At 54.9% G+C, this 59,503-nt stretch overlaps 1 protein-coding gene and 1 long non-coding RNA gene across 2 annotated transcripts; one reads left to right on the top strand and one right to left on the bottom strand.

Annotated features, from left to right (window-relative positions):
• Positions 1 to 30,312: 30,312 nt before the first annotated feature.
• On the bottom strand, positions 30,313 to 38,460 carry FGF3 (fibroblast growth factor 3). The gene is made up of 3 exons (XM_081536019.1): positions 37,674 to 38,460; positions 35,340 to 35,443; positions 30,313 to 31,251 (listed from the first exon to the last, which is right to left on the bottom strand). Exons 1-3 carry the CDS (start codon positions 37,891 to 37,893, stop codon positions 30,877 to 30,879), a joined length of 699 nt encoding a protein of 232 aa, XP_081392145.1. The 5' UTR covers positions 37,894 to 38,460; the 3' UTR covers positions 30,313 to 30,876.
• Positions 38,461 to 38,589: 129 nt separating this feature from the next.
• Positions 38,590 to 49,564, top strand: LOC145522761 (uncharacterized). Its single transcript, XR_014066153.1, has 4 exons — positions 38,590 to 39,835; positions 42,860 to 43,146; positions 46,700 to 46,892; positions 49,298 to 49,564. It is a non-coding gene; the product is annotated as an uncharacterized LOC145522761 (long non-coding RNA).
• The last annotated feature ends 9,939 nt before the right edge of the window (positions 49,565 to 59,503 follow it).

Raw genomic sequence — 59,503 nt, 5'->3', positions numbered from 1 at the left:
ATTTGAGCAAACTCCAAGAGATGATAGGGGAGGACAGGGAAGCCTGTGCTGCAGTGCATCGGGTCGCAAAGTTGGACGTGACTTGGCAACTGAAGAGCAACACTGGCTGCAGTGACCCAATAAGCACGATTTCTCTAAGAACATCCAAAGAAAGCGGAAATTAAGCCAACTTTTTGAAAGGCCTTTAGAAACTGTGGCTAAATACATACAACATAAAATTTACCATATACCAGGACTTCCCTGGTGGTCCAGTGGTTAAGAATTCACCTTCAAATGCAGAGGACTCAGGTTCAATTCCTGGTCAGGACGTTAAGATCCCACGTGCTGTGTAGCGGGGCGACTAAGCCTGTGAGCCACAACTAAGGCCCAATGCAGCCAAAAAGAGGTAAGTCTATAACTATTTTTTCCAAAAAAGGAAAAATTTTTTTACTATCTCATGTCTAAGTGCACAGTCAGTGGCATTAAGAATGTCCACACTGTGTGCCTTCACCAACCATCATTCTTCTCCAGAACTTTTTCTTCTTCCCCAACTGAAACTCTATGCTCGGTAAATGCTAATTCACCATTCTCCCATCTCCCTGGGTGTGACTCCTCTAGGGACCTCCTATAAGTAGAATCGCACAACATTTGTCCTCTTGGGTCTGGTTTATTTCACTGAGAGTAGGGGGAGAAGGAGGTGACAGAGGGTGAGATGGTTGGATGGCATCATCGACTCAATGGACCTGAATCCGAACAAACTCCGGGAGATGGTGGAGGACGGGGAAGCCTGGCTGCAGACCATGGGGTCGCAGAGTCGGACACGATTGAGTGACTGAACAGCAACAGCGAAGGTCCTTGAGGTTCATGCACATTGTAGCCTGAGTCAGGATTTCCTTCCTTTTTCAGGCTGAACAGTATTCCACCGCATAGCTGTAGCACGTTCAGTTTGCCCGTGCTTCTGTGGGTGGACGCCTGGGTTGTTTCAACCTTCTGGTTGCTATAAATCATGCCACTTTGAACGCATGTATGCAAATATCTGTTGAAGACCTTGCTTCCCCTTCTTTTGGATGCCCATCCAGAAGTGGAAGTGCAGGATCACATGGTCATTTCTCAGTCTAATTGTTTGACGATCCTCCATGCTGTTTTCCATAGCTTTTTGTTTTGCTGTGTTGTTTTTGTTTGTTTTTTGCCCCACGGCTTGGGGGATCTTGGTTCCCCCACCAGGGATAGAACCAGGGCAGGGAAAGGGCGAATCTTCACCTCTGCACTGTCGGGGAACTCCCTGTTTGTTTGTTTGATACTGGTTTTTAAAATTGCATTTTATTGAAGTGTAGGTGATTTCATTTCAGTCAGTTCAGTCGCTTGGTCATGTCCAACTCTTTGCAACCCCATGGACTGCAGCAGTTGATTTACATTGTGTTAATTCTGATGTATAGCAAAGTGATTCCGTTATACTTATATAGATATATTCTCATGGCTTTTGTTTTCTTGGATCACCTTGATCGTGGGGCATCAGGGGATGGGGCTCAGAGATGAGTCTGTGCCCACGCCACCCCCCATCTTTGTTTCTCTTCTGTCTCCTCTTCAATCCTGGGCTCACGTAGCAAGGTCTGAGTGATAGACACAGGCCAGTTTTTACAGCTGGAAATCAACACAGCAATTCACCAGGTAGAGGCACGCGTGTGCGGGTCTCTGCACACATGAGATACTCAAGCCTGGGGAAGTGAGCTTCCAGGAGAATTATATGAGGTGACAGGTGTTTAGCTGGAAGGGCTCGGGGCACATAGTCTTAGGGGGCTGGTGGGTGCTGCCCCCCTGCCTGAGTGCCCCAGGCACAGCCTGGCCCTGCCTCACCTGGGTCGTCTGGGCGGTTTGCTTAGCCTCTCGGTATCCAGTATCCACCTTCACATGGTCGTGGAGAGAAGACGATGCAGACTCGTGAGGAGCCCTGGGCCCTGTCCCTACCAAGAGCCACCAGGGACTGGCAGCATCTCCCCGATAACCTCGTGGTGGGGACGTGCCCCCAGCACTGCGCTCCAGGAACCCGCTGGCTTGTTCTCCGCCCCCAGCCCTGGGAGGAGGGGCCGGGCTCCCCATTGCCATCTCACAGAAGAGTCCACGGGAGCTCAGAGCCTTTGAGCAGCGCAGACAAGGTTACCAGGTGGCAGGCAGCAGAGGCAGGACACACACTCGGGCCCTGGACACCAAACCACACTCCGTTTCCTCATGTGCCAAATGGGGCTCGTGGCCCCCACCTTGTCTGCCCAGTGGGGTGTTAGGGGTCTAAACTGAGCAGGTGAAAAACCTTGGAAGTCCAGCTCCACAAGCTAGTACCGTGACCCCGAGTGATCCATCCGCTGAGAAAATCGGGGCGAGAACTCGCTGGCAGCCCTGCGGTTAGGAGCTCATGAGGCCCACGGTCAGACCCAGCTCCCCACCTGCCCCTTTAAACATTTCAGATCAAAGACAGAACTAGAGGGACGCAGCCCCGGGTATTGAATCTGACCCTCTGGTTTCACAGTGGTCCGCTGAAAGCCAGAGGAGAAAGAGGCCATCGGTGTTATCCTGAAGTCCAGCCCCCTTGCTCAGGTCTGTCTCCTTGGCCTTCTAGGTCCCAGGCTGCCGCCTAACTCCCAGAATGTACATCTCGGGGAGGAAAGGAAAGAAAGAAAATGAAGTTGCTTGGTCGTGTCCAACTCTTTGCGACCTCATGGACTGTAGCCCACCAGGCTCCTCTGTCCATGGGATTCTCCAGGCAAGAATACTGGAGTGGTTTACCATTTCTTTCTCCAGGAGATCTTCCCAACCCAGGGACTGAACCCGAGTCTCCCACATTGTAGACAGACGCTTTACCATCTGAGCCACCAGGGAAGTCCCCATCTTGGGGAGGGAAGGACCCCAAACCAGCAAGATCCTGAAGCTTGGAGACCATGGGCACACTCTGAAGAATATTGGAGGGGGAGACCTCCGGGTCTCCCAAAGGGTCGGCAGAGGGTCCCGGGGTCCTGGGAACAGCACCGCTGAGACCTACAGGATGAAAAGGGGCCTCCATAGGAGGGTGGGGTGCCCTCTACAGAGGAAACAGTGGGGCAACAGATACCTGAGTGTTTCAGAAGCAAGAGGAAGTAGGTGCTGGGAGAGGTGGGCAGGCCTGTGGACCTGGGTTGCGGGGAGGGCGGTTGCCTCTCCACCCAGGGATGATCAGGCCAAACATCAGCTCACCCTGTGGGGCATGGTTGGTGGGCCTGGCAGAATGAGCACCAGGAAGCCTGGGGTGGGCCATCCGAGGCGTGGAAAGGGTGTGGCTCACCCACCCCGAGGCTCAGGGTCCCCTGGCAACCCCGACACTGGGGTCCATTCTCTTCCCCTCAACCTCTGGGTTGAGCAGCAGTAGGCGTGGAACTGAGCCAGTCTAGATGTGAGAAGACGGAGGAGGTTCCCTGCACCCCAACCACTACCCCTCAACCCTGCCACCGCCGCCACCTACCCCCCAGACCGCAGGACCTCAGAGGAATCACCACCGGGGTGGTGGGGTGGAAGAAAGGTCCTTTGAAAAGTCAGCTCAGGCCACTTCATCCCTCCCTCCCACATCCCCTCCTCTGCTTGCTCCCACCCCAGGACCCTGGGTGGACTCTCTGAGACCAGGGAGGGCTCTGGACTCTGTCCTCAGGCTGGGTGCCACATCTATGTCCCACTGGGTCTCTTTTCTTTCTCTCTCTTCCCTTCTAAGAAAGCAAAGCCAGGAAAAAACTCAAAATATTACCCTCCGCTGCCCGCTTATCTTTCGGGGTAATAGTCAGTCCTAGGCCCCAAATCAAGGGGCAATGACTTCCCAAAGACTGCTGGGGTGATGGGATACATGGGCCAGGCTGGGTCCAAATACTGGTCCCTCCTCTGTGGGGCTGTGTGGCCTGAGGCAAGTCACTCACCCTCTCTGAGCCTCAGTCAATTTTTTTTCTTTCCTGTTGAGTTGGGGCTATAATGGTGCTCACTGAGTGAAATGAATGGAGGTGGGGTGGAGGGGTAGGCGCGTGGGAGGAGGGATGGCTGTATTCCCTGAGAAAGTGGGCTTCTTCAGCCAGATCTCAGCTTCTCAGAGCCAAAATGGAACAAGCTGTGACCTGGTGTTTCAAGAACCCCTGGTGTCTCTTCCCAAGGCCCACCTGGTCGTTGGAGGCTGCGGAGCTTGAGGCTGACGGTGGGGCTGGTTCCCCTCTGCTTCCATCCTAATCACCCAGAGAGGGGCTGCCAGAGAGCAGACGGGGAAGGACAGCTCAGAAAGGTGTCTGCAGTGGTACCCAGACAGGATATCTGAGTGTCTCTGGACACTTCCCGCGGGGGGTGGGGGGCAGACTCGTGTGGTCTTACTGCAGAAAGGAGATTTCATCTTCGGGGCTGGTCCCTCCCTCCATCCCTCCCTCGGGTCTCTTCTGGGCACTTCTGAACGTGGTGTGTCACCAGCCTAAGATGCTCTAAGGCCCACAGAGGGTTGCTATTCATTGTTCATTGTTCGCTAAGTCATGTCTGACTCTTTGTGACCCCATGGACTGCAGCACTCCAGGCTTCCCTGTCCATCCCCATCTACCAGAGTTTGCTCAACCCCATGTCCACGGAGTCAGTGATGTCATCCAACCATCTCATCCTCTGTCGTCCCCTTCTCCTCCTGCCCTCACCCTTTCCCAGGGTCAGGATCTTTTCCAGTGAGTCGGCTCTTCGCGTCAGGTGGCCAAAGGATTGGCGCTTCAGCTTTAGCATCAGTCCTTCCAATGAATATTCAGAGTTGATCTCCTTTAGGATGGACTGGTTTGATCTCCTTGCAGCCCAAGGGACTCTCAAGAGTCTTCTCCAGCACCACAGTCAGAAAGCATCAGTTCTTTGACGCTCAGCCTTCTTTATGGTCCAACTCTCACATTTGTACATGGCCACAGGAAAAACCATAGCTTTGACCATACAGACTTTTGTGTATCTGGATAAATCTGCCCTCCCCAAATATGGATTTCTACTGACTTCAGTCTGGAAATTACTAATGATATTTTTCTGTGGGGCAGACGTGTATTTCTTTGTCCCCAGGGACAATCAGAGGTGAGGACCTCAGTGGCGAAGAGGGCCAGCTTGTGTGGACCTCCCCGCTCAGGCAGGCAGCCTGCCCGGAGCAGCTTTGCTCAGCCCAGATTTCTTTCCTTGGGTGCAGCAAGGGTCCACTAGGAACCCCAGCTCCTCTTCTTTCCCGGCCGGCTGTCCTCAGCGTCAGTTTCATCCTCATGTGTGTGAACAAGCTGTCTCCCTTGTGCTTTTTCAAGCCGAAATCCAAAATTTGTTGTATATGGTTACAAAGAACGTCATCTCTAATGTGTTTTAAATACTGACATTTTAAAATAAAATTCTTCTGTTTTCTCTTTTCAATGTGTCCAATGGAGTCTAAAAAAACCATAACAGTTTATCTTCCATCTTTTTTTAAAAAAAATAGTAACAAGCTTTACACTAACAGCCAAAAATCATAAATCATGGCTTTTTTCTTTGTATTTATATTCCCCCCATCAGTTTTATCCAAATTTAAGGTAATTTTAACCTTGAAAACCTTTTTTGATAATCTTGTCATAATTCTTTGGAACAAAAATATTTCTATAAACTGAAATATTTTTAAAATGAATTTCTTGTGACTATTAGCGTTAAATATTCTTGCTTTGGATTTTGTTTTCATCAAAATTCTTATCATACGTTCTTGATCAAAATACCATGTGTATGATTGCAAATAATGGATAAGTAGAAAGCACAAATAAAATTGCATTGAAAATGAATCTTTTAATTTGAGACATGATTTGAAGGTTTTTTAAAAATTATTTCATGTGGTCATTATTACTTATTGCTGGAATAATGTGGAATTTGGCTTCCATTTTATTCTCGTTTGCCATTTCTGTTCATGTAAAAGCCAAAAGGCTTATTCACAGAAATAATTAGAAGGAATGGAAGCTTTGTTATGGTGACATCACCCAGGGATTTGAACACCTGCCAAAGTATATGTTCAAAATCACATGCAACTTATCATCAAAAATGTATTTCCTGCTGTCTACTGACACACTAGATCCTTTTTTAAAATTGAATAGAATTGCTTAACAAGGTTGTGTTAGTTGCTGCTGCCCAATGACGTGAATCAGCTACACATATGCGTGTACTCCCTCTCTCCTGGGTCTCCCTCCCACCCCCTGTATTGATCCAACATGTATCCCCTGCATTGGCAGGTGGTTTCCTTACCACCGAGCCACCAGGGAAGACCCTAGATCCTTTTTCAAAATTGTTGATAGCAAACTCAGAAGCTGCCTGAGTTGGCAGAGGTTTTTTTCAGCCAAGCTGTGTGACTTGGGGGAATCTTAGTTCCCCAACCAAGGACTGAACCCAAATCCTCTGCAGCAAAAGCACAGAGTCCTAACTACTGGACTGCCAGAAAAGTCCTGGCAAAGGATTTATCATCAGCCAGTGGAGTCACACTTTTTCAGCTTCTGGAAAGTTCATCCAAAGGTCTTGTCACCTGAAAAAGGCCGATTAATTATGCCATTTATTCTTTTACTCAGAGGTACACTGTTAAACCCGTTATCATGGAAGGAAAGAAAAAAAAAAAAAGAGTGGACATGGGACTATTGCCAATTTCAAAATGGCTTGGCCACTGCTACACCCTGAAGTTACAGGTTTCGTTCATCCAACATACAGGAAATTTTCGCCATAGAATAACACAGTCTGTAAGGTCAGTCCTTGGGGTGAGAGATCAGATTACCATCAGAAGACATCCTACAGATTGTTTTATTTTTAAAAATCTATTTATTTATGTATGGCCGCCCTGGGTCTTTCTTGCTGTGTGTGGGCTTTCTCTAGCTGTGGCACGTCGGGGCCTCTCTTTGCTGTGATTTGCGGGTACCTCATTGCGGTGGCTTCTCTTGTCTCTTTGGAGTACCGGCTCTAGGGTGCTCGGGCTACGGTAGCTGTGACTTACTGGCTTTCGTTGCTCTGCAGCATGTGGAACCTTCCTGGACCAGGGATGAAACCCAAGTTCCCTGCATTGGCAGGTGGATTCTTATCCACTACACCAGCAGGGAAGTCCTAGCTACATTTTTCAGTTCAGACAAGCGAGTTAATATGAGTGTCCATAGCAGACTCCCTGCTTTGGACTTTAACCGTGATAGAGGCCATAGGTAGACACATCCGTACACAGAGAGCAAGGGCCAGATATCTGCCCTGAGCTGGGAGCCTGCTGACCTCAGGGGTCTCTCTATCAGAAGTGCATCTTTGTCCACCATTGGATTCGGGGGGCGGCAAGGTCATTGAATGGAATCGTCCTGCCTCTGGCCCTTTGCTCCCCAAGAGGTCTGCATTCCCTACTCCCCTGGGCAGGCCAAGCTGCCTTTCTCCAGCCACCCTTGACCCTAGAAGGAGCTGCTTCCAGTTCAGGGAGAGCTAGAAGGAGAGTCGCTTGCTGCTTCCCCTTGTTCTTTTGTTTGTTTGCCAGAGGCTTCTGCACCAGACAAGAGCTCCCAGTTGGGCGAGGTCTAGTGTAGGAGCTGAGCCTTTCTTTTGGGACGTGAAAGGAAGATCCAGTGAGCAGAGACGGGAGGGGTCCATCCTAGGAGAGCACAGCTTGGCAATGGGTCTTGTACTCTTGTCTATTCACCAAGTATGACCAACCTAGACAGCATATTAAAAAGTAAAGACTTCACTTTGCCAACAAAGGTCCGTCTAGTCAAAGCTATGGTTTCTCCAGTAGTCATGTACGGATGTGAGAGTTAGATCATAAAGAACGCTGAGCGCCGAAGAACTGATGCTTTTGAATTGTAGGGCTGGAGAAGACTTGAGAGTCCCTTGGACAGCAAGGAGATCAAACCAGTCAATCTTAAAGGAAATCAACCCTGAATATTCATTGGAAGGACTGATGCTGAAGGTGAAGCCCCGGGCAGATGGAGGCTCACTCTGACCCCTTAGCTGCACCAGCTCCGCTCCTCCACCCACTGAGTCCTCCAGACCACCGCGTGGTTGGTTTGTGCTCTCGCTGCCTCCAGGCCGGGACCCCAGTTCTCCTGGGGAGCCCGCGGTGCACCCGCCTCCCCTGTACCCAGTGCTGCCCCGGCCGGCCGGGGTGCTGGCTGCAAGGGCTCTCTGTGCTTGGCCCTGGGAGAGGAGCCCAGGATGGGGGCCAGACCCGGGGAAGGATCCAGCGGCCAGCCTGGGAGCGAGGAAGCTAGAGAATCATGGCCTGGCCTTGGGCGGGCTGGCCAGGACCCGCGCCCCATTTCACATGGGGCTACAGTTGTAACAGGCAGAGCACAGCTTCACCAAGTCAAAAATGTCCAGAATTGAGCTGTATGAGCTGCTTGAATATTTTGGAAATTAATCCTTTGTCGGTTGTTTCATTTGCTATCATTTTCTCCCATTCTGGGGGTTGTCTTTCCACCCTGCTTATAGTTTCCTTTGCTGTGCAAAAGCTTTTAAGTTTCATCAGGTCCCACTTGTTTACTTTTGTTTTTATTTCCGTTACTCTAGGTGGGTCATAGAGGATCTTGCTTTGATTTATGTCATCGAGTGTTCTGCCTATGTTTTCCTCGAAGGGTTTTGTAGTTTCTGGTCTTACTTAGGTCTTTAATCCATTTTGAGTTTATCTTTGTGTATGCTGTTAGGAAGGGTTCTAATTTCATTCTTTTACATGTAGTTGTCCAGTTTTCCCAGCACCATTTATTGAAGAGGCTGTCTTTGCCCCATTCATTCTGTAAAGCAATTATCCTTCAATAGAAAATAAATTATTTTTTTTTAAAAAGAGAGAGAAACCAGAAAGAAAGGGGAAAAAAAAGACGTCTGGAAGCCAGTGCTCGTCTGAATCCTGGAGGCAGTTTTCCCTCCAGCTTCAGCCTCGCTGGCTGCACCCTTGATGCCTACGCTGTACTGCTCATTGGTCCCTGTTCGGGGAGGGTGAGGGGGACACAGATACACCTAGCCCCCGGGTAGAGTGACGAGGGATTCCAGGCTCAGTAAACAACGGGAGGTAGACTGTATTTCCCCATCACCTTTGCTATATTACTGCTGCCACTGATGAGGGCGTGCAGAGGTGGCTGCGGTCCATTCTCGGGGCTGTAAGGGCCGTCTGACTCTAACCCTTTCTCTGGTGGTGAGACCCTTAGGCAGATTCTTACTCAGCCTTCCCATATGCAAAATGGGTAACAGTGAGGGGAAAGATCTGAGGAAAGGCCTAAAGGAACAGATGCTCCATCCGCCTTTGCTCCCGAGCCTCTGACATCACCCCTGTGGGGCCTGCCCGCCACCCTAGGCGGGTGATGCTCACCCTTCCGGGGCCGACACAGGCCTCCCCAGGCCCCCGGTCCTGACGACAAGAGGCCTCTGCCGCCTGCTCCTTGACATCCCACGCGCCTGCCTCTAAGCCCGAGATGCACTTCTAAGCCGGGGCAGACCCAGTCTGCTATTCTGGGGTCTTCTTTCAACTATTTTGGCAAAGACCAAATGGCAGCCTCCTTTAAAATAGATGCTCCCGGCCAAGAGGTCATTCCCCGAGAACCAGGTCAGAGCAGGCCTGGACTTCTTCCCAGCCGCTCATTCACGTTACACCCGGCCGCTGGCATGTGTAGTTAGGGCCTGACTGAACCTGGGGCAGAAGCCAAAATAAAATCTGGCGGACCCTCTGAGATGTCTCAGGCTTCTCCGTTTCACAAACGCTCTGCCTTTCTCTGTGAAATCGCAGGGTCGGCCAAGGAGGCGGCCAGGAGGCCAGGGTGAATTAGGATCCAGCCACGGCTGCCCAGCCTGCTCCAGCCCAGGGCCACCCCATGACCACGCATCTGGGAAGAAAAGTCTGCGTCCTGAGTCCTGGGAGGCCCGCACTGCGGCACTGCGGCCGAGTTCCTGAACGAGGGCTCCGGTCCCTGGGCCCCACTTCTGCTCTGTGTCCTTTGCCAGAGGAGTGAGTTCGCTCACCTGCATGTGTTTGGCCCCTTAAGATCACATCCATCCTTCCCAGGTAGCCCCAGCGGTAAAGAATCTGCCTGCTAATACAGGAGACGCAGGAGACACAGGTTCAATTCCTGGGGAGGGGGGAGATCCCCTGGAATAGGAGATGGCTACCCACTGCAGAGAGCAGAAGAATGGATGCTTTTGAGCCGTGGTGTTGGAGAAGACTCTTGAGAGTCCCTTGGACTGCCAGGAGATCCAACCAGTCCATCCTAAAGGAGATCAGTCCTGGGTGTTCATTGGAAGGACTGATGTTGAAGCTGAAACTCCAATACTTTGGCCACCTCATGCGAAGAGCTGACTCATTGGAAAAGACCCTGATGCTGGGAAAGATTGAGGGCAGGAGGAGAAGGGGACGACAGAGGATGAGATGGTTGGATGGCATCACCGAGTTGATGGACATGGGTTTGGGTGGACTCCGGGAGTTGGTGATGGACAGGGAGGCCTGGTGTGCTGCAGTTCATGGGGTCGCAAAGAGTTGGACACGACTGAACGACCGAACCGAACTGAACTGAACCCACTGCAGAATTCTTGTCTGGGAAATCCCAAGGACAGAGGATGAGATGGTTGGACAGCATCACTGACTCAATGGGCCTGAGTTTGAGCAACCTCTGGGAGACAGTGAAGGACGGGGAAGCCTGGTGTGCCGCAGAATCGGACATGACTGAGCAACTGTACAACAACAAGGTCAGATACATGTCGTAATGAAGGAGACTTAAAGAAACAGAAACAAATAGGAAGGAATTCCCACAAAATGAAGCTATGCCAAATTGTACTAAAGATCTCACTCCACCACCTCCCAAAGACATCACATTGCAAAACGGCTCAGGCGCGCAACCCACTACCTGGTACCCAAACGCTGGCCATTGACTAAACTGGTCCCTTCCATTTCTTTGGCTCAAATGGTTTTACTAAGTATTTTAGCAGTCTCAGCTGTACCCTCCTTCCCACTCTTGATAAGACAGTCTTGTGATGGCACCAGGCCTGCAGGGCAGGGAGTATTTTGTTCATGCTGAAGCTCAGGAAGCCATTCAACAAACCTTGGCTGAGTACCTGCAGATGCAGGCTCTGTTCCAGGCACAAGGATGTGGCAGAGGTGCCGTCACCCTCCCCGCCTCTCAGAGATGCCTTTCCACGGGGAGAAGACCCTGAGCAAGGAGCCCCCCATGGATGGGGGTTTAGAAATGGGATCCAAGGACCTACGGATGGGGTATGATGGGGCGAGGGGCCCTGACCTGGTCTGGGGGTCAGGGAGGTGTCCCTAAAGAAGAGACATGCAGTTGACCTGAAGCTGCAATCAGGGTGGAGCAGGTGATTTAGGCAGAGTACAAGGCTGGGGAGTGAGGCTCAGGGCCCTCTGGGGTGGGGGTGAAGGGCAAACAGCCCAGGGGGCGATGCCAAGAGGCTAAAGGGACCAGCGGGGCTTTGAAAAGGCCCCAGGCAGCTACGGATGGGGGAACACTGGCTTTCCATTAAAGGGGGGCCCTCTGGCCTCTGTGAGTGCTCCCGGGATGGGGGGTTTGGGAGACGTGGGGGGTGGTGGTCAAAGGACTCCAGCTTAGGGAAAGCAGAAAAGGCTTCACTTTTCACCCACATGAAACCACACCTACAAGGAACTTGCCTGGTGATCCAGTGACTTAGACCCCTTGCTCCTAATGCAGGAGCCTCTGGTTCGACCCCTGGTCAGAGAGCTAGATCCCACATGCCACAACGAAACAGCCTGCACGCCGCAACTAAGACCTGGCACAGCCAAATAAATAAAAAGAAAGAAACAATTTTTAAAAAATAAATAAAGCAAGGCCACAGGGCCTTCTGAACCTCTGAGAGCCAGCAGCCTGTCTCCTCCCTGCATGCCTGGGCGGTCCCAAGGGTACAAGCCAGGCCTGAGAATTCGTCCTTGACCGGCTCACCCCGTGACCAGCCTGGGCCTGCTTTCACCTTGAGGTCGCAGTGTAGGAAAGAGGGCTCGAGTCACTCAGGGGGAATAGGGACCTAGGAGGTGGGTCCCAGGGGTCTCCTGAGCCCAGAAGAGGCATTTTTATCTCAAACACAGTGTGGAGCAGTTGGACCATTGAACCTGGAGGAAGGCTCCTTCCTCTGTCTTTCTGAGAGCTGCCTGCCGCGGCGCAGGGCAGGGTGGACACATGGTTTTAGAAGGAGCCGGGGAGGAAATTAGCAGCTTTACGGGCCACACGGCCTCTGTTCCTCCGCTCAGCTCTGTGATCCTAGCCTGAGACCTGTGTGGTGCACACTCAGCCGTGTCCGACTCTTTGTGACCCCACGGACCGTAGCCCGCCAGGCTCCTCCATCCATGGGGTTCTCCAGGCAGGAATACTGGAGTGGGTTGCCATTCCCTTCTCCAGGGGATCTTCCTGATCCAGGGGTTGAACCCAAGTCTCCCTCCTTGGCAGGGAGACTCTACCACTAAGCCACCTGGGAAACCCAGGCCAGGAAAACTCCGTTTACCAAAGTGGGCGGTGGGCCTGCTTCGGTCTGTGAGTTTGCAGAGCCTTGATGAAGAGGGCACACTGGGGGTGTGGGGTGTGGGGCTCAAACCAGAGGGGACGGAGCCACAAGGAACCACAGGTAAGTTAGCCACGGGATTCAGGGGAAGCCAGAAACCCGAGTTCAGAATCATGGATACTGGTGATTTTCATCCTCTCCTGGGACCCCTCCCACTCCTAATTTGACAGCACCACTTTGGAGGAAGTTGTCTTCACTGAGTCTTCCCAAAGCCTTGTCTTCATGGGCTGTCAGCTCCCTTTTCACCTTTGTGTTGCATTGGTGTGTTTTACACTCCTCAAATTTTCCAGCCAGGCTTCCCTGGTGGCCCAGACGGTTAAGAATCTGCCTGCAATGCAGGAGCCCTGGGTTCGATCCCTGGGTTGGGAAGGACCCCTGGAGAAGGGAATGGCCACCCACTCCAATATTCTTGCCTGGAGAACCTCATGGACAGAGGAGCCTGGTGGGCTACAGTCCATGTTGTCGCAAAGGGTCAGACACGACTGAGTGACTAACACACACATACACACACACACACACACACACACACACACACACACACACACACACACACACACAGTTTCCCAGCTGTCCTGACAAGCACAGTGGGCCCAAGCAACTTGGGAACAAACCCAGCAACTGTTGCTGAAGGGGATGGAAGCATATCGACGGGAAACCTCTGCGGGGCACTGCTCTGCCAACCCCTTGCTGTGTGACGCTCAGCGTTGCTGAGCCTCAGTCCCCTCTTGCCCTCCTGGTAGGGATTCAGCAAGAGCGAGGGAGATAAGAGCCCTGATGACTATTCACCGGCGCCTTTCAGAGCAGCCAGGGCCTTTGTGGGTGGAAGGACCCTGCACTGCAAGGAGGGGCCTGGAGCTTCCACTGTAACACAGGTGCCCCGGGCCTGCTAAATCGGGGTCCTGCCAACCTCAGTCACAGCCCGGGCCCCCTGACTGCATGACTCTGCTCCCCAGGACCCAGGGCTCAGTGAGACTGGGACGTTTGGTTTCTCATGAGCCATTGTGGTCCCAGGGGGCAGGGGATGTGGACACGCCAGAAGCAGTGACCGTGCCCTCCGAAGGGGCCCAGCCTCCGTCCGTCTTGATCACCCCGCCCGGGAATGCGAGAGCAGACAGGCCCGTGAGATGGAGGCCCTGATAGTGCTGAGGGGAGGGCCGCTTCCTCCGGCCGAGGGCGCAGGTCACGGTGAGTGGGCCCCCACAATGCAGGAGGGGTGACGGGGCCAGAGCCCGGGCCCTGACTCCGGAAGCAATCTGATCTGGTCGTCTCCTCTTTTTTTTTTTTTTAAATTTTAATTTTTTATTGAACTATTGAGCTTGCTAAATCTCTTCAGTCATGTCTGACTCCTTGCAACCCTATGGACTATAGCCCTCCAGGCTCCTGTGTCCATGGGATTCTCCACGCAAGAATGCTGGAGTGGGTAGCCATTTCCTTCTCCAGACGAGATTCCTGACCCAGGGATGGAAACTGCATCTCTTCTGTCTCCTGCAATGACAGGCAAGTTCTTTATCACTAGCGCCTCCTGGAGTTTATTGAACTATAGTTGATTTACAATATTTCAGGTATACAGCACAAGAATTTGGATATATATATATATATATATTCTTTTTCCGATTCTTTCCTAAGATATATTATTACAAGATATTGAATATAGTTCCCTGTGCTTTACAGTAGTAGATCCTTGTTTATTTATCTTATATAGAGTAGTGTGTATAAATTAATCCCAAACTCCTAACTTATCCTTCCTTCCTTTTTGCCTTTGGTAACCATAAATTTGCTTTCTATGTCTGTGAGTCTGTTTCTGTTTTGTAAACAATATCATTTTTATCACTTTTTTATATTCCACATATAAGTGATATCATATGGTATTTCTCTGATGTACTTCACTTAGTATGATAATCTCTAGGTCTATCCATGTTGCTGCAAATGGCAAGACTTCACTCTTTTTCATGGCTGCATAGTATTCCATTGTGTATATATGTGCCACATCTTCTTTATCCATTCTTTTGTGGGTGGAGTGGTCTCTGTATCTTTACCTCCTGCGGCTCCACACACCAGATGGAGAAGATCCAATGACCTTGGCTGTGCCTCTGAGTCTTGTCTCCCTGCACGGTCCCCACCCAATGGGACTCCATCCCCTCTGCATCCCCCCTGGAGAGCACATCCCCCCTTCTCTGTAGGCTGGTGAAAGGCCTTCCCCCGCTTCAGGGTCCAGCATGATCATGTCCACTGATACCCTCACCCCAAGTGGTGACTGACACCCTCACCCCAGGGGGTAACCTCCGGCTCCCCGGTCCATTCCTCCTAAGCACAGGGGCCCGCCTAGCACAGCCAAGCTTCAATAAATATATTTATTTGGTGGATAACCAGACGAACGTGTGAACCATCCTGCAAACAAAATCTTTGTTTTCACTTCATGAATGTACCCCACTGTCCCACATCGCTGTGTGGTCTTTGTAAACTTCTGACTTCTGTAGCACTTTAACCATCCTGCTCTATTTCTAAAATTAGATAGTTTCTGAGGTGGTTTTTTTTTCCTCTTTGCCATCATTTTTTTTCTTTTTTCTATTATCAACAATGCTGTGATGACCATCTTTGTGCATGGATGTTTTTTTCTTTTCCTGCATTTGAGGTGTGATCTTCAGAAGCAGACTCTGGATTCAGGCCAAGAATTTTTGGCTGGAGCTTTAGAGTCCTCAAAAGTTCCCATGTCCTCTGACTGCAGTTATGTCAGAAGCTGCCCATTTAACCACATCCTCGGCAGCTCTGGGTAAGTTGGTTTAGTTTTTGTTTTTTCCTGCTTTGCTGCCCTTGTTGTTCCGTAGCTAAGTCATGTCCAACTCTTTGCAACCCTCTTTGCAGCACGCCAGGTCCTTCAATCCTTCCCAGCATCAGGGTCTTTTCCAATGAGTCGGCTCTTTGCATCAGGTGGCCAAAGCTTCAGCTTCAGCTTCAGCATCAGTCCTTCCAATGAATATTCAGGGTGGGTTTCCTTTAGGATTTACTGGTTTGATCTCCTTGCTGTCCAAGGGGCTCTCAAGAGCCTTCTCCAGGACCACAGTTCAAAAGCATCAATTCTTTTGCACTCAGTCTTCTCTATGGTCCAACTCTCACATCCATAGAAAAACCATATCCATAGAACCATACGTAAAAAACCATAAAAACATCCTTAGAAAAACCATAACTTTGACTGTAAGGACCTTTACCCTGCTAGTCTTTACTAATTTGACAGGCAAGCAATGAAACTGGATTTTTAGTTTATTTGTTAATAACTTTTACCTGTATAGTTGTTTTGCATTTATAGGAAAGTTACCCAGATAGTGCTGAGAGTTCCCGCGTGTCCCACACCCAAGCTTCCTATTATTAGCATCTTGCATCTGTGTGCTACACTTGTTACAGTTAATGAACCTATACTGACACACTTATTAACTAATGTCCAGGCTTTAAGCAGATTTCATTAGCTTCTCCCTAATGTCCCTTTCCGCCCCAGGAGCCCTCATCACACCTGGTTGACCCCTCGCCTTAGGCTCTTCTCCTGACAGTTTCTCAGACCTGCCTTGTTTTGATAACTTTGACAGTTTTGAGTTTGTTTTTTTAAAATTTATTGGGGATATAGTTGCTTTGCCATGCTGTGCTAGTTTCTGCGGTACAACAAGTGAATCAGCCAGATGTACGCATACAGCCCTTCCCACCTGGACTTCCCTCCCACTCCACCCCCCCCCCAGGCCATCACAGAGCACCGAGCTGAGCTCCCTGTGCTGAGCAGCAGGTCCCCACCGGCTGTTTTGCATGCGGTAGTATATATACGCCAATCCCGACTGACATGGGTTTCGCTGTGCCTTTCTGTGTCTTTGACGGAGGCCAGCGCTGACCCTGGCTCTGTGAGTGTCTGTGCTGTGGGTGTCCCCTCCCTTTTAAACCTTGTGGTTCCCCCAGAAATCTGAGCGGCCCTGAGACGGTGAGCATGGCCTTCACCGAGCACTCCGACAGCCCAGTCGTACTCACCTGCTTTCCTCTTCAGAGAACTTGGGGCTGGCTTTTCAGGTAGACGGTGCCGAGGCTTCAGGGAGCAGAGCTGATATTGACCTTGGTGTTTCTGAGCTTGGGGGAAAACCCAGGGAGGGCCCGGCCAGGAAGCTGGGGTCAGGGGGTGGTCGGTGAGCAGCTGCAGGAATGGCACCAGTCGCCTTTGAGGAGTAACAGGGGTCTCTTTGCCAGGGTGGGCCAAAGCAAGGTCCTCTCACCCCCCGACAAGCACAGAGGGACCTCTGCCCCTGCCCTCAGAGCCACAGGCCCAGACCCAGTCCCTGACCACACACAGAACAACAGGCAGAGCCCAGCGTCAGCATCAGCTGCCCTCCCTGCCTCCCCCCGCCTCCGCCACTCCACCCACGCTCCGGGTGCCCCTCAGCCGGCCTGGCTGCCCAGGGCCTGGGCCAGGGCTCTCCCAACCCCAGGGCCTTTGCACTTGCTGGCCCCCTTCTTCCCATCACTCAGGTCTCAGCTTGCAGGTCACCTCCCCAGACAGATCTTCTTGGTCAAAGAGTCACCTGTCCCCCCACCACATCACTCTCCGAGCTTGACTTTATGACTATGACATGGCAGGTCTGAAAGTAGCTATTCACCCTTCGTGTATCCTATGGGGGCCTCCACCGCATCAGCTGCTCAGATCCGGAGCCAGACTGGCCCTACTTCCTCTCTTTGCCAGGACGGTGCCAGGCCAGCACGCAGGGGGGTTAGTGAGCATCCACGATAGGAATGAAAGGGGTGCAGGTGGGGAATGTGGACGGGACCACACGGGCCTTCCTGACTGTCGGGGAGACAGCACCACCTGCTGCTGGGGGTGGCCACGCCACGGCCACCCCTCGGCTCCAGCGCTGGGGCCAGAGCTCCGTTCACGCTGGCGGGAACACAGGTGAGACCGGGGGTAGACAGGGGTGAGTTTTTCCCAGTGACAAGGGGTCGCCTCCTCTTTGACCAGGACTGCAGTTCCAGCCTCATCCCCCTCAACAGCATCTCCTACAGGACCCCAGACTCTCAAGGTGGGCCAGCCCTCCAGAAACCCACTTGGGACAGCATGGACATCACGTGGGGGACTGGAACCAGCGACCTCGGGGACCCTCCGCCTTAGAGACCCACAGACCTTCTCACCTGGGTGTCTCAAACTGCCTGGCTTACAAGGTTCTTGAACAAGGAGTAGGGCAATCATGGGCATCCTCATTTTACAGGGACAAGCAGGCTCAGGGGCAAAATGACGGTCCCACCCACGCAGCAGTGAGAAGTGGAGCCAGATCTCAACTCAGGCCCGTGCTGTGCTCTGACCACTCAGAGCCAGTGCTGGGTGACCTCAGGCGGAAGGCTTCACCTCTCTGAACTGTTCCTCGCTGGAAAAAATGGGGATGATAATAACAGTACCTACCTTTTAGAATAATCATGAGGCCCACACGAGAACCCATATGCCCAGGGCTCAGTGGGGCCAGCCTCTCACCTGGCAGGTGGCCGGGCTGGCAGGACAAGAACCTCCACTTTTGGCCCAAGGCCGTCCTGCCCCCAGCCCACCCCAGCCTTCCTGAGTCAAGGTGGCATTCTGGCCACAGGAGAGGGGGGCTACCCTGTTCTCTCTGCCAGGAAGAAGCTGCTGGACTGGAGCCGACGTCCAGCTATGAGCCAGAGCAGGTCCCGGCTTGGCTTCCACCACCACGGCCCCAGGGGGGCAGTCCAGAGGTCACACGAGGCCCCTGCCCTGCTCCCGCCTTGCCAGCATCAATCTGGGAGGTGCGGAGAGCCTCAGGCCAAGGAGGAGCTGAACTGGGGACTGAGACTTACCACCTGTCCACCCACCCACCACCACCAGGAAGAGGCTAGAACTTCTAGAATCCATGAACAATCAGCTCCTGGGACCAGCACAGGGCTCCCCCAAGGGGCTGACAGCCCCTCCCTGCCCCTCCCCTGCCCTGCCTCCCCATTCGCTTGGGGCTGCGATTTTGAGGAAGATTCTGGCCTGACTGGCAGCCCTCTAGACCACCCCAGTCCAGGGAAGGGTGGGAGTGACAGGTGAGGGCACCAGCCCCTGGCCCTGCCCGGAGAGGGGCCTCTGACGACAGCCGCACAGCGTCCTGTTGGAAAACCCTCGAGCGCCCCTTGGGCCCTGAGTAGGGACGCTCCCAGGGCCGGGCTCCGGGTGGGGCTGGCAGGGGCTCTGACCTCCAGCAGGTGGCCTCGGGCTGGCCTGGCAATAAATCTTAACTCTGCTCTTGCAGCAGGGACGACACCCAATGGCCACACATTGTTCTCCTGACATTTGAAGAAGCCACCGCCGGAGAAAGGACTTGATGGCCCAGAAGGCACACAGGTGGCAGAGGCATCCTTGTGTCCACTCTAAGGAGGCAGAGACGCCTGATATCCATTGTCTCTTTTCTCCTTGTAAATAGAAACTTGGGGTTTTGCCAGACTAATGCTGCCTGGAGTAAAGACTACATTTCCCAGCTTCCCCTGTAACTTGGAGCGGTCATATAGCTGAAGCCTGGCCAGTGAAAGGTAAACAACACCTAGTGAGTATTCTGGGCAATGGGAGGTAAGTAACACCTTATCTGTGGTTTCTGGGAGATGTCCTGTGAAGTTGGGGACCTGCCTGTCTTCTTTGTTCCTGTTGTGTGGACTGTGGATGTGATGACTGGAGCCCAGGCAGCTATTTTATATCATGAGGTCAAATCCATATGATGACTATGAAGGAGGAAGATGGAAGGAGGCTGTGTCCCCAGGGAATGTGAAGCAGACTCATCACCCTGGCCATCCTTTGCATGAGAGACATATATCTTTATCTTGTTTTAAGTACATTTATCTTGACTTTTCTGACCCTCATAGATGAGCTGAAGGCTGACTCATAGAGGGAAAACAGATACCCTGGGAAGGTTAACTGGAGCCAAGATGAGCTATGAATCCAAATCCATTTGGTTCCAAAAGCAATCTCAAGGTGGGGGTGCAGGGGTGAGAATTGGAGGGACCCAATCAGATGTTGATGGGGCCTGGGACGCCCCAGACTAGGTGTGGTGAGCTATGGGGGAACTGTTATCACTGTTCCCACTCCTGCCTGTCTCCTTCCGGCAGAAAGCTCGAGACAACCCTAGAAAATGATGCCCATATTTCAGGGACCATGACTTTCTCAAGACTCATGTGCCTGGGTAAAGGTAGCACTTCTTTATCCAGCTCTCAACCTGCCTTCAAGCCTACAGAGAGAGAGAGAAAGCATGTTGGGGGACAGCCGCATCCTCTAGGGCCATCGTCTGTCCACAGGGCAGCAGTCATAGCAGTCTCTTAGATCCAGCTTTGTCTGAGTTCACGCCTCACCACTAGAGACTTGGGGCTTTATCCCTGAGCCTCAGTCTCCCCTCCTGTAAAATGGGGAGCATAACAACCAGCCTAGCAGTGTCACTGGGAGAATTCAGTGTGCTGATGGGCAGAAGAAAAGCTGTGACTAACCTAGAGAGCATATTTAAAAGCAGAAATATTTCTTCGCCGACAGAGGTCCATCTAGTCAAAGCTATGGTTTTTCTAGTAGTCATGTATGGATGTGAGAGTTGGACTGTAAAGAAAGCTGAGCACAGAAGAATTGATGCTTTTGAACTGTGGTGTTGGAAAAGACTCTTGAGAGTCCCCTGGACAGCAAGGAGATCAGAGCAGTCAATCCTAAAGGAAATCAGTCCTGAATATTCATTGGAAGGACTGATGCTGAAGCTGAAACTCCAATACTTTGGCCACCTGATGCGAAGAACTGACTCATTGGAAAAGACCCGGATGCTGGGAAAGACTGAAGGCTGAAGGAGAAAGGGATGACATAGGATGAGATGGTTGGATGGCATCACTGACTCTATGGATATGAGTTTGAGCAAGCTCCGGAAGTTGGTGATGGACAGGAAAGTCTGGTGTGCTGCAGTCCGTGGGGTCATAAAGAGTCAGACACGGCTGAGCGACTAAACTGAACTGATGAGTAGAAAGCACACAACTCATAGCAAAGCATTTTATATGCTAAGTTAATACATGTGAGCAACCCGTGGAGATGTCCCTCTAACTCAGGGATTCCCAAATGCTAGAGCATTGCCTTGAGTTCTGGTTAACACCCAGGCTGCTGGGTCCTTTTCCTGGGAATGCATTTTTAGCCAAACCCCAGGTCAGGAGAAACAGGTCACATTGTGAGAACCACTGGTTTAAATCAAGGCCCTGAAGACAAAAGTGTGAAATTGAGCCATTTTTAAGATGACATGAGCCAAAGGAGAAGAGGATGACAGAGGATGAGATGGTTGGATGGCATCACCGACTCGATGGACATGAGTTTGAGCAAGCTCTGGGAGTTGATGATGGACAGGGAAGCCTGGTGTGCTGCAGTCCATGGGGTCGCAGAGTCGGACACAACTGAGCGATTGAACTGACTGAACCTAAGCTTGGTTCTGGATCCAGATGGTTGGATTTGAATGGGAGCTCCAACCCTTGGAAGCTGTGAAACTGTGTGACCTTGGGCAGGTAGCCTCCCTTCTCTGAGCCTCGGCTCCTCATCCGTCACATGGAGAGAATTAGAACCCAGCTCAGAGCTGAGATGCAGATCAAAGTGATGGGAGCAGGTGCCCAATACACGCGTCTCTTCTTCCTCTTCCTCCCCACCCCCGACCGTCATCGCCACCACCCATCATCACCATCATCTTAGACAGATAAACACCTTCTCAGCAGGGGGAGGAGCTCACTATCTCCCATCCCTTCAGCAACAGTAGGTGCTGGAGGCACACCTCACCCAAGGCGCAGTCCGCTGCTTGCTCCCTGCCTTGCCTGGCCCTTGTGCCTGGGGGAGGGCCCTCTGCCCTCCAAGTGTCGTCCTGGGCAGGTGAGTCGGGGTGGCGGGCGTGGTCCCATTCTCTCAGGTGTAGTCAGTCCTGAACTCATGACGGACTCCTCCCCGACCGCCTGACCCAGGGTGCGAGCCGGCAGGGACCGAGGCACATGGGCGGGAGGAAGCCCCTGGGGTCCTCGGTCAGCTGGGCCCACCTCGGGCTTGTCGCTGAGGTCACTGCCACCTGCTGGTGGGCAGTGGTACTACAGCCAGGGGTGCCCTTGGCCACCGCTGGAGGGATGACCCAGCCCCCACCCCCTGTCCTCCTATTGCGCCCAGAGCGTGGGAGGCCCATCAGTCCCACTCTCATAGAAAGACTTGCAGCCCTGGCTGTTACGATCAAATGTACCGATTTACTGATTCACCCATTTAAGGTGTATGATTCAATGGGTTTGTAGCGTGTTGTGCGGCCATCACCGCATCAGTGTCAAAATGTTCTCGTCACCCCAAAGAAGACCCACACTCATTTCCAGGCTCCCTCCAGCCCCTGGCAACCATCCGCCTGCTTTCTGTCTCCACGGGCTTGCAGGTTCTGAGCATTTCACATAAACAGGATTCTAAGGGGGCTTTTGTGTCTGGCTTCCTTCTCTTAGAGTAATGTCTTCAGGATTCATTCACATTGTATTAATAGCATTTATCCGAACATCATTCCATTTCATGGGCAAATACTATTTCATTGTATGGCTATAGCACATTTTCTTTCTCCACATCAGCTGATAGACATTGGGTTAATTCCATCCTTTGACTATTGTGTGTCCAGGTTTTCGTGTGAACCTACGGTCTCAGTTTCTTTGGGCACCTACCTAGGAGCAGAATTGCTGGGTCACAGGTAACTCTAACACTGCAGAGAATGGCCAGATGGTTCTCCATAGTGGACGCGCCATTGTGCCCACTCCTTGGTGTCCTGCCTGTCCTTGGGGATCCTGTGGGTTAGTAGTATAAGCCCCCAGGCCCAAGAGAACTCAAGGCCCAAGAGAACTCAAGTCATTCTTTAATGTCTTGTAAAGAAAAAGGAACCCAGTCCTAAGAATCAAACAGGTGGGGCAGGTTTCCCTGCCAGCCTCCCCCCCTTCGCATATTCTGCCAGTATCCTCCAGGGGCTCCAGGGGCGGCCCCACCCTCCTTGGAGAACGGGGAGGTCCGCCTCACTTGGTTGAGGCAGGCTGACCTGGTAAGGGGTTCTCTGCGGAGGAGGCTACAGGCTCTAGAGCCCACTGCCTGGGCAGAAGCCCCAGGTCCAGTCTGGCCAGCTCTGCCACCTTGCCTGTGTTCCATATCCACTCTGAGGGCCGTTTCCTCACTGAGTGGTGGAGACCGAGCCCCTGTCTCCCAGGCTTGTTTGCAGACAACCTGAGGTATCAGACGGAGTGAGTTTGGAGAACACGTGAATTGCCTGGAATCGTCTGGCCTTGAGTCAGTGCTCAGTGAGGGGGAGATTTTAATCATTCTCACCATGACGATCTCCGCCTCGGGCCACAGTCGGGTGATAACATCACGGCTGACATCAGAACCCCTGCCAGCTGTGTGCCAAGCACCAGCCTCCGTTCCTAAGTTGCACTGAATCTTCAAGACAGCCCTGTGATGTGGTATCATTGTTGTCCCCATTTCACAGAGGAGGAAGCTGAGGCTTAGCGAGGACAGAGAGCCATACCCAGCCCCAGAGCCCATCAGTGGAGCATCAGTCAAGGCACCTGAGTGGGTGGGCCTCGATGGAGACTAAGGCTGGCCCAACCCCAAGGCCTGCGGTCCTAAACAGCCCTCGCCATGAAGCCAGTCCTTCCTGGTCCCCGTATCTCACCTCCATGCTCCCAGGCCTTCAGTCTTCACCTCGCCATGTCCCAGGGTGGCTCCAAAGGGGCATAAGGAAGTTGGCAAGTTCTGATTCTCACAGAATCATCTAGATGCTGGCTGACTAGCCACAAGGCACCGGCTCTCGACAAAGGGGTCCAGAGTGATGGTGTCCCATGGTCCTAACTGGAGCTGCTCCACATTCCCCGAATTTCTCCAGGCCACTGCTCCTAACCCACTCCTTTAGAGCAGTGCCTCTGTCCCCCATGAGGCTGGAAGCTACTGATAGACAAGCACAAGCTGTTTTACCTGTGTAAAGGGCCTGACATTTGGCTACTGTAAACTCAATGGATGGATGGTAATTGAGTGGATAGACGGATGGATGGATGTTTGGGTGGATGGAGAAATGAGTGGATGGATAGGTAGATAAATGAATGGATGGATGGATAGAGAGATGAATGGGTGAATAGGTAGATAAATGGATGGGTGGATGGATAGATGGATGGAAAGATGAATGGATGAATAGGTAGATTAATGGAGGATGGATGGGTGGATGGATAGATAGATGCATGGAGAGATGGATGGATGACAGGTAGATAAATTGATGGATGGATGGATAGATGGATGGATGGAAAGGTGAATGGATGACAGGCAGATAAGTGGATGGATGGGTGGGTTTTTGGATAGATGGAGAGATGGATCAGTAGATGAATGAATGAATAGCCTGCCTAATGCATATAGTTTCCCAGGAATTCCTGCATTGTTATCAATACTGTGTGTTGCCCCATGAAATTCTCCTTTCACTCCTCACCGTTGAGCCCATTAGAGGAGAGCACCGCATAGCAAGCTCCCTGGGGAGGCTCACTCTGTTCTTGGTGGGTCTCCCAGATCTGACTGAAAAGCACAATGCCTGGCCCTCTCCTCCACCCACTCGTGGCTGTGCAGCTCTTTTTATAGCCCGGTCACCATCTGTGTCTCCTCAGTGGATCTGGAGGGTCACTGTGGGAGCCCATTTGACAGATGGGAAGATCGAGGCTGGGAGGGGGAGGCAGAGCTGATCCTGGGCTCTCATGGCCAGTCATGAGACCACAGACATGGCCGAGGTTGTGTTTGAACAGTGGATCTGAATCCAGCACCTGCGCCGTCTCTCTCCCAACCCAGAAGCCCGTCTCCCAAACCCCATTCCGCGGGATGGACGCGCCGCCTACCAAGACCGCTCAGGCACAAGTGTGGCTGCCTGGACATTCCAGCTACTGCAGCCGAGGGGGCAGTGGGTCAGCTTCGGGGCTGTATCTGACTCTGCCGTGGAAGGCGGCCCAGGCAGAGTTGCCCTCCAATGGCTGGGCGCTAATTATAAACCCGCTTCTTCACCTTTCAGAGTCCTTCAATCCCCTTTGAACCTGCTGTGGGGTTCAAAGGCCCACTGCCAGCAGCTGAAACTTGGTCACCCAGAGCCTGTCCTGCCTTGCCCATCACAGGCAGAGTGGAACCACAGGGCCAGGGCTCTGGGGCCAGCAATGAGTCCTCGATCTGCTGGCTTCGTGCAGGCAGGGAGTGGACCGGGCTAAGCAAAGTGGCTCACAGCCCCAAGGCCGGCCAGCTGCCTCTCCCTTAGATGAGCTCTGTGCAGGCAGGCATGACCAGCCGGCCAGATCCTGAAGATTCCTTTTCCCCCCAGTCTTTTCAGCACTGTTTATTGAACATCTCTGATGCTCTTCTCAACTACCTACATTTGGTGGGGAAGACAGTAAGACCAGTACCACAAGTCCCACAGTCATGGCTCTCAACAGCTACTTTGGATGTTATTTTATCCGCTTTTTTTTTCAGCTAAGACAGCGAAAGAAATGATCTATTGTACATGTGTTACATTCAGCCACAACTGAGAACAGAAGAAGTTCAGAATGTCGCAGGTCCAGGGCAAAGGACCAAAAGGGACCATGTTGATATGAGCAAGGTCAGTCTCTCAAAGGTGGTTGAAGCGATAAGAACGGCTGTAAATATTCTAGATCCACTGAGATAAGTTTAGACAGGAGGCCTGCTGTCCAACAATTTGTTCCAGGGTTTCTAGTCTCTGGCTTCCCTTGTTTCTGCTCCCATGGGGCAACAAGTTGGCTTGGACCTCTTCCTCATCTTTTATTTTAAGTATTTTTTTTTTTAATGTGGGGACCATTTTTAAAGTCTTTATTGAATTTGTTACATACTGCTCCTATTTAATGTTTCAGTTTTTTGGCCGCAAGGAGGGTGGGATTTTAGCTCTCCAACCAGGCATCGAATCCACACCCCGTGCATTGGAAGGCGAAGTCTTAACGGCCGGACTACCAGGGGAGTCCCACCTCATCTTTCTTATTTTGTGCTTCAGCCTGTGGTTCTCTTCTCTCGCCACCTCACTCTCGTGGTGGGGAGGTTTCTCAGAAGGCGCCACTAAGGCCGAGAGCCTGTTGATCCACTTTCAGGCGTACAATTTTGCAGCGCACATTCACACGTTTGTGTCTCCGTCATCACTGTCTGTTTTCAGTACTTTTTTCTCATCCCAAATCGAAACTCTGTCCTCACGAGCCACTGACTGCCCCTGCCCCCACCTTGCCCCTGGCCCCCACCATCCCACCCCCTGTCTCTACGGATTTGACTGCACCTGCACGACACAGGTGGCCTCAGGTGGGATCCGTCCCTCTGCGTCCAGCTTCATTCACTGAGTGTCATGTCCTCCAGGTCCATCCACATCATAGCCTGTGTCAACGTCCACCTTATTCGAGGCTGAGTAGTATTCCATTGTACAATTGGACAACATTTCACTTATCCATTCATCCATCGAGGGACATGTGGGCTCTTTCTACCTTGAAATAGTTGTGTTTAACCTTGCTGTGCAGTGGGGTGCAGCAAATACCCATCAGAGCCCTGCTTTCGCTCCGTTTGGGCCTGTACCCAGGGGTGGGGCTACTGGACCAGGTGTTTATTCTGTGCCTCACATTTTTTTATTTTTAATTTGTATTTATTTATTTTGGCTGCTCTGGTCTTAGTTGCCGCATGTGGGATCTAGTTCCCTGATCAGGGATTGAACCCAGGCCCCCTTGCATTGGGAGCTCAGAGTCTTAGCCACTGGACCACCGGGGAAGTCCCCTCTGTGCCTCCCTTTTCAAGGAACTGTCATCCTGTCTTCCACAGCATCTGCCGCAATTTATGTTCCTGCTCCTGCAGGTGACTGACCCAAAGCCCCGGATCCCCCTGACGGCACAGACCGGCCCTGTGCCCTCCAATCTCTTCCCCCGCCCCCCAACTCCTTCCCTCCTTGTCTGGGCAGGTAGGGGAGGGGGAGGAGGATGTTCCTAGAGCCTCCGGGACTCCCTGTCCCAGCTCAGGTGGCATGAACTCTTGGAGCTCAGGGACCTAGTCTCCAGGTTCTGCCGCTCCAGGTCAAAGCAGGACGGTCCCAGGTTCACCGGGCTCCACTCTCATCCTGGTTTCCTTTTCCGGGGCTCCTGTCTGCTTCCGTGGCCTCCTGCATGCAGCCCACAGCCCCTCGCCCAGTAGGGCCCTCTGGGACTTGACATGTCACGAAGGAGGGAAGACAGCAATGACTCAGAACCTGAAGGTGGGTTCAGAGGGTTGGGGGCCTCCTGAGTGTGAGGAGGTGGAAGGAGGAATAAAACACTGGGCGGGGTGTGGACGGGCATGTCCCCAGGCATGTCCCCAGGGGTGCCCGGCCAGAGCGTCGCTCAGGGCTGACCCATGCCAGCTTCCAAGTCCTGCAAATGGGTCAATCGGACAGAGAGAAGCCAGGGCGGCCAGCGGCTCTGAGGTGGGTGGGCCTTAATCCCTGGGCAAGGGGAAGAAATGCCTGCCCCAGCAGGGTCCCCTGCCCTCCCAGAGGCCAGGTCGGGGGAGGCTGACGGGAGCAGAGGCAGAACCACCTTCCTCATGCACCCGACTTGGACCCAGGAGCCCTGGCACCTGAAAGGCCCTCACTCTGCAGGGACCTCACCCGGCCGGCGCTCAGCCGCCTTCCAGGTGCGGGGTGCCATGTGCAAGGCACAACTCGGCATCCTTGCCTGTGAAGTGGGCATGGCTGCAGCACTAGCCACACAGGTGAGCCCCTCCCCCACCTCCCAGAGCGCTCTCGAGCCCAAGGCCATCTTCCCAAAGTCCCGGGGACACAGGGGTTCTTAGTGACGTGGGGGCAAAGGGCTAGATTCCACTACATGTGCTTTGTTGTTGTTGTTCAGTTGCTCAGTTGTGTCTGACTCTTTGCAACCCCATGGACTGCAGCACGAGGCTCTGGCTTCCCTTGTTTCTGCTCCATGGAGGAGCAAGTTTGACTTGGACAGGCTTCCCTGTCCTTCACCATCCCCCGGGGCTTGCTCAAACTCATGTCCACTGAGTCGATGATGCCATCCAACCATCTCACCCTCGGTTACCCCCTTCTCCTGCTTCCTTCAATCTTCCCCAGCATCAGTGTCTTTTCCAATGAGTTGAATCTTTGCATCAGGTGGCCAAAGTATTGGAGCTTCAGCTTTAACATCAGTCCTTCCAATGAACATTCAAGGTTGATTTCCTTTAGGACTGACTGGTTTGATCTCCTTGCAGTCCAAGGGACTCTCAAAAGTCTTCTCCAACACCACAGTTCAAAAGCATCAATTCTTCAATTCTCAGCTTTCTTTATGGTCCAACTCTCACATCCGTACATGATTACTGGAAAAACCATAGCGTTGACTAGACAGACCTTTGTTGACAAAATAATGTCTCTGCTTTTTAATACACTGTCCAGGTTTGTCATAACTTTTCTTCCAAGGAGCGAGAATCTTTTCATTTAATTTACTTAGTTCAGTTGCTCAGTCGTGTCCAACTCTTTGTGACCCCATGGACTGCATTTACTGGAGTATTTTTAAACTGACATGAAATGCTTGTTACCTTTGGGATCCATTTCCATTGCTTAAAAACCAAAAGCTGGTTGGAGGCAGTGTCTGCGGTTCAAAAGCAGAAAGGGTGGGAACGCTCGTGCAGGCCCCACTTTGGAAATCCCCTGAGGCCCCCCGCTTGGCACCCCAAGGTGCCCCCACAGCCCACGTTAGATGAGCCTGGTGTTGGCAGCTCGGTGGACCCTGCAGATTGACATCCTCAGAACACTTTCCGGAGCCCACACTTTCAGCCTGTGGACTTCCTGTGCTTCCCCCTCATTCAACAGAAACAGGGTCCCCTCTCCCTTTGGGGACCACCTGAGCAGCAGCGCAGCCAGGCCCCCTGTCTCCTGTAAGAGCTTGCTCGGGCGGCTATGACGAAGTTCCACACACCTGATGGCTATGACGACAGAGACATGTGGTCTCCCAGTTCCGGGGGCCGAACGTCCAAGGTGTGGGCAGGGCAGGCTGTGTGTGTGTGGGGGGTATGGTCCAGTCTCTCCCCTAACTCCTGGTGCCGGGCAGTGATGTCTGCTGTACAGAAGCATCACCTGGCACCGACCTTGAGCCCAAATCTGCCCTCGTCGTCCCCCTTCTTACAAGGACCCGGTCACCCTGGGGTAGAGTATCCAGCTCCAGACGGCCTCACCCTAACTTGATCACATCTGCAACGACATGTGGCCACGTTCTGAGGCCCCGGGTGGGCATGGGGCAGGACTTCAACAGATAGGTGGGCGCCCATGGAGGAGGGCTCTACTTCCATAGCCCGTCAATTCTAGAAAACACATGTTCTCTTGTCTAACCCGTTTTCAATATTAACCAAGCCCCTCAAATGTCTCCCTCCACCATCTTCAGGGCCTGTCTGCTGACGGTGTAGTGCTGGGGTAGAGATGAGGCTGCACCCACCTCACGACGTGCAGGAACTAGTTCACCTGCTGAGCCTCGGTTTCCTCATCTGCAAAATGGAAGTAAAGGTAACACCTCCTCCATCTCACTCCAGATGAATGATAAAACTCAAGGGGATAGCCCAGCATGAACTGATGCTCAGAGAATGCTCATTCCTGCAGGGGCCGTTGGTCAGGGGGAGATAAACAAGTTCGACTTGCTGAGGGGGGCGGTGGTGGGGAGCCAAGTCCGTGTCTTCATGCCCAGCAGCTCTTTGCCGAGACTGTCACCCGTTGTTGCACAGGTGTTGGTGCTGAGCCAGCCCCCCCTGAGTGTTTGGTGCATGTGAGTGATGCCAGCAGGAACAGCACTGAGGTCCTCTGGGGCACAGGCTCAGGCCACACCCCTCACCTGGCCCCGAGGGCTGCCCTGCCCCTGGCTCGCACCTGTGCCTGCCCCCAGGGGACCCCGCCCGTCGCTGTTGTTGGAGGAGCAGGTGTGGGGAGCAGGTGGGGATGGCAGTGGGTCAGCCAGATACAGGCTGTAAGTAAAGTGACAGTCACTCAATTGTGTCCGACTCTTTGCGACCCATGGACGGTAGCCCTCCAGGCTCCTCTGTCCATGGGGATTCTCCAGGCAAGAATACTGGAGTGGGTATCCATGCCCTTCTCCAGGGGATCTTCCTAACCCAGGGATCAAACCCTGGTCTCCTGCATCGCAGGCAGATTCTTTACTGTCTGAGTCATCAGGGAAGACGGCAACAAACCATGTCACCTCTCTGAGCCTCAATTTCTCAGGCAAACGTAGGAACGCCCAAGGCCTCGGTGGCAGATTGGGAGAATGAAGGAACGGCTGGAATGGCTGTAGGTGGCCTGCAGCCCAGGTGCTCAAAACAGTCCACGGAGAAGCACACAGCTTCAAGATGGAGGGAGTCTGGGGGATTTCTACACAAAGTAAATCTCTTTCTTTCTCTCTCTCCACACGTGTGCACACCTCTGCACAACCAGGAACACACAGCCACACGAACACATAGATTCACACGTGCACATACACAAACACGGGTCGTGTCCGACTCTGTGCGACCCGATGGACTGTAGCCGCCAGGTTCCTCTCTCCAGGGGTTTCTCCAGGCAGGAACACTGGAGTGGGTTGCCATGCCCTCCTCCAGAGGGTCCTCCTGGCCCAGGGATCGAATCTGCGTCTACTGCATTGCAGGGAGATTCTTTACCGCTGGGCCACCTGAGAAGCCCACATACCCCCACACGCATGCAGACACTCAGGGGAATTCACACACACGCATTAGTCTCTTCTTTCCATCCAAACAAAATATCTAGTGGTTAAAAAAAAAGTGACTTTCAAAGCCAGGGAACTGAAACGCATCTTTAGCCCAGTTTCTCAGAATACATACACTCTTACATCTTAAGACATCAATTTGGCACAGACTCCACCATCATCACAAGCAAATTCGTTCAAGTAAAACCTTCAAGTGTGTCCGCAGGCTGCATCCTCATCTATTAAATAACAACGTAGAATAAAATACTTTTAACGTTTTGATCACACACCCCCACCCCATTGTCCCACAGCGCCTCCAACAGCCGGGACCCCTTGCTCCAGCTGGTCCTCCCGGTGGGCAAGGGCGCTCCCAGCCGACGCGAACACACAAGCGTCCTGTTTACAGCAGCCCCCTCCAAGTCAGGACGGGTGCTCCTTGCTGCGATGACGTGATGGTTGTTTGAGAGAAGCAGGAAGGGTTGGGGGTGTGTTCCGTTGGCCTGGGCAGAGCAGCCGGCTGCCAGGTGGGAAGGGCGAGAGCACGGAAGGGTCGGGGTGGAACCCTGCACGCCTGGGGTCGGCCTGGACGGCGGGGACTCCAGGCATCCACGGTCTGGTCTGCACCCGCTCACGGCCTCCGCTCCCTCCCCGGGGCGGGGGCTAAGCTCGGCCTCCCCGGTCCCGCGGCCTCCTCTGCTGCCTCCGCCGCCGCTGCCGCGTGGAAGCGGCCCTGCCCGGAGGCCTGGTCTGCCCGCCGCGCAGCCCGGACGTGCCCAGGAGCAGCCGCACCATCTCGTGGTCCTTGCGGTCCAGCACGCGGGGCAGGAAGAGCGAGGACTTCTGCGTGCGGCGCGTCTTGAAGCCCCGGCGGGGCCGGCCCTTGCCGTTCACGGACACGTACCACAGTCTCTCGGCGCTGGGCTGGCGCCGGGCCCCGCGCCCGCCGGGCGCCGTGCGGTACAGCCGGGAGGCGTAGGTGTTGTAGCCCAGCTCGTGGATGCGCTCCACGAACTCGCACTCGGGGTTGTAGCTCTCCTGCGGGGCGGGCGGGGGCCAGGGTCAGCGCATGGAGCCCCCCACCCCCCAGGAGGAGAACGCAGGCGGGGAGGGGAGCCCTGGGCGGGGGTCTGGGCGGGGTGGGGGGCGGTGGGTCCCGCCCCCGTCTGGGACAAACCCAGAATTGTCTGAGCTTTTGTCAGGGTCCCCGGCGGGCTGCTGTGGGGTGTCTCCAGTTGGGGGGGCTGGGCAAGGGGCAGGTGTGTCTTATGCCAGCCTAGGCTCTGTCCCAGCTGTAGGTGGACAGACATGCCAAGGCCGCTCCCTCCTGCACTGTTTCCCTCCCCATACTGTGCCAAGGGGCAGGGCTGGGGCACAGGGAAAGCTGGCCAGGAGGACTGGCCTTTCCTCCCGGGACTGACCATGAGGCAGGAGACCCTCAGGGCCCCTCTCCATCGGCAGAATGGGGAAGGGTGCAGGTGGCCCAGTGGACCGCAGCCCCATTCTCGGGGGTCGCAGGCTGTTTGGAGCCAGACCTACGCACTGGGCAGCTTATGATCCCCGAAGACCTCAGGAAGCAAGATGTGAAGCGCCAACCATCTTTCTCGGGTGACTCGGGAGCCCAGAGGCAAGGCTGGAGAGTGTGGTGGGGAGGGCCTCCCCCCATAACCGCAGCCCCTCCTCTCTGCCCTGAAACCCCTCGGTGGATGCTCGGGGCTCTTTGGGTCTGCATACAGATGCCACTGCCCGAGATTTTACAGAGGGGAAAACTGAGGTCCAGAGGGGTGCCAGACCCCAAATCACAGAGGGATCTGATGCCCCTGTGACCTGTGCCCACCCTCTGCGTGTAGTGGGGCCCTCTGGGGTGGGTGGGCTCAGGACAGACCCGCCCCACCCCCATGCCGGGCATGCTGTTTCAGCATCTTACACCTGCCCCCCCGCACCCCCCCGGGCCCACCCACATTGAGTGTCTGTGAAAAACTCAGCAGCTGAACCAGCTCTCCTCCCAGGCCCCTCTGTCCTGGAGAAGGTACCTCCTCCGGGCTGAGGCCCATCCTGCAGGAAGCCTGGTGGGTTTGCTGGGACACTTGGGGGGCCATCGAAGGGACACAGTGCTGTGAACCTCAAGGGCAAGGGGCTCAGGCCCTACAGGAGGGGTTCTTGGAGGCGGAGTATTATTTGCACCTTGAAGGGGCTCCTGGATCGGGGGAGGCTACAGGTAAGAGGCGGAGACGAGCTAGAAAAAGGCAGCACAGACGCACCGGGACATCCCGCCCCCGCGCTCCCACCCCAGACCCTGCTCCCCAGGGGCCCTCCCCAGAGCCACCTCCACCCCACGCTCCACCTGCTCAGATTCTACTCCCTGCAGTCACCCTCATCCTCGGGGAGGCTGCTCTTCCCTCTCAGCGTTGCCAGCTCCTGGCGCTGCTCCAGAAAGTCAGCCAGGGCAGGGCAGAGGTGGGCACCAGGCAGAGGTGCACGGGAAGGGCAGGCACCCCCCCTGTGGGGTGACGGTGGGAGGGAGGGCGTGTTCCCGTGGGGCGGGGAGGGGCAGGGGGGGCAGGGGCACTCCGGGCAGTGGGGTACAGGGAAGGCATGGGGTCGGGACTGGGAGCAGCAGGGCTTGTTCTGGAGAAGCCGAGGGGTCCAGCGCCTGAGTGGGGACGGGAGCCGTGAGGTGACAGTGGGAGGAGGAGGCAGAAGATGGTCTGGGCTGCTCCGCTGTGAGCTGAGCTAAGGAATCTGGGTGATAATCTGGGGGTGATGGGGCATTCCTGGAGGCCATCACATGAGTGGATTTGCAGTTTAGGGAGATGACGGATCAGGTACCTAGCACAGAGTGTGACATATGGTAAGTGCCCAGGACACTGAGGAATGAAGGAATGAATGCCAGGTGGGTGGAAGGAAAGAAAGGTGGATGGACGGGTGTTGATGGATGGATGGGTGGACGGATAGATGGGTGGACGGATAGATGAAGGAAGGAGACAGGAGGGAGGGAAGGGGGTGTGGACTGGAGGAGGGAGACCTGGAGGCCGGTAGCTGGGTCCCAAGACTGCTGTGACGGTCCAGCTGGGAGATGACGAGGGCCTGAGTTATAAGGCACAGGGGTGGGGTGGAGGGAGGCAGAAACTGAAGACAGGGATTCAGGGAGTACGTTCGAGGACTTGGAGACGGACTGAATGTGCGGCTGAGAAAGAAGCAGGTGTCTGCCACGACTCCGAGCTGACCTTGGGTCTGAGTGAGTGGCTGGTGGGATGACAACTACGGCGGGGGAGTCAGGGGAGCTGCTGGACTCAGCTAGGGGTGTGCTGCCCTCTGCCAGGGTGGTCTCTGAGCCATCGGGACATCTGGGGGGACCTGTAAGTCTGAAGGGAGGTCAGAACTGGAATTGGGGGCTGTCAGGGTGCAAGGGCCGCTGACCCACAGAGTGGATGAGCTAACCTGGAGGGTGAGAAGCAAGGTGATGGCAAAGACCAGGGACTCAGACAGTCAAGAGGCAGGGCAGTGGGAACAGCACTCACAGGCAAATTGGGGGCGCCCAGGATGGGGACAAGGGGTGGCAGGAGTGGCACCTGGGCTGCCTCACCTTCCAGCTTATCTGCAACGTAGTGAGACCTCCCACGCCAGGTGCTCTGCCAAGTCCCACCCCAACCAGCTAGACCACCAGGCTACCCGCATGGGACCAGAAACCTCTCCTCCTCCATCCCCGAAGCCAGCACTGCCAGCTCTCAGAGATGGAAGCCACAGGGAGACTCTGGCCCACCGGGCACACGTAATTCTGCCCCCCAGGGTCCTGGCCTGGGTCTCCCATGGAAGAGATGGCAGCGGCCAGACGCTTCCTCTCCTGATTCCAGCCCTACCTGCCTCCCTGTGTGAACTTGCCCAGTGTGAACAGAGGCCGCCCCTGGTCAGTAAGACCTGCACAAACACTGCAGGCCAGCAAGCCCTCCCCCCATAAGGGATGGGAGTGACTGTGGGTGGTCCGAGCCCATTTCAGCAAGAGAGAGTCAGTTTTGCTCACTCTGCACCACGGGTGAGGGCTGGAGGGGTCTGGAAAGCCACCGTCCACCTCAAGAAAAAGTCAGACCAGACCCCGGGCTAAGGGCATGTGTTTATAAACCGCACTTGGTGTTTACAGACACTAGAAGCACATATAAAGGAGACTGGGCACCCAAGGGTCCCTCTTCCCAGACACAGACTCCCCCCAGGTCACAGAAAGCAAGTGGGTATCTTCCTACTTCTGCATTTCCTTTAGCCAAACCGTGAAAAATCTGTGATGGAACAAACTGCTTAAAGGAGGACTTCCCTGCAGTTCTTGACAGTGTTTTGCCTGACTTCAGACAGGTGGGGAAATGTCTCTGTTTCCCCTACAAACGCAACTGAATGGAGGAGATGGTCCTCAACTGCGTTGTCTAGGTGACGGGTGGTGGGTGGAAAGCCTCTCACTGCCCAGGGAGCATCAGCTGAATTGCATGTAATGACTAGTTGGAGGTAGGAGACTTCCTAGTACATGTATTTTATTCCATGTATTCCCCGCCCCTGGGGGATGGACACCGCCAATGCCCACAGTCACGGGACCCCTTGCTGTGTAGAGACCCAGATGGCACAAAGACTGGGCTCCAAACCTCTGTGCCTGGGACATGGGCCCCATCTCCCTTCCTCTTGGTTCCCTCCTACCGACTCACAGCTCTTGCCTTTCTGCCCTGTTTCTCACTCCGCTCCCAGGAGAGCTAGGTCTGGATGAGCCCACAGAAGACCTTTTGCCTCCCGGACACACTTGCTTCATCCCCAGGCTCGCTAGGGTCCGTTTATCTTGGCAGAAACTTGGGGTGCAACCTCTCCTCTCCTCTCAGCTACCTTGAAGGTGACCACAGAATGCCTGGGGAAGCATTTTCTCACCCCACAGCACTGCAGAACATAAGATACCTCTACCCCGTCAGCTGGCAGCTGCCTCTAAGCAGAGTCGGGCAGACGAGCGCCGGGCGGGGAGCCGTGGGACCTGGGGTGCTGGTCCGTGCATGTCCCGGGACAGAGCGTTACACTGCCCATGTCCCCTCTGATGCGATGTCCAAGGGAGGTGGCCGCGCCGTTTGTGCCCCGCCCCCGACACGAGCCCCTGGACTCACCGAAGCGTAGAGCCGTCCCCTCTTGTTCATGGCCAGGTACCGCCCGGAGAAGAGCCCCTTGATGGCCACAATGCCCACCTCCACCGCCGTTATCTCCAGGATGCCTGTGAGGAGTGGGACAGCCCATCACTCCCTCTGCCTCCCACAGCGCCCGGCAGGGAGGGCTGAACACCCCATTTCCCCCGCGCCAGCTCGGGGAGGGGGTGGGGGTGGTGAGGGCAAGCCACACTGAAAGGGGGTGACTTTGGAAGCTCGAGGGAGGGAGAAAACCCCGGGTGGGAGGTGCAGCATGGGGAACACAGGGAAGGCGGCTGCACGAAGGCAAACCTGGGAAGGAAGGAAACCCGCACTTCCCCAGGCTGGCCGTGAGCCCCCGGGAGCCTCTCCAGCACTTAGTGAGCTAGTTTCCTGATGGGCCAGCCAGACGCGCCAGCTGAGACTGAGGGGCTGAGGTACGTGCCCAAGATGGCACACAGGTGTTTGAACTGGGATTCAAACCTCTTGAAGGTGGCAGTGTCTGGGCTCACTGGAGTGCCCCCAGGGGCCTGGGAGGGGGAGCTGGGCCCTTGGTAAGGTGAATTGATAATGGCATCCACCAGTGTATTGAGGGTGCCACCCAAACCCGCTGGCAGTGGATGTGGGTGGGAGATAATTGTCTCAGGCCTGTAGGGTGTTGGCAGGGAGCTCACAAAGGGAAGCCACCTGTGTTCAACCAATCCCCACCCAATGGAAGAAAGTTTAAATCTCCCCTAACGCCTTCCGTTAGGATAGAGAGCACTTCCCCCCACCAACCCCCGCCACCCAGGGGAGCCTGCAACAAAGCCCCAGGTGGGGCCACGGTGCCCCTGGGTAACAGCGGTGCCCGCTCTAGGGGGCGCCTCTCCAGTCCAGCGTCCGGCCCCGGCACATGTCAGCGATCACAGGGCCAGGCTGCCGGCCGCCGGAGGCTTGCCCGGAGCGTGCGGGCGCTCAGGATGCCGGCAGCGGGCTCTCTGGGGCGCAGGCTGGGCGGATTCTGCAACACGCCCCCCGCCCCCGCCCCGCCCTGTCGCGCCGGCCCGAAGACCATAGCACCCGCGTCTGGATGTGGGACCAGGGCGGCTCTGGGCTGCCCGCCTTGGAGGCCTCAAGAGTTTGGATGCTCTGCGACTCCTGGGGTTGGGGAGGGGAGACTGGATTTGGACAGAACCGAAGAATCGCTACCAGGCGGGCGCAGGGGCTTTCGCAGTCCCGTCCGCGGGCAGTGGACGCCCTGGTAATATTTGGCTTCCACTGCTAGGCTCCAGAGGCGTCTTCTGAAGACGCCCTCGCCGGACCGCGGCTTTCCTGGAGGAAGCAGAGTTTTCCGGCCGCCTCTGGAATATACCGCGCCTTTTCATGCGTCCGGGGCTGGGGGAGCGGGGAGCAGATCGCGGGGCGCAGCGGAGGACCCCGATTCTCTAGCCACACACCCCGCCCACTGAGCTCCTGCCCGGCCCCGAGCTCGGGTCTCCAGCTCCTCACCGAGCGGAGCTGCGTCGAGTCCCCACGGCCCTGCGCTCCTCCTTGAGAAGGGACTCAGCACGAGTCCGGGTCCCCATGGCCGGAGGAGCCAAACCTTGGGACCTCGCGGGACTCCGGTTGGAGCGCAGTCCGGGCGCGGGTTCCGGCTGCGGGGCGGGGTGACAGTGTGCCCGCACCCCCAGCAGCAGGCGGACATCCCTGCTTGCTCCTAAGCCGCATCCGGTGGCCCCCCACCAGGCGACCCGGGAGCTCATCCGGCCGGTCGCTTTGCGGCCGAGGGCGGAGGCGGGAGGGCTGGGGGTTCCGGTCTGGGGACACGATTCTCCACACTTGCGTTCGCCTCCTGGGAGCCCCGGGAGCCCCTCTCTGTCCGGCGAGCTTCCTCCGCGCCGGGGCGACCACCTGGGAGGCCGCGAGCCGGGAGGGCGGAGGGGATGGCGGGGCGCCCCAAGGTCGGCAGGAGGAGAAGGGGTCGAAATAATAAAGAGGACGATGTCTTGTCCAGGGCGTTTTCTCCGAAAATCTCAAAGGGCTCAGATTTGTCAGGACCACCGAACCCAGCCGAGCGGGGAGCCCCCGGACGGCCTTCCTCACACCTCCTCCGACCAGCGGGCGGCGGGCGCTGGGGCAGCAGACTCTGCAGCCTGGCCGCGGGCAGCCACCAGCCGGGGCCTCTTCGGACGTGATCCGCCCCGCGCACCCTCGCCCCCCCAACCCCAGCTCCCCTCTCTTCAGCTCCCAGACGTTGGGGGAGACCAGGGGACCCCGGCCGTCTCCCTCTGGCCGCAGAGGTGGTCAGCCCCCGCTCCTTCCGGCGGGCCGGACACTCACTGTAGGCGCTGTTCTCTAGGCTGCCGTTGACGCGGCCGCTCGGGTGCAGCTGGAGGTGGTACTTGGTGGCGCAGTAGAGCTTGCGGCGCCGCGGCGCCCCGCCGAGGTGCTCGTAGACGCCGCCGCGGCCGCCCGCATCCCGCCGCGGCCGCGCCCCGGGGCCCGCGGCCGGCCAGCCGGGCTCCAGCAGGCTGAGCAGCAGCAGCCAGATCAGGTCCATCGTGGCATCGCGCCCGCCCCGCGGCGGCGGCTGCAGGCGAGCGCGGCGCCCATGGAAGGGACGGCGAGCCGAGCCGGGGCGAGGCGCTCGGAGCCCGCTGCCGCTCCTGGCGGTGCCGACTCCGGCTCCGCGGAGGGGGGGGGGGAGGGGAGGGGAGGAGGGGGTGGATGCGAGGGAGGGAGAGAGAGGGAGAGAGAGAGAGATCCTTTAATTTTCACCCCGAATCGGGTGAGATTTCCGTTGCTGCGCAAAGAGCTGAAAGAAAAGACGGTTCTGCAACAAAAGGCCGATGCGGTCCCCAGGCGGAGGCGCGGGAGGCGCGCGAGGGGCGGGAGGCCGGGCGGGGTGGAGAGCCGGGGCAGGGCTCGGGGTCCCGGCCGGGCGCCCCCCGCGTGCCGCCGTCGAGCCGCGGCTCTCCTCCGCCGAGCGCCCCGAGCCCGTGCGCCCTCCCGGGTTCTGAAAGGTCCCTTCCCCGCCCCCTCCCCCGCCTCCTCCCCCAGACCAATTATGCCTCCGAAAATTATAGACCGAGGCCTCGAGGCGGCCGCCCCAGGCCCTGTCACCCCCTCCCGCCCCCCCCCGTCAATCCCCTGGCACAATGGGAGCGCCGCCGATGACTGATGTCCGCGAATACAACTCGCGGGGCAGTCGCGCTGACAAACGCCCATTAAAGGCGGCGCATAATGAAGGGGGCCTGCGGAGGGGAGGGCCCTGCGCGCGGGCGCGGGCGCGCGTGGGGGACCCCGAGGTTCTGACTGCCCAGGGCTGCCCATTGGAGCAAGGACGCTGCCCTCGGCGGCCCAAGGCTTGAAGGTGCTTTATCCCCTCGCGCATCCCAAGCACTGGGCACATGGGGGGAAGGATGAGGTTTGCATTTGGAGTGTCCAGTCTCAGGAGCGCGCCAGAGAGGGGAATGGGGCTGTAGGAGGGCGACAGTAGAGCCAGAGAAAGGGGCACAGAGACAGACAGCCCTGGAGAGCAAGAGAGACAGACACAGACAGCTCAGAGAATAGGAGAGATTGCGGCAGAAAGGAGAGAAACGGAGAAACCGAGATTGGGACCCAGAGAGCTCAGGACAGAGGCCTAGAGAAAAGCATGGGGAGCCTGGTAGCCACCGGGAAGGGAGATGAGCGGAAACTGGCAAAGGTGGGTGGGTATCCCCGCCTGGTGGGTTGGGAGCAGCCATGTAGATGCCCCTGCACGTCGTGGGGGCCCCTCCCCGCGGGATCCCAGTGAAGAGGGGCTGAGGATGGAGTGCTGGGAAAAGCCACATCCTCACCCCCTCTCTTGCTCTCCCCCACTCACACCCTCTGTGCTCCTGCAGCCCCCTGCCCAGCAGCTGATACTGACACCCAGGCTCCAGCAAGGGTACTTGGTGGGCATGAGGGCTCCCTGTAGGGTCCAGTAGTCTAGACTCCAAGTTCAGGGGCTCAGGGATGAGCTCAGAGGGCTGGCATCCCCCTTCCCTTCTACCCGCATCAGGATTTGGAACCTTGGTCCTTCCTTGGGGGAAGGGGTGTGTGGAGAGCACCAGGGGCTCTCTTGAGCTGCAGGAGCCAATGCACCCCATTGGGATACGTCTCAGTACCCTGACCTAACACAAGCAGGGCAGCGTGTCCTCCATGAGCCCTCCCCAGCCCCCGCAGTGCCTAAGTGGCCCTGGGCCAGCCCTGGGGCATCCCTCAGTACCCCAGTCCCAGGAGAAGTGGCTTCTGGCTAGAGTCTGTCTAGTCAGAGCCCGTGAACAGTTGAAAGAACAGCCACCGACTGCTAGAGCCCCGTGATGATGGAGCCGGCTTTACAAGGGACAGAGGACCGCTGTCAGACAGCCTCTGAGGATGGAGCCAAGCACAGTCCATTGGGGCTTCACCCACGGAGCTGGCTTGAGGCCATTGGTCACCTGAACTTCCAACAAGAACCCAGGAGAGACACAGCGGGAGCTGTAGGTGCCCCCCACCCCCCCACCCCAGTCTGCCTGCACCCTAGAACTGGCGGTGGTGGGGATTACTGCTGCAGAACAGGGGTCCAAGAGTGGGGAGAGGTCAGGAGGGCAGGAGGTTCTGCTGGTTTCGTTCACTGTTGTACCTGCAGCTTCTAGGCTGTGCCGAGCACAGAGTAGCCCCTCAGAACCTACTCCATGGAGGAATGAATGAATAGCTCAGCTGCTTCCTAATCCTGTGACCTTGGCCATGTAGCATCACCCCTCTGAGATGCTGGCTCCTTGCGTACGTTTTTGTCGTTCAGTCACTAAGTCGTGTCCAATTCTTTGCAACCCCATGGACCGCAGCATGCCAGGCTGCCCTGTTCTTCACCATCTCCCAGAGCTTGCTCAAACTCATGTCCATTGAGTCGGTGATGCCATCCAACCATCTCATTCTCTGTCACCCCTTTCTCCTCTCACCCTCAATCTTTCCCAGCTTCAGGGGCTTTTCCAATGAGTCAGTTCTTCGCATCAAGTGGCCAAAGTATTGGCACTTCAGCTTCAGCATCAGTCCTTCCAGTGAGTCTTCAGGGTTGATTTCCTTTAGGAAAATGCCTCAAATATAGTGAGAGAAACTCAGTGAAAATACTTTTGCAAAGGTCCCACCACCGTATCAGAGCAGAGACCGACCCTATCACTAAGGGACCACAGTTTATTATGCAAACCGGGCACTGTGAACAGTGAGGCCAGGACAGCAGGTCCCTATGCCCCCAGGTTCCTTCCAGCAGACCTGACTCCCCATGGGTATTCTTGTTAGGGGGACTTCTCTGAGGCAGCTAAGCTCCCTGGCCCCAGTGGTAACCTCTGGGCTGAAGTCAGAAGGAGTGTCTAAAAGCCAAAATTGCCATCTTCCCCACACCAGGCTCTGGGGCAGCCCCTTCCTCTGCTGGTGTTTGGGGGCCTCGCTGACCCTCCTGCACCCCAGCCCACTGCCCACAGCCTCTCCCTCTCTGCCCTGACCTTTGTTTTCCTACCCACTGAGGCTCCTGGTCATCGAAGTCTTTCTGATCCCCGTCTTTTCTGCCCCCAAGTCTCCCGCAGACCTGGGTTTAGCTCTGAACATTGCTGGGCTGCCAGGCCCTCAGATCCCAGGGCATAGCCAAGGAGGGGCACCCGATTTCCTACAAGCTTCCAGGCGGGCAGCAATGTCCCTCACAGAGGCGTGCTGGGCCAGGTCAGGGCACCCACACAACCCACCCCACGGCGACCTCCCCCTCAATACGGAACCAGGTGGGGGGGTGTAATTCAGTAATAGCGAGCCTGTTAATTGCTACCAAATGGTCACTGCTGCCATTTGACTAATTGGTCTCCTCCAACCCCAGCCTGGACACCCCCAGGCCTGGCCCCAGCCGGCCTCCTACCACCAATTCTGGGACTTCTGCTGTGGGTGTCCTCACCCCCAGATCCCCTCCCAACCCTATCTGATATCTGGGTGACCCCTCTGACCTCACTTAGGTCCAGGCCTCACACCTCCAGCCACTTCCCCTGGAGAGGGAGCCGGGGAGGGGGGATGGAGAACAGTGTTCTGTGATGTGGTCCCAGCCTGCCCACCGGGGTGACTATCAGATGTGGTGCTGGCTTCAGGCCTCAGACTCGCTCTAATTACCCCCTGTCCCCAAGAGCAGTGGGAGAGAGGCCTGGCCTGCAGTGGGCCAGCTCGGAGCCAGGGTAGCCCTGCTTAGCCCCGCCTTAGAGATGAGAAATGGAGGCTCGGAGACATGCAGAGACTGGCTGAGGTCAAGAACCTTCTCATCATCTCAAAAGAAACCTCGAACATTTAGCTGTGAGGCAAAGTGAGGGGTCTGGTGCCTCCATCTGGCCCTTCGACCCCCCAAGTAGGCTGAAGGTCCAGGGCTGAGCAGAGGAGTCTTTATTCTCTGGCCCCAACTTTGCTTCTAGCAAAGTCAGAAAATAGGGAGCAACAGGGATAGTCCTTGAGGGCAGACTCTCCAAGCCCAGCTGGGGCCAGTTTTTGCCAATAGTCGCTGCCTCTGAGTAGACTAGTTGACTGCCTTTCCTAGCCAAGACCATCCTATTCCTAAGGGCACAACCTAGTCCCAGTGCCAAGTAAGAGCCCACCCACTGGGGGGCTTTGCTCCCTCTTGAGGGTCTTCCTGGATGCACCCAGCTGGGGGCCCCTTTCTTGCCAAATATCCCAGGATCCCTGGGCTGCAGGGGTGTTGAGACCATTGGCACCCAAGGGGCCCTGAACATTGCATATGGGCACAGAGAGGAGAGGGGTCCCCACTTTCCTATAGGTCAGCAGGATCTCAGGGTGGATCAACTCCAGTGCGGGGTCCTGGGCCAGGCAGCTCACCAAGGAGGGGAAGGACAGACCCAGGAGGGTGACCTGAAGTCTGGGGGCCTCAGGGATACTACCGTCATCGAAGCCAAGTGTTTTAAATTATTCATTTATTTTTAATTTTAAAGAGCTTCAGTGAGATGGAATCCACATATCCTAGAATTCACCCTTTTAAATTGTACAGTTCAGTAGTTTGTAATACACTGCTTCTGTGCAGTCATCACCACAGTTGATTTTAGAACCTTCTCATCGTCTCAGAAGAAACCTCGAAACTTTAGCTGTCATTCACCTCTTCCTCCCTCCCACACTCAGCCCCAAGCAACACAGCCCTACTTGACGTTTCCAGGAATTTCCCTATTCTGGACATTTCACGTGATTGGAGTCATGCAGTATCAGTCTCCCTGTGTCTGCTTCCTTTCACCTGGGATAATGTTTCAATGTTCATCTACGTGGTAGCAAGCGTCCGTGCTTCATTCATTTTCAGGGCTGAGTAATATTCCCTTGTATGAGTGGACCACACTTTGTTCATCTGATCATCTGTTGATGGACCTTCAGCTTGTTTCCTGGCTATTATGAAGCTCCAAACTGAGCCTGGAAGGAGGAGGAAGAGGGATTCTTTCAGGATTGAGGGCAGGGGTAGGAGAGACACACCCCATGACCTGCCCCTACTCCTTCCCCTCCAGATGGCGGGCAGCCTCCGGCCCCGGGACCCCTCAGTGCCGGTGTGGGGCCACATTTAGAGCAGCTGGAGCTACCAGGAGCCTCCATAGATGGCCTGGCCAGACCTCTGCATGCCTCAGTCTCCCCCTCTGTGACAAAACAGACCGTCCCTCCTCCTGCATGTACTGTTTGTGAGGACTCAGTGAGGGAGAACCACATCACACCCACTGCAGGCCATCAACTCACCCGCGGGACCATGACCCCCATCAGGAGCTGGTGCTTCTGAAGCCCATCTTGAAGGATGACTAAGGTAAAGAGTAAGGATGACAACCACACAGCTCAGGCCACAGTCACAAAGTCCCACAGCCTGGGCGACACAAACAACTGACATTCACTGTCTCCAGTCCTGCAGGCTCGACTCCCAGACCCAGGTGTGGGCGGGGCTGGTCCTCCCAAGGCCTCCCTCCTGGGCGTGCAGATGGCCGTCTCCTCCCCGTGTCCTCACGGGGTCGTCCCTCTGAATGTGTCTGTGCCCTGACCTCCTCTTCTTATCAGGACCCCAGTCCTGTGGGATTAAAGTCCACTCTAGTGACCGCATTTTACCTTAATTACCTCTTTAAAGATGGTTATCTCCAAATACATTCGTGTTCTGAGCAATTAGGGGTTAACGACTTGAACATATGAATTTAGGGAGATGCAATTCAGACTATGGTAAGTCCTAACAATGAGGTGTGCCCCCAGGCCTGTGGATTGGGGTGGGGAGATGGAATCAGGGGCTTGGGCTGAGATTCACACGCTCCTCTATCAGGTCTGGCGGAGACTGGTGAGAGCTATGGAAGCAAACCCAAGTCCACATTACTTCTGCTCCCCACCCCATTGAGGTCTTTACACACGCTGGTCCTTCCCCCACTGGGTACCCATTAGCCTTTTCCTTCTAGAAACTTCTGCTGTTGCTGCAAGCAGCTCCCAGCTCCCTAGGCACAGTGGGCCTCTCCTCTCCCCACGTGCCATCCTGATTCCAAGGCCCCTCGGGGTCAGTTCCCCACGGCTTCCAGTGCAGACCTAGTGTCTTGGAGGGTGGGCGGGCCTTGTCTGTCTCTGTCCCCTGCCATTCTGTGTCCTGCAGCCAGGATGACTGAGACAGCGACCAGGAGGTGTGGGACCCTGGCGGGTGGAGGATGGGCATGAACAGTGCTCTCGAGGCGCTGGCAGGAGGAGTGCCCTGGCCCCCGCCCCCAGGGACTGGCGTCCACCTTGTCGGCACCTTCACCTCCCCCGGGACCCCTGGGCACTGCTGCCTGACCTAAGTCTGCAGAGAGAAGAGACTGTGATCTGAGCCCTCACTGGGTCCTCCCGGGGGGCCGCGGGGGACAGGCAGGCTGACAGGTGACATCAATGGACGGGTGGGCTCTGATTCGTGGTCCCTCTCGTGCTCTCGCCTGGAGGGCTGGTACAGCAAAGCATGCGGGAGCGAGGCCAGGAGGGAGCTGGCCAGGCTCATGGTTCCTTTTTGTTAATAGGAAGCCTCCCTCATTTCCCCGCTTCAAGAGGCGGGGCGGGACACTCACGTCCCTATCCCCTAACCGGTGGGCTGCCCTCCACAGAGCAAGACAGGCTCCCAGGCCGCACCTACCTCCCACCTCCGTCCTTGGCAGCTGCCAATGTTGCCTGCAGGCCTGCTGTGCCCTCCAGGCCTAGCTGTAACCCCTCACTTTCCGGGTGAGGAACTTGAGCTCAGGCACGGGCTGGCCCCTGCCCGCCGGCCTCGAGCAGTCACTGCTCCCAGCAGCCCCTGGGAGCACAGGCTCTGCTGACCCCGGGGGCCTCTGCACTGGCTGTCCCCACCTCCTGCAGCCCCCAGTCCCCTCTCTGCTTGCCTAGATTCTCCCTGCTCTTGGTGATCCGGCTCAGGCCCGCCTCAGGGGGGTGTGCCTGCATCCCTCCTCCCCACACTTCCTGGCTGGGTCAGCAGTCCCTTCCCAGGATCCCTGTATCCATCACACCCAGGGCCCTGGGAGGTTGTAAGGAAGCCAGGACCGGTGTGCCGTTCTCTGCTTCCTTGAAGTCTCCCCCCGGGGCTTGGCCTGAATCAATCCCCCACATAGACGAATGAATGAATGAAATTCCCATAGCATCCTTTGATCTGACAGTGTTGGCCATTTGAGTGAAAAAAAATACAGAAGACAAGTTGGAACTATGGTCCTGACATCAGGTCCTGAAGATCCTGGCATTTAGGGTGGGAAGCAGGGGACAATACAGTGTCATCTCATCTTGCTGCTGGTCAGGGTGGGCAGCCAGTTTGAGTCGCTATTTCCAACAGGGATAGAGGGTCATTTTTAGAATGTTGGGTTTGGCAAAACTCCAGACAATTTGTCGACTAGAAAATGACCTGATGTAAGAACTGCTTGGCAGGGCATGAAGCCAATTTTGAGGCAGTTTTCAAACAGGGAGGGGTCTGTCCAGCAGACAACACAGCAAGGGCAGCTGAAAAGACGAGAGTTGCGCTCAGGGGTGTCCCACAGAACTGCAGGGTATGCAAGCCAGGGCCACCTCCACAACGGACACCAGGCAGGATCTGTGACAATAGCCACTGCGATGCCCCTGCCCTAGGAACCCCACAAGTGCACTTGGCCTCACCAAGTCTGTAAAGAAATATGCCCAGGAATGTCCACTGGCTTCACGCACCAGGATATCAACCCGGAAACAGTGCAAACCCCCCACACAAGGAGACCATGGCATGCAGGCCTCACCATGGCACAGCACTCCTGGGATGGAAGGGACACCACACAGCAACACTGCAGCGTGGGCACCGCAAGCCCATTTGTGACTTGCTGGGTTCAATCCAGATTCTGCCACTCACTACCTGTGTGAGCTTGGGCAGACAAACCTCTCCTGGCCTCAGTTTCCCCATCTGCAAAATGGGATGATTACTGTGAGTGTATTAAAAAGCAGAGACATCACTTTGCCGACAAAGTTCTGCATAGTCAAAGCTATGGTTTTTCCAGTAGTCATGAACAGATATGAGAGTTGGACCAGGAAGGAGGCTGAGTGCTGAAGAATTGATGATTTCAAACTGTGGTGCCGGAGAAGAGTCTTGGGAGTCTTTTGGACAGCGAGGAGATCAAACCAGTCAACCCTAAAGGAAATCAATGTTCATTGGAAGGACTGATGCTAAAGCTGAAGCTCCTCCAATCCTTTGGCCACCTGATGCGAAGAGTCAACTCATCGCAAAAGACCCTGATGCTGGGAAAGACTGAGGGCAGGAGGAGAAAGGGGGCAATACAGGATGAAATGCTTGGATGGCATCACCGACTCAACAGACATGAGTTTGAGCAAACTCCAGGAGATAGTGAAGGACAGGGCAGCCTGGCGCGCTGCAGTCCATGGGGGTCCTAAGAGTCAGACACAATTTAACAACTGAACAACAAACAACCGGGAGGCTGAGCGAAGTTAGCACAGACGACGTGCTCAGGGCAGAGTCTGGGGCACTTGGGCTCCAGCCCTGTGGTCAACGCTGGTGTTAGTATTTGCACATGCTTGTAGATATGCAGGATGTTTTTGAAAGATACAGGAACAGGCTTGGTTAGCTACCTCTGGGAAGGAGGATGTGAGAAGGGATGAGAGGGACCTGGGTGGTTCACATTCACCCTTGGGTGTTGATTTCACTGTTGCTTTGATCTTTACTGTGAGCAGGTATTCTTTGCTGATTCATAAGGGGTTGGTCCTCGCTCGAGGCCCACTGACCCGGGCAGAGGGAACCTGGAGGGCTCAGGACTAACGTCTGCAGAGGAAGGAGGCAGGTGGGGGGCAGCGGGGTCCTACTCTGGGCACCCACACTTTCCTCTGACAGCAGCTCCTTCCAGGAGGGAAGACTACACCCATGTGGGAGCCCAGGAAGCCGGAGCCCCACCCAGGTGGACAGAGGCGCTGGATTCAGACTCCACAGCCCACCTTCTCTTCCCTCGTCAACCAGAACTGAGCAGAAAACCAGACCCCCTTGCAGATTAGTTTGGGTGGCCATCTCCACACAAAGAACGACCTTCCCGCCCCCACCTCGTAAGTAATGAGCCAGAGTGGAGACATGGGCGGGGCTTCCTGGAGACCCCAGGCCCTAGACCCACTCGCCCAATTGACACACGAAACCTTGATGCTAGGAGATGAAAGTGAGTTTACCTCAGGGACTGACCCACGGTGGTGCTTAAGCAAAGCCTCCACTTGACTCAAGAGGGTCCTCGGGGCCCGTAGATGTGGCTGCAGCCTGCTCGAGGCCAGTACAATGTAGCTAATTGGCCTCCACATTTTTCTTTCTTGAATTTTAAATCCTTTGAGCCGCAGATTACAGGACAATGGGCTGGATTCTCAGGCCGTCATTAGGCCGGGGACAGTGCGGGCTCGCCATCCCAGGCCAGCCTCGTTACCGGTGGTTTAGAGGGGTGGTGTCTCTCCCGGGGACGGGCACACAAAGGTGAAGACTGTCTCAGGGCCACAATGCCCACTTTCATCCTGGGCCGCCCTGACAAAGGAACCTTCCCCGCGACTCAGGGCCCACGGTCCCAGGGGCCCTCAGCCTGCTCCTCACTGCCCTTGCTCCAAGTGCAAAGCGGGCACCAGAATGCAAGTCAAACCCCCAACCTTTGCCCTTTACGGGCACTTGTTGCTGGGGTGGGAGCTCCTTTGGGGTGTGGGCCCAAGGCCGGCTGAGCTGCACTGCTCCTAGACCGCCCTGCCTTGGCTGGACAGTCACCTTGGCTCCTTTAGTTCTTGCAGCGTTTTTTTTTTTGTTTTTTTTAAAATATTTATTTGTTTCTTTGACTGCACAGGCCTTAGTTACAGTGTGCAAACCCTTGGTTGCAGGGTGTGGGATCTAGTTCCCTGACCAGAGATCGAACCTGGGCCCCCTGCAGTGGAAGCACGGAATCTTAGCCAATGGATCCCCAGGGAGGTCTGAAGTCCCTGTAGTTTTTTATCTCACCTGCCTGCAAATTGGCAGCCACTGCCCTCTCCATGCCCTGCACCCCTCTTACCTGACCCTCCCTGACCCACAGGGCCCCATCAACCGTCTCCAGGGTGCCAGGCTGTGGCATGGGGCAGGGGCATTGGCCCAATCACATCTGTACTAGAAAAGATGCTGCCAGAGTCCGAGACCTTTGTGAGAGTGGGGCTAATGAGAATGTGGGGGACATGGTCTCTTAAAACAGGAGCTCCTGGTAAAGGCAGAAGACAAATGCTTTGTTGGGATTTCCCTGGGGGTTCAGTGGTTAAGACTCTGTGGTGGTCAGGTCCCTTGACAAGGCTCCCGGGGGGCTGCCCATTCAGACCAAGCTGGCTGAATCCCAAAGGAAGGAGCAGTGCTGGTCCTAACAGTGAGCTCAGTTAGAGCCCCGCATGCGTGCCAGGAGTGTGGCAGTGCTGGTCCTAACAGTGAGCTCAGTTAGAGCCCCGCGTGCGTGCCAGGAGTGTGGCTGGACACGGACTGTTGTACGCGGTCTTCACAGACCTGGGCCCCGCAGTCATCCTGCTGCACGCGGCAGGGCCAGCATTTTGTCCAGAACCTTCTCCCCAGCTCGTTCCTCGACACAGCTCAGGCCAGGAGCCCAGGCTGTTCTCCCAGATGGGGGAGGCTCTTCCTCTGCCTGTGTCCCCCACCACCTCCTCTTCCCAAATCCAGGAGTTGGGCAGTCAGGTAACAAGCCCTCAGTCTCCACATCTGAAAAATGGGCACAGCGACAGCAGAGGCATCCTTGTGAGGCTGTCGTGGGCGGGGGCAGCACCATGAGGGAGGCACTCGGCCAGCACCTGCCCCTTCCCCACCCTCCTTCCCTCTCACTCTCTCTCCCCTACTCAGGACTGGTAGCCCCTCCCTTCAGCCAGTGCATAACAGAGGAGCCCACAAACCACTCCTCGGGACTCTCAGATCCACTATGAGATGCCACCACGACCTCCGCCCCCACCCCCAGCCCCAGGGAGAGCCCAGAGCCTTCTCCATCACTCCTGCCTCCCCAGCCCACAGGCAGCATCTGCTCCTGCTGAGGTGGGGACTCTGCAAAGTCTGCCTTTTCCCAGAGCAGAATCGACCAGGGGCCAAAGGTCATGGCTTGGGAAACCATCTACATCACCAGATATTCCTCCTCCCTCTCTTATGCGCCCCCATTCATGCATGCACACGTGTGCACACACATGCACGCATTTCTCCTTGCCAGGTCACTTTCATGCCAAGAGCCTGGGCTGCGGGCTTCTCGAGCTGTGCCTCCTTCCCAACCCTTAGAGACAGAAGCCAAGAGGGCTGCACAGCCCTCGCCAGCCCCAGAGGAGCTCTGAGGCCTCTGTGGAGGATGCCTGGTAGATCAGGAAGAGAAAGAGGAGAAGGACATCCTTCAGAACGCCCCCTGGAAAGATTGGCTCCGACTTGAAACTAGACCGGCTTCTGCACACGGTCGTCTCTGTTTGATTTTTGCTTTCAGATTTCAAGCCCCTGGTGGATGCAGGCAGGGGACTGGGCCTCCAGCAGGCCATCTCTGGCCTGGGATGTGACCCCACTGTTGGCCCTGGGAGAAACGACAGAAAAGCCCCAGAAGCCAGAGGTTGTGCCAGCTCCAGGAACCTGCCCCCAAGGACCCCTGAAGGGGCAAGACCATTTGGGAAAATTCCCCAGGAAGGAACCTGCTTTCTCATCACAAAGTTTTTGTAAAAATGTTCTCAAAACACTGGGCCTTAATGCCTTCCCAAAATAAGTTTGTCACGAGCCGGTCAGCGTCTGTGTCTCTGCACATCCTCCACTGGGATGACTCTGCCAGGTCCCACCCATCATGGTGGACTTGGAGTGTTTGTTCAAACCACTGGGGGCCCATCTGTGACTGATTGAAATCAAACACACTGAACCCTGAGGCCACTGACACCCGTCTGGAGGACACACACCCACCAGGAGACCCCTGACAGCTGATTGGCATGTGCCATGAGCACTACGGAGATGTGGCCATTGTACCGTAAGCATCTGCCAGGCTTCAGATTGGCTCATCGGTCTAGGGGTATGATGGCGGCTCAGATGGTAAAGAATCCACCTGCAATGCGGGAGACCTGGCTTCGATCCCTGGGCTGGGAAGATCCCCTGGAGGAGGGCATGGCAACCCACTCCGGTATTCTTTCCTGGAGAATCCCATGGACAGAGGAGCCTGACGGGCTCCATGGGGTCTCAAAGAGTTGCACACGACTGAGCAACTGAGCTTGCACGCACATCCCAGGCTTCAGTCACTTCCAAATGCCGAACAAGATTCTCTGGGGAAATCCGACATCCACCAACTACGGAAACGGCTGTCTTAGACCATCCGTGAGGCCAAAGTGTTAGTCGCTCAGCTGTGTCTGACTCTTTGTGGCCCCATGGACCGTAGCCCGCCAGGCTCCTCTGTCCATGGGATTTTCCAGTCAAGAATACTGGAGTGGGTAGCCATTGCCTTCTCCAGGGGATCTTCCTGATTCAGAAATTGAACCCAGGTCTCCTGCATTGCAGGCAGATTATTCACCATCTGAGCCACCAGGGAAGCCCAAAATACAGTCTGAAAACTCTTCTATTAGCATTTTGTCACTCATTTATAATCTCATTCATTCATAATCTCATTCATTCACTCATCCATTCAAAACTTTGAGTTACTGCCTTCTGCCAGGTGGTGAGCTGAGCCTGCAGGATGAATGGGGCACTCTGCTTTCCTGGTGAAGTTGGGGGTTGGGGGGAAAGCCGGTAGACACCACCAGGAAGGTGAGTGACAAAGACAAGTGTCAGCAATACCTTCAGGCCCTCTGGACACGAGCTGGCCCCGCCCCCACCTCAGGCTGGCCAGCTTTGGACCCTCACTAACTGCTCAGCCAATCTCACAGGTTCCTCCTGCCCTCCAAATCTCTCCCATTTCATTTCCTCCAAAGCTGTTCTGCGTTTGGGCATATCTTCCCTCCCACAGCCATGTCCCCTTGGCATGGCACCCAAGTTCTGTGCAACAGCAGGGCAGAGACTACTGGCTCCATTTCTCAGATGAGGAAACTGAGGCACAGGACATAACCAGCTTGCTCAAGCACACACAAGGGTGAGTGGATGAGCTGAGTTCTGAGTCCTGGACCCCAAGTCACACACTGCATCCCGATTAGTAACTATCAACAAGAAAGAGAAGGCCATGTGGGGATGCAATTCTTCTAGGCGTGATTTGTGGCCAGCACGGGTGGGCACCCCCAGAGCCTGGCAAAACTCGAAAAATCTATTTACCAGATGCTGATACAGTGCTTGTGGTAGACAATGTGCCCTTCAAAGCATTTTATGAATATTAACTCCCTTAAGCCTCATACCAACCCTAGTGAGTAGGGGCTATGAATAACCCAATCTCAGAGATGAGAAAAGAGAGTCACAGAGAGGTCAAGCAACTTGCCTGTAGATGCTCAGCGGCCAAGAGGCAGAGTCAGGATTCATAGGCAGGAACACAGGCTCTGGACTTTGTCTGAAGCACCAGGCACTGCTGCCCGATGCAGGACACCTTGAAGGATAATTACAGCGATCATGCGTTGGGTGGGGAAAAGCCCGTGATAAAATATTAAGAAAGAAAGCATCACTCAACATTGTACGTGTCTTTTGTTTGCAAATAGGAAAAGAAAACATAGGCATCCTTTTATATGAACAACGTGATAGCCACATGTTACCTGGGGCCAGGTCGTGGTAGGGGGCAGACACAGAACACAGGACCCAAGAGTGATTAGCGTGGAGGAATGGGTGTGAGGAGGGACCTCGTTTCCTGATTTCCACCTCTTTGTCTTTCCAACAAAAATAGCTCGTTTCCCCATGAGTGGGTTTCTTTAAAGTGTCACTTCAAAATTCCTTTTGGATTCTCCAGGCTCATTCAGGTGCCTGGAGTGGGAGGAGGGGAACCATTATCCCAGGTTCAGGACACAGGGACAGGAGTCCCGTCTCCGCTGGGCTTTGATCTCGGAATGCATCACCTGAAAGAAAAATGGCCTTTCTCTGGGCTGCTGGGACGTCCGGATGTAACCAGACCCCACGTGCAGAAGGGTTTGTGAGGCCGGAAGCTCAGGGCTCCCCACCTCCTCTCCACTCTCTCTTCTGACCTGGGGGAGACCTCCCTGTGCGTACCAGCTTCCCCTCTCTCTCCAGCCCAACCCAAAGGTCCAGGGTCTGATGCATCGCTGGCTTGAAGCTGTGGCTCAGTGACTCCAGCAGAGCGAAGGCTGGTGTAGCTGAAATCCCATAAACTCTCGAGGAAACTCTCTTCCTCCTCTTTTAAGTTTTCTCAATCTAGTTGGCCTGGCCCCTCCCTGATGACCCCACACACCCCCACCCCCGCAGCTCGCTCCCCTTTATAAAGCGAGAGCAAGTGACCACGCCTGAGCCTGAGACTTGGTGAAAACTTAATGACACAGTTTTCTTGTGGTTATTCTTACAGTTACATTGTAATGTAGTACATCCAATTTCACTGGCGTCTCCCCCAAGCCAGTCGCAGGGACCCCCGGAGGGTCCTGGACCAGGGAGGCAGCTGACCTCACCCGAGACGCCCCACCTGTAATCTCAGCAGCAAATGTGCACTGAACACCACCACATCCTGCCTCGTCAGGGGAGGCGGGTGGGGAAGCGTTGGGGGCTGCGGCGCCGGGTGCTATTCGCACAGGATGAAAGAGTCTGGGGACGCTTCTGCCGCAGCCGCGGGTACACGGCTGGGGGTGCACACGGGAGTCTCCTCGCTGCCCTGATGAGCGCCATGTGCCACCTGGTCCTGGACTCGGTGGTGCACACAGTGGCTCAGAAGTCAGACTCTGGCCTCAGACCAACTCATCCCGTGTCTCTGTTTTCTCATCTGCAAAATGGAGACGTAACGGCACCGAGTTCCTAGAGTGTCTGTGATGATGACCCCCTGCAAGCAGCAAGCAGTAGAGCCACGTCTGCAGCTGGCACCCTCGAGTCCTTGATGCAGGCCCCAGGGCTGCCTTCTTGTCACCTGCGATTTGCAGGGAGAAATCGACATGAGGAGAAGCTAAGTGACCCGCCCGGGGTCCCTGGAGGTGGCTTTCTCTCGGGGCCGTTCCTGGAGTCACGCCATCACCCAGGTCATCACTGGACCTCCAGGTCCTGGGCGGTGGAGCTCCCCGCAGCTGAGTAATGTGCACCAAACATCTTGCCATCAAAAAGATCTGACAAGAACGAATGGAATCTTTTGTTTTTTCTTACTTACATTTATTTCCAAGGAAAATTCACACCCTTGTCAAGAAGAGTGAACAGTATTGTGTGCCCTGATTACAACGTAACTACATTACAATGTAACTGTAAGAATAACCACAAGAAAACTGTGTCATTAAGTTTTCACCAAGTCTCAGGCTCAGGCGTGGTCACTTGCTCTCACTTTATAAAGGGGAGCGAGCTGCGGGGGTGGGGGTGTGTGGGGTCATCAGGGAGGGGCCAGGCCAACTAGATTGAGAAAACTTAAAAGAGGAGGAAGAGAGTTTCCTCGAGAGTTTATGGGATTTCAGCTACACCAGCCTTCGCTCTGCTGGAGTCGCTGAGCCACAGCTTCAAGCCAGCGATGCATCAGACCCTGGACCTTTGGGTTGGGCTGGAGAGAGAGGGGAAGCTGGTACGCGCAGGGAGGTCTCCCCCAGGTCAGGCTGCCCCTCCACGATGCCAGGCAGGCCTCCCATGGCCCCGCTCCCCTCCCATCTCAGCAGTTTTCTCCTTCACCACTTCCACCCTCTTTAGTGACCGTTGAACCCAGAGGCCCAGAGAGGGCAAGAGACTTCCGAAGGCCACATAGTGGCCCAGGGGCCCCGAGGGGCTGGTTCTTTATTTAGTAACGATGGCTGCAGCGGCCTGAGCTGCACAGTGATCGATCTAACACCCCCTCTCCTGTTTAGAGCTGCAGACCGGCTCAGGGTGTTGAGTGACAGGTACAGAATTTGAACTCAGGCCCCGCTCCCCGGCTCCTGTCCTGCCTTGCCCTTCCCTCTCGAAGTTTCACTGCTGGCTGCTCATGGCTCACCCACAGCCTTTTCTTGGCATCTTGTCAGCATCGGTGGAGCCCAGCACACTCCCCCTTCAGAGTATCCTGGACTCCGACAACCTCTGCCTACCCCCCACCCCCCAATTTGTCTGGATACTGTGGTCTTTAAAAATCATTCATCTTCAAAGCCAGGAAGAGAAAAGACTCCAGAGGGGCCAGGCAGGCCTTGTGAGTGGCTGGGAGAACTTTGCTTAAGTCCCTGAAATGATGGCTAATTGGAGTTTGGGCGGGGTTGGGGGGCATGCAGAGGCGGCTCTCTCTGTGAGCGCTGCACCTGGGGGGCAGGCAGGCGGGGCGCGTCCCCTCCCCAGGCCAGTCCAGACCCCGGCCAAGAACCCCAAGCCCAGCCGAGCGGTGTCCACGGCCCCAAGTCAGACATTCCAGCTTTGGTTCGGGAAACCACAGGCGCCCTGGGTCAGCCCCGCTGGACTTGGGCTCCTGGGTGGGAGGACTGCAGTCTCGGGCACCGTCTGGGATGGGGGATTGTAATAACAGCTTTTTGTCTTGGTTTTCCAGGACTGCTCTAACGAAGCACCACAAACCGCGTGGCTTTGAATAAGAGAAATTTATTCTCTCAAGGTTCTGGGGGCCAGAAATCTGAGGTCAAGGCATGGCCAGGGCTGAGCTCCCTCCAAAGGCTCTAGGGAAGGGTCCCTCCTCGCCTCTCCCAGCATCTGGGGGCTCCAGGCGTTCCTTGGCTTGTGGCCGCATCCCTCCAGTCTCTGTCTTTACGTGGTCTCCTGTCCTGTGTGTGTCTGTGTCTCTTTCTCTTCTTATAGGGGTATCTGTCATCGGATCAGGGTCCACCATATGCCTGCGTGACCTCACATTAACTTGGTCACCTCTGTTCTTCTTTCTTCTGTGTGTGTGTTAGTCACTCAGTCGTGTCTGACCCCATGGACTGTAGTCTACCAGGCTCCTCGCTCCATGGAATTCCCCAGGCAAGAATACTGGAGTAGTTGCCATTCCATTCTCCAGGGCATCTTCCTGATCCAGGGATTGAACCCAGGTCTCCTGCATTGCAGGCAGATTCTTTACCATCTGAGCCATCGGAGAAGCCTACCAAGACCCTACTTCTAAATAAGCTCCCCTTCACACTTTCCTGGAGTCAGGACTTGGGGACATCTTTCGGGGGAATGTGATTCTACCTCTCCCCTCTCATGTGCTGTCCATGGTGGCAAATCCCTTCTCAGGCATCACCTTGGAGACCCTTCCCCACACAGCAGCGTGGGGGAGGGGTACTGTCACAGGGTCGCTGCTGCTATGTTACAGACGGACAGATCAAGACACAGAGCCTTACTCCCATCTGCCCACCCAGGCACCACGAGTGTATGAGAAGGGACTGTGATCCTCCCTCCTGGGGGACGCGGCACCGAGGACATCAGTCCCCTGCCCTCTGTCCCCCGTCCAGGTCGGTCTGGTCCCATGTGAGCGCTGCCCACATGCCACACTGGCCCCCAAGCCGGGCAAACCCTTGATCTTGATGGAGTGAGTCGTGTGTTCATGAAGTTGAGCATCAAGGCCGAGGAGCCAAAAATGCACTCGGTCCCAGCTCAGGCAGAGCCAGGTACTCGGCCTTGGCCACCTCTCCAGGCCTCGGTTTGTGCTCTGGGAAAGAAGAGAGAGCCTGTATCTTCACCGTGTCACAGCAGAAGCCGTGAGTGATGACCGAGCACTTCTAATGTGGCTGGCGTGGCCAAGGAACACAAGTTCCATTATACCAACTTTTAATTAAAACGTAGGTTCAAAAACAGATGGTTGGTTTGGTTGCTGGAAAACTTCTATGTGCATTTGGAACAACTTGGGTGTGCGACTCTGCTTTTTCAAGCTTATTTTATGAAACCTAAACACAGATCAAGTATACCCTAAAGAATATTGTGCCTGTGGATTGAGATGTTCCATTAGTGTAAAATGCATACACTAGATTTCAGAGACTTAATAGAAAGCAAAGAATAGGAAACGGCTCATCAGTACTTATTACATTGATAACATATTGAAATGATACTATTTTGATTGTATCTAGCGACATAACATACATTATTGAAGTTGTTTCTCCAATAGTTGTTGGAATGTGATTGCTAGAAAATGGGAACGTCGCAGTATACTCTTTTTTAAAAAAATTTTTTTAAATTAAAATATAGTTGATTTACAATATGGTATAAATTTCAGGCGTACAGTACAGCAATTCAGTTACACATATATTCTTTTCTCTTATAGGTTACTATGTAATATTGAGTATAGTTCCCTGTGCTCTGCATCTTGATAGCTAGCGTGTATTAAGCACCCACTTCTTTCTCTTATATTCAGTGCTATGCAACCCGGGGAGGCACAGCTGGGTGACTTGTTCCAGGCTGGTTCTCCAGACCCCAGGGCTACGTGTGTTGGGAGGATTCAGGGAAGAGACAGAGGTGATGATCCTTGCATGAGCTCAAGGTGAGGGCCAGACAGCCAAGTAGACCTGGGTACACCTCTCTGCTCCACCGAGCCTCACTTTGCCCACCTGTAAAATGGGGATGCAAACAACCATGCCCTCCCAGGGCTGTGGTGTGGGTATGGTGCCCTAGTGCCTCCATACACAAGACCTGCTCCTCTCTGCTCCCCTCTTGCTCCCCAAGGGCTTCCAGCCATGGGCTGAGAGGAAGGGAAACCTGGGTGAGAGTCTTGCCTGAATTCAAGTGGGGCAAGCCCATCACCCCTCTGTCTATTCCCAGGGGTGCGGTGGGTAAGAATTCTGGGCCACTCAATGGCTGGCATTCAAATTCTAGCTCTGTTTTCTAACTGTGTGGCCTCAGGCAGCTTCCTTAACCTCTCTGAGTCTCTGTGCCTAAAACAAGGATCGCTCTCACAACTCCACGGCAGGATTGCTCTTCTTTGGCTGAAGAGGTTAGCACAGTGCCCAGCCTGCAGGAAGGCCCCTCCATGGGTTGGTGATCATTACTTCTACCTGCTTAGGCTGCCTCAAAAGGGCGTTGGGGGGCAAAACAGGCCAGAGTGTGTGGAAGGCTGAGTAGTGGGCAGAGCAGTGGTTGCTGGGCACAGGAATGAGTGTGCATCATAAAGGCCATCTGGGGAAAGGAGCTTGACAGTCACCCCATTGGCAGGTCCCCCAGTGCTCACGTGAGTTCACCTGTGGCTCTTCCACGCAGAATGGGGCACTTGTTGGAGACGCTCACGAAGAATCTGCCTCCAGGGTTCTTCACCTAGCCGGGCTCACACACTGTCTCAGTCACCTCCTGCTGCATAACAAACCATGCCCCAAACTCAGTGACTTACAAATAATGAACTAAATAAATGTATTGTTTGTAAGAATTTATCATTCCTTGCAGTTCATGGGTTAGCAATCTGGGTGAATCTCCTGCTGGTCTTGTTTGGGCCTCTTTTGTGGCCTCATTCATCCAACAGCTTGACCAGGGCTGGGGATCTTAAGGTGGCCTCACCCCTACATTGGCTGGTTGGTGCTGGGGTCTTGGATGGGGTCCCCAAGACACCTCTTCCCTTGCCAGCCAGCCCTGGCTTTCTCACAGCCTTAGGGCCACGTTCCAAGATGCTGAAATGGAGGCTCCTTAAGGCCTAGCTTCAGAAGCAGCCCATCACCGTGGGCACATTCTGCCACTCTAAACAAGTTACAGCATCATTATTTACAATAGTCATGACGTGGAAGCAACCTGGGTGTCCAACAGATGATAAGAAGATGCGGTACACATAAACAATGGAATACTACTCAGCCACAAAAAAGAATGAAATGTGGCCATTTGCAGCAACAAGGATGGACTTGGAAGGCCTTATGCTCCAAGTGAAACAAGTCAGTAGAGAAAGATAAATACTGTATGATATCACTTATATAATATGTAGAATCTAAAACATACAACAAAATAGTGAAGATAACAAAAAAGAAGCAGACTCACAGAGAACAAACTAATGGTCACCAGTGAGGAGAGGAAACGAGGGAGGGGCAAGATAGGGGCAGGGAATTAAGAGCTATGAAGTATTAGGTATAAAATAAGCTACAAGAGGACTTCCCTGGTGGTCCAGTGGATAAAAGTCTGCCTGCCAATGCAGGGGACACGGATTTGATCCCTGGCCCTGGAAGATTCCACATGCCACAGAACAACTAAGCCCGAGTGCCACAACTCCTGAGCCCGCACTCTAGAGCCCACGTGCTACAACGACAGGGGCCAGAGCCCCCCAGATCCCGTGGTTTCCAACAAGAGAGGCTGTCACTGGGCACCACTGTGAAGAGCAGTCTTCATTAGAGAAAGCCTGTGTACAGCAATGAAGACTCAGCACAACCCAAAATAAGTAAATATAAAATAAGCTATAAGGATACATAGTGCAGCAAGGGGAATATGGTCAATATTTTATAAATGAAAATGGGGTATAACCTTTAAAAATTGCAAATCACTGTATTATACATCTGTAATTTACATAGTATACCTCAACTATACTTCAATGAAAAAAATTACTGAGTCTGTAATGCCTAGAAAAGATAGCTTAAGCCAACTTGGTGTTTCGTTAGTGAAGAGGGTTGCTGTCAGCGTGGTTTAATGCAGCGTTTAGAGCACTCACACAGCAACCAAACAAACGGAATTCTAGGCTGATCTTGCCACTTCTTCATTATTCACTGGGAAAAAGCACTTAATCTCTTTGGGCTTAAGTCTCTTCATCTTGGACTACAAATACTCATTAGAATAAATACTTTCTAAAACTTTTCTATTATACAATTCTACAAAATAAAAAGTAGTTTATTAACGATGGGGGGAAAGATCATAGACCTGAGCCAATTCAGGGGCTGGGGAAATAGGCTCCACCTCCTGTGGGAGGAGCTTCAAAGTCACATGGCAAAGGGGGTGTGGCTAAGGGACAGGCCAATCAGGCTGGGAGGTGCTACTTCTTGGTACACCATGTGCCCCTGGCACCATCCTGAGAATCTGAAGGATGCTTTGGACCTGCCCTCATCCCAACACCTGGGGGTGTGCACACACAGCATTTTCTGTACAGTTTTAGGGTGTTTGCATGCCCTTGTTTCTGGCCCATCTGTGGAACCCCATGTGTGCCAGCAGTTTCCCCCTGGGCGAATCTGCCCTGGGTATCAAGGCTGCAGCCGTCAAGGATGGCCATTGGGAGGCCCAGCAGAGGGCTGGTGCCTAAGCCTCTTCTTCCCAGTGGGAGATCGCCCTTGTTTCCATTGCTTTGTAACAGACAACTCAACATTCAGGGGCACATACCCATCGTCCATGATGCTTTCGGGTCCTGTGGGTCAGACCCCAGCTGGGACGTGGAAACTGGTCTCTGCTGGAGCTTCAGCTGGGGAGGCCGGGTGGCTGGGCCCTGGAGTCATCCAGAGCTCCCTGGTAGACGTGGCTCCGAAGCTGGGCTCCTCTGGGCCTGCCGTGGGGCCTGAACATCTCCTGACGTGGTTGCTGGGTTCTGGAAGGCATGTCATGTCCCCAGAGTAGCCCGCAGGAGGGTGAAGCAGGAGCAGCCCCCCAGCTTTTTGTCTTTTCAACTTTACTGAGGAATAATTGACAAGCATCCTTGTGTGTGTTTAAGGTGTGCAACATGATGACGTGATATACACACACATCGTGGAACGATTTCCAACATGGAGATCTCAACACATCTGTCTCA

Source organism: Giraffa tippelskirchi, chromosome 10 (genome assembly GCF_054371585.1).
Source record: "Giraffa tippelskirchi isolate mGirTip1 chromosome 10, T2T-mGirTip1v1.2.pri, whole genome shotgun sequence".
Lineage (NCBI taxonomy): Eukaryota > Metazoa > Chordata > Mammalia > Artiodactyla > Giraffidae > Giraffa > Giraffa tippelskirchi.
The sequence above is the reverse complement of the archived record's forward strand: the minus strand, read 5'-3'. Positions and strand labels throughout refer to the sequence as shown.

What these genes read in the sequence shown, in the direction of transcription:
- FGF3 (XM_081536019.1), bottom strand. Translation starts at nt 37,893, where the DNA reads ATGGACCTGATCTGGCTGCTGCTGCTCAGCCTGCTGGAGCCCGGCTGG. An exon ending in CCTAGAGAACAGCGCCTACA is followed by an intron (nt 35,444 to 37,673) that starts GTGAGTGTCCGG and finishes CACTCCTCACAG; the next exon opens with GCATCCTGGAGATAACGGCG. An exon ending in GGGGACGGCTCTACGCTTCG is followed by an intron (nt 31,252 to 35,339) that starts GTGAGTCCAGGG and finishes CCCGCCCCGCAG; the next exon opens with GAGAGCTACAACCCCGAGTG.